Here is a 68,946-nt window from a genome sequence, read left to right as displayed (position 1 = left end):
GGGTCCGGGTGCCCGGGGTTTGAGGTCCGGGTGCCCGGGGGTCGCGGATTTGGGCGGAAATTCGTGGGAAAAAGGGGGAAATTGATGAATTTCGTGGAGGGAAAGTTGGAGATGGATGGGGGGAAGGCTAGATCCACTTGAAACCAAGCAAATCCATAGATCAAATCCAAAAAAATCTCATCAAACCAACAAATCACAAAAAAAATTGGGGCTATTTTTGGTGGGGAATTTTCGAAATTGGGGAAGAACACACAAAATTAGGCTAGAGAACAAGATGGGGGGCTCCAATTTCGTGAGAAACCATGGCTCATGATACCAAGATGTTGTAGGGTGGAACCCTAGATGGAGATCTTTCAAGAATTGAAGGGGAAATCCCCAGGAACACGAAGAACACAAGAGAGGGGAAATCACTCAAATTGACTAGATCCAATCACACATATGCTAGATCCAAGAACACACAAGAGGTCACAACGATCCAAGAACAACAAAGGAAATATACAAGATACTAGTTCATCCCAATCCTATGAGGACAGAGGTCTTGATGATCCTATGATGGGGATCCTTCCCAAGATGGGGGCTTGATATCCACTAGGGATCTTCTCCTAGGAGGTCTTGATCTCCTAGAGGAGTGGGTACAAGGAGGAAAGCTCACATAATCGTCTCATATACTTTGCTATCCTCTAATTGAGCTAGGAGAGGGCTATATATAGTCTAGGGACGAATTGGGGGAGTTGGGGTTACAAAGGACCAAAAAGTCCCTAAAATAAAAACAAGCCGGAGGAGGGGCCGGGCACCCGGGGGTCTTAGGCCCGGGCACCCGGGGGCGAGTGCAGTGGTTGTAGGGGCCAGGCCGGGCACCCGGGGGCGCACTGGGCCGGCGCGGGAGGTGGCCCGGGCACTCGGGCTGCAGGGTCGGGCACCCGGAGTGGCTGGGCCGGCGGCTGGAGGTGGCCCGGGCACCCGGGGCTGCGGGGCCGGGCACCCGGTGCGGCTGGGCCGGCGGCCAGAAGTGGCCGGGCACCCGGGGCCGGCTGGGGACGATGCAGGCTGCGGCCGGGCACCCGATGCTGAAGAGCCCGGGCACCAGGGGTGTCCAGGGAGCTCTGACTCCTCTTGTTCTTATCGCTTCTCGCCTTCTCCTTCTTTTTCTTGTGTGTCCGGGTCTTCGTCCTCGCTTCCACACGGTCATCTCCTCAGTACCTGAGAGAGCAATATATCTCCGTTTGAGGTAGGACCCGGTTCACATGTGAAATCGAATGGAGTTCGAAGAGGAAAGAAGTGACCTCATTCTCGATGGCGCGTGCGCGAACTCTCGTCGTAGGTTCTCTCCGTGCTTGCAGTGGTGGTGTAACATCCATGGTGATGGTCGAGGGATGCTCCTCATTAAATTGGTATTGAGAATCAAAGAGAGAGAAGAAGTCATCTAGCTAATAACTGTGGACCCGAAGGTCTGTGGTAAACTACTCACGCTTCATCGGAGAGGTAATGGTGTTGATGTAGAAGCCCTCTATGATCGAATCCCCCTCTGGTAGGACGCCAAAAAAGGCCCCAAGATGGGATCTCACGGGTACAAAAGGTTGAGGTGGTGGAAAAAGTGGTTTCGTGGCTCCCCCTGATGTTTTTAGGGTATAAGAGTATATATAGGCGAAGGAACTAGGTCAGGGGAGCTACGAGGGGGCCACAAGGGTGGGTGGCGTGCCTACCCCCCTCGGCGCGCCCTCTTGCCTTGTGGCCACCTTGTTGCCTCTCTGACTTCATCTCCAAGTCTTCTGGTTTGCTTTCGGTCCAAGAAAGATCATCGCAAAGGTTTCATTCCGTTTGGACCCCGTTTGGTATTCCTTTTCTGCAAAACTCTAAAATAGGCAAAAAAACAGAAACTGACATTGGGCCCTCGGTTAATAGGTTAGTCCCAAAAATAATATAAAAGAGCATATTAAACTCCATTAAACATCCAAAACAGATAATATAATAGCATGGAACAATCAAAAATTATAGATACGTTGGAGACATATTAGTGACCGGCCGAGAAGTTACACGATTTGAAATAAGTGGTTCATACTTGAGCAGTGATGAGGGGTGATTAGAGATTAAATTGTCAAATAATTCAGAAATTTGGAAATCTGAAAATAATTCAAAACTTTTTTGAAAAAAAATCAGAAAAACAAAATTTTAAGAAAATCGCTTCAAACAGCGGCCATGTGGAGCTCCTTTAGTCTCGGTTCGTAACCAAACCGGGACTAAAGTTTTGGGCTTTAGTCCCGGTTCCAGAACCGGGACTAAAGGCCCTCTGGAACCGGGACTAAAGGTCTGTTTTCTACTAGTGTTAGGTTGGAGTTGGCCTTAGCTCATGCACACTTTCCCGAGCTGCTCTCTGTTGGGGAACGTGGTAATTTCAAAAAATTCCTACGATCACGCAAGATCTATCTAGGTGATGCATAGCAACAAGAAGGGAGAGTGTGTCCACGTACCCTCGTAGACCGAAAGCGGAAGCGTTTAGTTAATGTGGTTGATGTAGTTGAACATTTTCATGATCCAACCGATCCAAGTACCGAACGTACGGCACCTCCGTGTTCAGCACATGTTCAGCTCGATGACGTCCCTCGTACTCTTTATCCATTGAGGCCTAGGGAGAGTTTCGTTAGCACGACGGCGTGGCGACGGTGATGACAAAGTTACCAGTGCAGGGCTTCGCCTAAGCACTACGACGATATGACCGAGGTGTGTAACTGTGGGCGGGGGCACCGCACACGGCTAAAGGATCAACTTGTGTGTCTATGGGGTGCCTCGCTCCCCCGTATATAAAGGAGTGGAGGAGGGGGCTGGCCGGCCTCAAGGGGCGCGCCCTAAGGGGGGAATCCTACTCCAAGTAGGAGTAGGTTCCCCCTTTCATAGTCCAACTAGGAGGGGAAGGAAGGAGGAGAAGGAGAGAAGGAAAGGGGGGCCGCCCCCCTAGTCCAATTCAGTTTGGGATAGGGGGGCACGCGCCCCACCTTGGCTTGCCTCCTCTCTTCTACCACTTGGCCCATGAGGCCGCCCGGGGGGTTCCGGTAACCCCCCGGTACTCCGGTTTTATCCGGAACACTTCTAGTGTCCGAACATAGCCGTCCAATATATCAATATTTATGTCTCGAAAATTTTGAAACTCCTCGTCATCTCCGTGATCTCATCCGGGACTCCAAACAACCTTCGGTACATCAAATCACATAAACTCATAATACCAATCATCATTGAACGTTAAGCGTGCGGACCCTACGGGTTCGAGAACTATGTAGACATGACCGAGACTCATCTCCGGTCAATAAACAATAGCGGAACCTGGATGCTCATATTGGTTCCTACATATTCTATGAAGATCTTTATCGGTCAAACCGCATAACAACATACGTTGTTCCCTTTGTCATCGGTATGTTACTTGCCCGAGATTCGACCGTCGGTATCATCATACCTAATTCAATCTTGTTACCGGCAAGTCTCTTTACTCATTACGTAATACTTCATCCCGCAACTAACTCATTAGTCACAATGCTTGCAAGGCTTATAGTGATGAGTATTACCGAGAGGGCCCAGAGATACCTCTCCGAAACACGAACTAACAAATCCTAATCTCGATCTATGCCAACCCAACAAACACCTTCGGAGACACCTGTAGAGCACCTTTATAATCGCCCATTTATGTTGTGATGTTTGGTAGCACACAAAGTGTCCCTCTAGTATTCGGGAGTTGCATAATCTCATAGTCTGAGGAACTTGTATAAGTCATGAAGAAAGAAGTAGCAATGAAACTGAAACGATCATAAGGCTAAACTAACGGATGGGTCATGTCCATCACATCATTCTCCTAATGATATGATCCCATTCATCAAATGACAACACATGTCTATGGTTAGGAAACATAACCATCTTTGATTAATGAGCTAGTCAAGTAGAGGCATACTAGGGACTATATGTTTTGTCTATGTATTCACACATATACTAAGTTTCTGGTTAATACAATTCTAGCATGAATAATAAACATTTATTATGAAATAAGGAAATAAATAATAACTTTATTATTGCCTCTAGGGCATATTTCCTTCAGTCTCCCACTTGCACTAGAGTCAATAATCTAGTTCACATCGCCATGTGATTTAACATCAATAGTTCACATATGTATGTGATTAACACCCATAATTCACATCGCCATGTGACCAACAACCAAAGGGTTTACTAGAGTCAATAATCTAGTTCACATTGCTATGTGATTAACACCCAAAGAGTACTAAGGTGTGATCATGTTTTGCTTGTGAGAGAAGTTTAGTCAACAGGTCTGTCATATTCAGAGTCGTATGTATTTTGCAAATATTCTATGTCTATAATGCTTTGCATGGAGCTACTCCGGCTAATTGCTCCCACTTTCAATATGTATCCAGATTAAGACTTAGAGTCATCTGGATCGGTGTAAAAGCTTGCATCGACGTAACTCTTTATGACGAACTCTTTATCATTCCCATAACCGAGAAACATTTCCTTAGTTCTCACTAAGGATAATTTTGACCGCTGTCCAGTGACCTACTCCTAGATCACTATTTCACCCCTTTGCCAAACTCATGGCAAGGTACTTAGGTCTGGTAAACAACATAGCATACTTTATAGAACCTATGGCTGAGGCATAGGGAATGACTTTCATTCTCTTTCTATCTTCTGCCGTGGTCGGGCTTTGAGTCTTACTCAACATTACACCTTTTAATACAGGCAAGAACTCATTCTTTGACTGATCCATTTTGAACTCTTTCAAAATTTTGTCAAGGTATGTACTCATTGAAAAATCTTATCAAGCGTCTTGATTTATCTCTATAGATCTTGATGCCCAATATGTAAGAAGCTTCACCGAGGTCTTTCATTGAAAAACTCTTATTCAAGTATCCTCTTTATGCTATCTAGAAATTCCATATCGTTTTCAATCAACAATATGTTATCCAGATATAATATTAGAAATGCTACAGAGCTCCCACTCACTTTCTTGTAAATACAGGCTTCTCCAAAAGTCTGTATAAAACCATATGCTTTGATCACACTATCAAAGCATTTATTCCAACTCTGAGAGGCTTGCACCAGTCCATAAATGGATCATTGGAGCTTGCACATTTTGTTAGCACCCTTTGGATCGACAAAACCTTCTGGTTGCATCATATACAACTCTTCTTCCAGAAATCCATCCAGGAATGTAGTTTTGACATCCATCTGCCTGATTTCATAAAATATGGCAACTGCTAACATGATTCAGACGGATTTAAGCATCGCTACAGTTGACAAAATCTCATTGTAGTCAACACCTTGAACTTGTTGAAAAACATTTTGTGACAAGTCGAGCTTTGTAGATAGTAACACTACTATCAGTGTCCATCTTCCTCTTGAAGATCCATTTATTTTCTATGGCTTGCTGATCATCGAGCAAGTATACCAAAGTCCACACTTTGTTCTCATACATGGATCCCATCTCAGATTTCATGGCCTCAAGCCATTTCGCGGAATCTGGGCTCATCATCGCTTCCTCATAGTTCGTAGGTTCATCATGGTCTAATAGCATGACTTCCATAATAGGATTACCGTACCATTCTGGTGCAGATTGTACTCTGGAAGACCTATGAGGTTCGGTAATAACTTGATCTGAAGTTTCATGATCATCATCATTAGCTTCCTCACTAATTGGTGTAGGAATCACTGGAACTGATTTCTGTGATGAACTACTTTCCAATTCGGGAGAAGGTTCAATTACCTCATCAAGTTCTACTTTCCTCCCACTCACTTCTTTCGAGAAAAAACTCCTCTAGAAAGGATCCATTTTTAGCAACGAATATCTTGCCTTCGGATTTGTGATAGAAGGTCTACCCAATAGTTTCTTTTGGGTATCCTATGAAGACGGATTTCTCTGATTTGGGTTCGAGCTTATCAGGTTGAAGCCTTTTCACATAAGCATCGCAACCCCAAACTTTAAGAAATGACAACTTTGGTTTCTTACCAAACCACAATTCATAAGGCGTCATCTCAACAGATTTTGATGGTGCCTTGTTTAACGTGAATGCAGCTGTCTCTAATACATAACCCCAAAATGATAGTGGTAAATTGGTTAGAGACATCATAGATCGCACCATATCCAATAAAGTGTGGTTACGATGTTCAGACACACCATTACGCTATGGTGTTCCAGGTGGCGTGAGCTGTGAAACTATTCCACATTGTTTTAAATGAAGGCCAAACTCGTAACTCAAATATTCTCCTGCATGATAGATTGTAGAAACTTTATTTTCTTGTTACGATGATTCTCCACTTCACTCTAAAATTCTTTGAACTTTTCAAATGTTTCAGACTTGTGTTTCATTAAGTAGATATACCCATATCTACTCAAATCAACTATGAAGGTCAGAAAATAACGATACCCGCCACGAGCCCAACACTCATCGGACTACATACATCGGTATGTATTATTTCCAATAATTCATTAGCTTGTTCCATTGTTCTGGAGAACAGAGTTTTAGTCATCTTGCCCATAAGGCATGGTTCGCAAGTATCAAATGATTCATGATCAAGTGACTCCAAAAGTCCATCTTTATGGAGTTTCTTCATGCGCTTTATACCGATATGACGCAAACGGCAGTGCCACAAATAATTTGCACTATCATTATCAACTTTGCATATTTTGGCATCAATTTTATGAATATGTGTATTACCACGATCGAGATTCAATAAACCATCAACATTGGGTGTATGACCATAGAAGGTTTTATTCATGTAAACAGAATAACAATTATTCTCTGTCTTAAATGAATAAATGTATTGCAATAAACATGATCTAATCATATTCATGCTTAACGCAAACACCAAATAACTTTTATTTAGGTTCAACACTAATCCCGAAAGTATAGGGAGTGTGCGATGATGATCATATCAATCTTGGAACCACTTCCAACATACATTGTCACTTCATTCTTAACTAGTCTTTATTTATTCTGCAACTCCTGTTTCTAGTTACTAATTTTAGCAACCGAACAAGTATCAAATACCCAGGGATTACTACGAGCACTAGTAAGGTACACATCAATAATATGTATATCAAATATACCGTTGTCCACTTTGCCATCCTTCTTATCCGCCAAATATTTGGGGCAGTTCCACTTCCAGTGACCATTTCCTTTGCAATAGAAGCACTCAGTTTCAGGCTTAGGTCCAGCTTTAGGCTTCTTCACGGGAGTGACAACTTGCTTGCCATTCTTCTTGAAGTTCCCTTTATTTCCCTTTGCCCTTTTCTTGAAAATAGTGGTCTTGTTTAATCATCAACACTTGATGCTTTTTCTTGATTTCTACCTTCGTCGATTTCAGCATCACAAAGAGCTCGGGAATCGTTTTTGTCATCCCTTGCATACTACAGTTCATCGCCAGGTTCCAATAACTTGGTGATGGTGACTAGAGAACTCTGTCAATCACTATCTTATTTGGAAGATTAACTCCCACTTGATTCAAGCGATTGTAGTACCCAGACATTCTGAGTACATGCTCACTAGTTGAGCAGTTCTCCTCTATCTTTTAGGCGAAGTACTTGTTGGAGGTCTCATACCTCTCGACACGGGCATGAGTCTGAAATACCAATTTCAGCTCTTGGAACATCTTATATGCTCCGTGGCATTCAAAACGTTTTTGAAGTCCCAGTTCTAAGCCGTAAAGTATGGTGCACTAAACTATCAAGTAGTCATCATATTGAGCTAGCCAAACGTTCATAACGTCTGCGTCTGCTCTTGCAATAGGTCTGTCACCTAGCGGTGCATCAAGGACATAATTCTTCTGTGCAGCAATGAGGATAAACCTCAGATCACGGACCCAGTCCGCATCATTGCTACTATCATCTTTCAACTTAGTTTTCTCTAGGAACATATAAAAACATAGGGAAGCTACAACGCGAGCTATTGATCTACAACATAATTTGCAAAATACTATCAGGACTAAGTTCATGATAAATTAAAGTTCAATTAATCATATTACTTAAGAACTCCCACTTAGATAGACATCTCTCTAGTCATCTAAATGATCACGTGATCCAATTCAACTAAACCATGTCCGATCATCACGTGAGATGGAGTAGTTTTCAATGGTGAACATCACTATGTTGATCATATCTACTATATGATTCACGCTCGACCTTTTGGTCTCCAGTGTTCCGAGGCCATATCTGCATATGCTAGGCTCGTCAAGTTTAACCCGAGTATTCTGCGTGTGCAAAACTAGCTTGCACCCGTTGTATGTGAACGTAGAGCTTATCACACCTGATCATCATGTGGTGTCTCGGCACGAAGAAATGTCGCAAGGGTGCATACTCAGGGAGAACACTTATACCTTGAAATTTTATTAAGGGGTCATCTTATAATGCTACCGCCGAACTAAGAAAAATAAGAATATAAAAGATAAACATCACATGCAATCAAAATATGTGACATGATATGGTCATCATCATCTTGTGCCTTTGATCTCCATCTCCAAAGTATCATCACGATCTCCATCATCACCGGCATGACACCATGATCTCCATCATCTTGATCTTTATCAACGTGTCATCACATGGTCGTCTCGCCAACTATTGCTTTTGCAACTATTGCTATCACCTAGCGATAAAGTAAAGCAATTATATGGCGCTTGCATCTTATGCAATAAAAAGACAACCATAAGGCTCCTGCCAGTTGCCGATAACTTTAACAAAATATGATCATCTCATACAACCCATCATGTCTTGACAATATCACATCAAAACATGCCCTGCAAAAACAAGTTAGACATCCTCTACTTTGTTGTTGCAAATTTTATGTGGCTACTACGGGCTTCTAGCAAGAACTGTTCTTACCTACGCATTAAAACCACAACGATTTTTCGTCAAGTGTGCCGTTTTAACCTTCAACAAGTACCGGCCGTAGTCAAACTCGATTCAACTAAAGTTGGATAAACATACACCCGCCAACCACTTGTGTGTAAAATCACGTCGGTAGAACCAGTCTCATGAACGCGGTCATGTAATGTCGGTCCGGGCCGCTTCATCCAACAATACCGCCAAATGAAAGTAAGACGTTGGTGGTAAGCGGTATGACTATTATCGCCCACAACTCTTTGTGTTCTACTCATGCATATAATATCTACGCATAGACCTGGCTCTGATACCACTATTGGGGAACGTGGTAATTTCAAAAAAATTCCTACGATCACGCAAGATTTATCTAGGTGATGCATAGCAACGAGAAGGGAGAGTGTGTCCATGACCCTCGTAGACCGAAAGCGGAAGCATTTAGTTAACGCGGTTGATGTAGTAGAACGTCTTCGCGATCCAGCCGATCCAAATACCGAACGTACAACACCTCCGCGTTCAACACACGTTCAGCTCGATGATGTCCCTTGTACTCTTGATCCAGTTGAGGCCGAGGGAGATTTTCGTCAGCACGACGGCGTGGCGACGATGATGATGAAGTTACCGGCGCAGGGCTTCGCCTATGCACTACGACGATATGACCGAGGTGTGTAACTGTGGAGGGGGGCACCACACACGGCTAAAAGATCAACTTGTGTGTCTATGGGGTGCCCCCTTCCCCATATATAAAGGAGTGGAGGGGGGCGGCCGGCCTCAAGGGGCGTGCCCTAAGCGGGGAATCCTACTCCAAGTAGGAGTAGGTTCCCCTTTTCCTAGTCCAACTAGGAGGGGAAGGAAGGAGGAGAAGGAGAGAAGGAAGCGGGGGCGCCCCCTAGTCCAATTCGGTTTGGTCTAGGGGGCGCGCGCCCCACCTTGGCCTGCCTCCTCTCTTCCACCACTTGGCCCATGAGGCCCAATAACCCCCCGGGGGTTTCGGTAACCCCCCCCCCCCGGTACTCCGATTTTATCCGAAACTTCTCCGAAACACTTTCGGTGTCTGAACATAGCTGTCCAATATATCAATCTTTATGTCTCGACCATTTTGAGACTCCTCGTCATGTCCGTGATCTCATCCGGGACTCCGAACAACCTTCGGTACATCAAATTACATAAACTCATAATACCAATCGTCATCGAGCGTTAAGCGTGTGGACCCTACGGGTTCGAGAACTATGTAGACATGACTGAGACTCATCTCCGGTCAATAACCAATAGAGAAACCTGGATGCTCATATTGGTTCCTACATATTCTACGAAGATCTTTATCGGACAAACCGCATAACAACATACGTTGTTCCCTTTGTCATCGGTATGTTACTTGTCCGAGATTCGATCGTCGATATCATCATACCTAATTCAATCTCGTCGCTGGCAAGTCTCTTTACTCGTTCCATAATACTTCATCCCGCAACTAACTCATTAGTCACAATGCTTGCAAGGCTTATAGTGATGAGTATTACCGAGAGGGCCCAAAGACACCTCTCCGAAACACAGAGTGACAAATCCTAATCTCGATCTATGCCAACCCAACAAACGCCTTCGGAGACACCTGTAGAGCACCTTTATAATCACCCATTTACGTTGTGAAGTTTGGTAGGACACAAAGCGTTCCTCCGGTATTCGAAAGTTGCATAATCTCATAGTCTGAGGAACTTGTATAAGTCATGAAGAAAGCAATAGCAATGAAACTGTAACGATCATAATGCTAAGCTAACGGATGGGTCTGTTGGAAATATGCCCTAGAGGCAATAATAAAAGGATTATTATTATATTTCCTTGTTCATGATAATTGTCTTTTATTCATGCTATAATTGTATTATCCGGAAATCGTAATACACGTGTGAATACATAGACCACAATATGTCCCTAGTGAGCCTCTAGTTGACTAGCTCGTTGATCAATAGATAGTCATGGTTTCCTGACTATGGACATTGGATGTCATTGATAACGGGATCACATCATTAGGAGAATGATGTGATGGACAAGACCCAATCCTAAGCATAGCACAAGATCGTGTAGTTCGTTTTGCTAGAGCTTTTCCAATGTCAAGTATCTTTTCCTTAGAACATGAGATCGTGTAACTCCCGGATACCGTAAGAGTGCTTTGGGTGTACCAAACGTCACAACGTAACTGGGTGACTATAAAGGTGCACTATAGGTATCTCCGAAAGTGTCTGTTGGGTTGACACGGATCGAGACTGGGATTTGTCACTCCGTATGACGGAGAGGTATCTCTGGGCCCACTCGGTAATGCATCATCATAATGAGCTCAAAGTGACCAAGTGTCTGGTCACGGGATCATGCATTACGGTACGAGTAAAGTGACTTGCCGGTAACAAGATTGAATGAGGTATTGGGATACTGACGATCGAATCTCGGGCAAGTAACGTACCGATTGACAAAGGGAATTGTATACGGGGTTGCTTAAATCCTCGACATCGTGGTTCATCCGATGAGATCATCGAGGAGTGTGTGGGAGCCGACATGGGTATCCAGATCCCGCTGTTGGTTATTGACCGGAGAGCCGTCTCGGTCATGTCTACATGTCTCCCGAACCCGCAGGGTCTACACACTTAAGGTTCGGTGACGCTGGGGTTGTATGAATATGAGTATGCAGCAAACCGAAAGTTGTTCAGAGTCCCAGATGAGATCCCGGATGTCACGAGGAGTTCCGGAATGGTCCGGAGGTAAAGAATTATATATGGGAAGTCAAGTTTCGACCATCAGGAAAGTTTCGGGGTCCACTGGTATTGTACCGGGACCACCGGAAGGGTCCCGGGGGTCCACCGGGTCGGGCCACCTATCCCGGAGGGCCCCATGGGCTGAAGTGGGAGGGGAACCAGCCCCTGGTGGGCTGATGCGCCCCCCTCTGCGCCTAGGGTTGGGAACCCTAGGGGAGGGGGCGCCTCCACTTGCCTTGGGGGGCACTCCACCCCCCTTGGCCGCCGCCCCCCTAGAGATCCCATCTCTAGGGCCGGCGCCCCCCCTGGGGGTCCCTATATAAAGAGGGGGGTGGGAGGGCAGCCGCACCCAACACCCTGGCGCCTCCCTCCCTCCTTGCTACACCTCCTCCTCCCGTAGTTGTTTGGCGAAGCCCTGCCGGAACCCCGCTGCATCCACCATCACGCCGTCGTGCTGCTGGATCTTCATCAACCTCTCCTTCCCCCTTGCTGGATCAAGAAGGAGGAGACGTCATCCGCTCCGTACGTGTGTTGAACGTGGAGGTGCTGTCCGTTCGGCACTTGGTCATCGGTGATTTGGATCACGACGAGTACGACTCCCTCAACCCCGTTCTATTGAACGCTTCCGCTCGCGATCTACAAAGGTATGTAGATGCACTATTATCACTCGTTGCTAGATGAACTCATAGATGGATCTTGGTGAAACCGTAGGAAATTTTTTATTTTCTGCAACGTTCCCCAACAGGGTCATGTCCATCACATCATTTTCCTAATGATGTGATCCCGTTCATCAAATGATAACACATGTCTATGGTTAGGAAACATAACCATCTTTGATTAACGAGCTAGTCAAGTAGAGGCATACTAGGGACAATATGTTTTGTCTATGTATTCACACATGTACTAAGTTTTCGGTTAATACAATTCTAGCATGAATAATAAACACTTATCATGAAATAAGGAAATAATAATAACTTTATTATTGCCTTTAGGACATATTTCCTTCACTCTTGTCATGTGATGCATCCAAATCAAGCTGAAATCCCTGTTTTTACCATTTTCAACAACTTTAGCACAAAATGAACTATTTTAAATTTTATTTCAAGATGTAACCCTTTTAATAAAGGATAACGCCAAAATTATGGCGTTTATGTCCTACCTAGACACGTCAAACTTACCAGTGTTTCTTCTTTGACTAGATAAGTGATCATGGGCACGCGTTAGGGCATGTATAATGATGCTATTTTAAGAGTGACACGTAGGATAAATGATGAGGTGGAGGTGAGAGAACTCGTAAGAAAAGGCTTGTCTTTTTTTATTTAAAATAAGATAAGAGATGATCTCTTAGCATAATATGTCTCATCACGTTTTTAGGAATGACTAGTTATTGTAAATAAGGTTAAGAGATGAATCATTGTAGATTTTTTTTGTCGTCTCTAAATTATATGCAAGATTTAAAAACTACCTTATCAACCATCGTACGTGCTCTTAAACGCCAGGAGGTGACGTTTGTTCTTAGGGCAGAAACGCCGACGGCCATAGCGTTTCCGGTAAAGCTAGGACTGCCAAACTTACCTGCGTTGCGTTGTGTGGCACAAACGCCCTGATGTTTGGCGTTTAAAAAAAAGGTTAAATTGTGCTAAAGTGCCCAAAGGGGGGTTATATTTTGTGCTAAAGTTACCGAAAATGGTGAAAACAGTGATTTTGGCCTCCAAATCCCAAACGCGTGCATATTTGATTTGATTTGATTTGATTTTTACCGCCGGCTTTCCCTTCCTACGCCGCCGGCTTCCTCTCGCCGGCTTCCGGCTAGCATATGTGGACGGGCTCCCCGTACTCCTTCGCCGTCCTCGAACGCCTCCTCCAGGATCACTTCTCCGCCCCTCGCCGCCTCCTCCAGGTCCATGCCCTCCTCCTCACCTCCGGCGCGCTCTCCACCTCCCACGCCGCCGCCACCTTCCCCTACAACTGCCTCATCCATGCCCACCTCCGCCTCCCCGCTTCCACCGTTACCCCGCTATGCGCCCCCCTCCGCCTCTTCTCGGCCATGCTCGCCGCCGGAGCGCGCCCCAACGGCCACACGTTCCCTTCCCTCCTCAGGTCCGCCTCCGCCTCCGGACCAGCCACCACGGCTCTCCACGCGCAGTGCCTCCGCCGCGGGCTTACGGCCGATCGCTTCGTTGCATGCTCGCTCGTCAGCTCCTATGGCCGAGCTGGCCGTCTCGCGCGTGACGCTTCTAAGGTGTTCGACGAAATGGCCAGCCCGGATCTGGCCTCCTCTAACGCCATGCTTGATGTGCTGTGCCTTGCCGGGGACGTGGCTGCGGCTAGAGAGTTCTTTGAGCGGATGGTGGTGAGGGATGTGGTGTCATGGACGACACTCATCTCTGGGTTATCGAGGAATGGGTGCCACTGGGATGCTGTCGAGGCCTTCAGGGGATTTTTGGTACACAACAGGGGACTGCTCGCGGAGGCCACGTTGGTCAGCGTGCTCTCAGCTTGTGCAAACTTGGATGGTGCCGAGGGGCTTGCGGTCGGAATGGCCGTTCACGCTTATGTCGTTCGCCATGAGGTTGACCTCACAGCGTTCTTGGGCACGGCGTTGATCGACATGTATGGGAAGTACGGGAAGCTTGACTGTTGCAGGAGAGCCTTTCAGATTGTATGCGAGAAGGAGGTCTGTACGTGGAATGCATTGCTCTCTGCACTGGCTAATCATGGGAAAGAGACTGAAGCACTGGTCAAGTTCAACATGATGATAGTTGGAGGGTTCTTGCCGAACCAGATCACATTTCTCGCTCTACTGACAGGTTGTGCTCGAGCAGGATTGGTGGAGATTGGGTTATACTGGTTCGAGACGATGGTGACTGAATACAAGGTGACTCCAATGATGGCCCATTATGGATGTGTTGTGGACCTGTTAGGCCGTGCTGGCCGCTTTATGGAGGCCATTGAGAGGATAGAGCGGATGCCCTTTCTGCCTGATGCTTCTGTGTGGGGCGCGCTTCTTGGTGCTTGCAAGCTCCATGGAAATGTGGAGCTTGTTGCTGAGATCGGGCGAAAACTAGTGGCTCTTGGTGCTCAGCAATCCGATCGGTTTGTGACTATCAGGAATATTTATCTAGAAAATGGGAATTGGTGTGCTGCGACGAGAATGGGCGAGGTGATGCATGAGGCCGGGATCAAGAAGACAGCAGGGCAAAGTAGTGTTGTGTTCCACAGCTCTGCCATTCCTTGACTAGAGTTTGTTTGTCGCAAACATTTCTCTTCTGGGACTACCGTTTGTTTCTCATGACTTGTACCTTAGGAAAACACTAAACCACATCTTGTTGTTCAAAAGCTTATAACAAATATTTTACGTAATGAAGAATCAGATTTTAATTCACTGCATCGTGCGCCCGTTACCTTTGATTCGCAAGATTGCAAAAAGTCAGTATTAGGAAAAGCACAGAATTGTAGTGGCATGTGTCGGTGTCAAAACCTATAAAATTTTGTTTGCACCAAAGTAGTGTATTTGATTATACCACTGGTAAAATAAAAAGATTCTTTGCAAGAGGTTTGAGTGAAGGGAAAATTCCTATTAAATGTACCGCAATTGATTTCTTAGAAAAATATCCACAGGATTCATCATGCAAATCAAACAACCAATATAGGGAAAATTTCTAAAATCTTTTAAATCAAAGAGTCCCACACTGATGACAAAAATATTGCCCAGTTTAACCAAAAAGAAAAAGAAATACAAGCAGCCGAGGTGATATGCGTGCAGTTCTCCTTTGTTTAGCTCCAATCCCTAAGGGCATCTCCAATGTTGTCCATCAAAATGCCGCTAACCATTGGGGCGTGTGGTCCGGACACTTTGTGCCATCCACCGCCGTACGTCAAACGTGCACAGACCAGTCTGCACGTCTGAATTCCCGCAAACCGGAAGTAAAGTTGGCGGAGCTTTGCGGATGTCCGAACAGCCACCACGTAGGTATCTGACACTCTGGACCCAGCCAAAACCCCACCCAGAGCCCTGCTTTTATCACTCTGTCCCTCCCCCTTTCTCTCTATCTGCGTAGTCTGAGACCAATGCCGCAGCTACACCAACCACTCAGCCATCCAGGCCTTGCCGGACCTCTACCGCTCCCTGGATATAGACTAACCACATGTCTCAAAGCCATGGTCAAGTTCGCTACTGGGGCGGTCAAGGTGTTTGAACCGGGGTACTTGAGAGAACCAACTGTCGAAGACACCGCGCGACTCATGGCACTGTCGGAAGTCAGAGGATAGCTAGGTATGCTCGGATCCTTGGATTATGGCAATGGAAGAATTTCCCATAATGCTCCACGAGGGCAATATCAGGCAATATCAGGACCATTGCAAGAAGCCCATCATGATTCGTGAAGCAGTTGCATCACAGGACCTCTGGATTTGACATTCTTTCTTTGGGATTTTCAGGTCTCACAATGACATCAACGTGCCGCGTCGGGCTCCATTGTTTGCAAGGTTATGTACAAGAGAAGCTCCTCCGTGTAACTATAGTACTGTATACCATCAATGGTCACGACTACAACATGAGCTATTATCTTTGTGATGGTCTCAATCCTTCATGGGTGACCTTCATCAGGACCATCTACGATCCAAGGCATGAGAAAAGATCTTATTTTTCCTAGGAAGAATGACGAGAGGGCATTTGAAGTGCTCCAAGCTCATTTTGCAGTTGTTCGAGGACCTGCAAAAATATGGGTTGCAGACATGTTGTGGGAGGTGACGATAGCTCATTTGATAAACAACATTACTATCGAGGATGTTGGTGACGGATTTTGCCACGGTTTGTAATTTGAGCGCATGGGTGATCCTACCCTACTTTCAAATCAAAATCCGATGAAGTTTGATGATTTTATCGAAATGCATCAATATATTCACTATTTATTCACTATTGAGTAATTCATGAGCAGCAATGACCTGGTTTGCGTATTTGTGGGCGCTTCGAGGAAAGAATTAAAAAAATGTGTCTGGATAAGTTGAACTATTTTATTGAATTTGAATTTATTTTGTATCAGAATATTTACACAACATAATTATGAGGAAAGGATGATATTTATCTTTAATTATTTATTATTAAGTGCTTAGATAGTAACCCTCAGAAATAATCCCCATCGCCTCTCCACTTCCTCTTCCTCCCTCGCTCGCTCACCAAGCATTCCAGGTCCCAGAAGCATCTAGACCTAAGAATTTACGCAACCCAGTCCACCGTCGACGGTCTTCTGGCCAGCCGGCGATGGCCGGATGCTGACGTTCTCCTCGGAGGAAGGTCGGCCTCAAGAACTGGTGACGGCGGCTTGCTAGGGTGCCACGCAATTCCACCGCTACTCCAAACCCACAAGATCTACAGGTAAACGATCCACGAGCTCATAATTTTTCACTCCGAGGCACCAGGTGATGCAGCGAAGCCAAGGGTCCGTCCATGCCTGATCTTTGCTGGCTTTTGCTTTTCAGCGGCCAGAGCCGGCGCACCCCAGCTGTTCGGCGTAATGCCTAAGGAGCAAGCGACGGCCCCCCGCAGGCGGAAGGCGGCGCCCGAGGCGCGTGGCGGCGAGGGGATCGACGCTCTGCCGAGCGAGGTCCTGCAGCATGTACTGTCCTTCCTGCCGGTGGCGGAGGCCGTGCAGACCTGCGTGCTGGCTCGGCGCTGGCGCCACCTCTGGAAGTCCATGCCGGTCCTGCGCATCACCTGCGAGGGCATGATTCTGAACCGGCGGGGCGTTAGGAGGCTCAACAAGTTTGTGAACCACCTGCTGCTCCTCCGTGACCGCAGCGCGCCCCTGCATGCGTGTGAGATAGAGCTCACTACTTTCCATAGCCAGGATGAACCGCAGGTCAACTTATGGACCCGACATGCTCTCTTGTGCCAAGCTCGAGTCCTCAGTGTTCATCTAGGCCGTGATAACAATAGCTTTGAGCTGCTGGAGGACCTGCCTCTCGTCTCTCCGCGCCTGACGAGGTTGGAGCTTTGCAACGTAGTGTTAAATGATAGCATTCTGAATTTTTCGAGCTGCCCAGCGCTGGAAGAGCTATGGATGAGGGGTTGCTACGTCCAAGCTGATATGATCATGTCCCAGTCCCTAAAACGCCTCACCATCCTTGACTGCATATTTTATCCAAATGAACGGACTCGGATATCTGTCCCAAGTCTAGTTACAATGGAATTAATTGAGTGTTGGGGGAGGACTCCTTTGCTTGAAAGCATGCCATCATTAGTGACAGGATCTATTAAGCTTGCCGACTGTGATGATTGTTGTGGTAAAGAAGGCCAATCTTGTACTTAAAAAAAATCTTGTTACTCAATGTGGGAGCTTCATTTACTTCAGTTTGCATCACACCTTGTACTTAAAAAAAATCTTGAGATATTCTTACCTATTTGCATTTTCTGTAGTTTATCCTCAAAAGAGATTTGATGTGGTGCCCAACCTTTAGCAAGTTAAAAACCTTGTTACTCAATGATTGGTGTATGAAGGCCAATCTTGGTGCACTCATGTGCTTTCTCCAACATACACCTGTTCTCGAAAAGCTTACCATCCAGCTTTGTCAGGTATATGCTTCGTAAATCTGATATATGTTCTCATTTAAGTTATTATGCATGATTTAATGTAGTATTTTTGCTCCATACACTTGCAGGCACCCAGCAGTCGGATGGGGACTGAAGGAAGCTACAATCTGACGGGACAACCGTTCGCATCTAACAAGCTTAAGGTACTTGAAATCAAGTGTGAGAAGATTGATGAGAGGGTTCACAGAATTTTAACGTTCTTGAGTACCTATAGCATACATGTTGAGCAAATCAATATCCAGCAGAGTATTGGATCTTCTGAAGGTTAGTAGGTTCTTGACGCTCGTACCATCTAGGCCCCAATTGCACATCTGTTGATTAGTAACTAGAACGATCATGTTGAGCTTACAGAGCCCAAGGATTTTCCTGAGGAACCCAGAGCTGGACCTTCTCAAGCGCGAACTCCGCGTGTGTTGCCCTCGCAGAATGCTCAGTTGAGGAGCATGGCTGAGCAGATTGTAGTCAGGCAGGAGCAGATCGAAGTTGAGCAACAGCAGATCCTAGCGCTTCTGGGGCAGATCCAAGTTGAACAGCAGCAGGTCATAGCGCATCAGGAGGAGATCCAAGTTGAGCAGCAGCAGATCATAGCTGGGCAGCAGCAGCAGAGGCACCTCTTGACTCGGATCTTAGCCCAGCTCCAGGAATATTCAGCTCGGAAGACTCCACCAGCTGCACCTTGTGCTGCAGGCTCAGCTCACACAGAGTGTCTTGAGTGACTTGGCGCATTTGCAGAGACTTTGATCATCCATTGTCACTACATGTCAGCTATATGCATATGTCAGTTTATCTGTTAGGCACTTAGCTGTTGGAAGTTGGAGAAAACGTTGCATGTTGGATGACCTTTGGTGAATGGGATTATGCTATGGGCGATGGGATATGCTGTGTCATACATAGCATATGTTTTCTTACATATTTGTGTGATATGCACTTTTATCTATATATACTCCCTCCGTCCCATAATAGTGTAGTGTAAAAAACGCTCTTATATTATGGGACGGAGGGTGTTGTTATGATTTTCAGTGTGAGGGTGTTTTGATTATTAATGTGATGATATTAACTGTTGCACAATGTATTTTCAAGCTGAAGCTCTGTCCTTGATATCGTCTATTGTTCTTCGGCATGAAAACACAACCGCCAAGGGGCAAAACTTAATGTTTCATGTCAGATTCTCCTAGGGCATAAAGGTTGATGCTTCAAACAAGTGTCTTCGTTGGAGCATCAGACCAGATTATATTGGAAACAGTCTCTTGCCATGGCACATACTGTAGTACCATAGATGGTCTCTAGGAGTATGACACAATCTACACTTGTCTTCCTGGAAGCATAATGTTAAAACTTTCAAGAATCACTAGTGCAGGAATCTGAAAACTGGGCACATAATCAACATTTCTTTTCGTCAAACACAAAAAATCTCGAAAAGCACATGATAGATAATCAACGTTCAAACAGAGTAGACAGAGAACTACTCCTACCATATATGCATACCACTCCAGTTATAAGCAAACTGCAAGAACCCATATGTACAAATTAATCCCCAAAATCAACCAAGAAATCGTTTGCTTCTAGCAGATCAATTAACTATCCTTGTTGAGGTAGGCGAACTCAGATCCTCCAAAGATTCCCACTCCGGTTACCCTTTGACCGTCTTCGCCGGCTGCTGCTGGCACTGACCAAGAACGGCCGCCGGCCGCTGCTGGTACTGACCAAGAAGGTCCGCCGACGATGCGGCCCCCGTGGAGTTCTGCCCCTGCTGGCCGTCGTGACGAAGAAGACACGCCGGCTGCGGCGGGGGCGGCGCCTGCGACACCTCAACGCGCTCTTGCCCGAGACCACGGACGCTCCCCAGCGGCAGCAGCGCCACGACGGCGTCGAAACAGCCTGCCGGGACGGCGGCCCGGACAGGCTTCTTGTTCCCGTCGGGCCCCACCGTGACGCCGTCCTCCCCGTAGATCCCCCTCAGCTCGTCGTCGGTGGCGCGCGGGGAGACGTAGAGCATGTAGAGCGCGGGCACGCCCTTCTTGCCGGCGCCGCCGTCCGTGGCGCTGGTGAATTCCTGCGTCAGCCACGGCGTCTTCTCCTTCCTGGACGGGCCGAGGAAGAAGCCGAAGTAGCTCTTGACCGCGCCCCCCTCGGCCTCGCTCCGCTCCACCTGCCAGTACCCGCCGGTGTCGACTTTGCGGCCGGCGCGCTTGGCCGCCGCGCCGGGGCTCTGGAACCTGGTCTCGCAGAGGAACCACCAGGTGTGCTGGCCCGCGCGGGCGCTCCCCGGCGGGTGCAGCCGCCGCAGCGCGTCTGGGCTGTCGCCGTAGATGTCGGCGTGGGAGACGAACCCCCGCGCGTCGGCGGGCACCTCCTTGCCGCCGCCGGCGATCCAGCGGTCGAGGAGCGCCACGCTCTCCTCCCGCGTCGGGCTGAAGTAGACGCCGGGGGGCAGCCGCGGCGGGTTGAGGTTGTGCGCGCCGCCGCGCCCGAGCGGATCGGGCGTCTCCGCCACGCCCATGGCGGCGGATGTTGGTTTCTTGGATGCTACCACTTTTCTTGCTTTCTTGAGGGCCATGGGAGGGGAGTCCGCGGCTTATGTTGTGTGGGAGGAGCGGGATGGGCGTCCGCGGGCGTGCTGCTTGTTTATTGGGGGACGCGCTTCTTCTGTTGTGTCTCCTCGTCCCGAGACCCGTCCCAGTTTTTTCATTTTTTAAGTTAACCGCATGTGTCATTAATCACAAATAAGGTGAATACAAGCACATAGCCCTGAATGGCGTTGTGGGTCGATGAAGAAACCTGCTGCACATAGCCCTGAATGGCGTTGTGGGTCGATGAAGAAACCTGCTGTCGGTGAGGCCAACTCCACCGCATGACCCTAAATCTTACCCTATTTTGTTCGGATGGGGTAAAAGTAGAGAGAACAAACGTCAGACAGAGACCGGACAAACTCGCTGCACCCACCGCTGCTACCCCATATTTTGTCCGGATTTTGTCCGTGGTGGGTGCACGTGGTGGACCAGGTAAAAAAAGGAGAGAGTGACATGTGGGGGCGAGGCGGACACAGACGGACGACGAGGACGCGAAGACGTCCGCTTTCTGTCCGCTTTGGCCCCAAACCGAGAGCAATTTTGGTCTGAAAATGGGGTAAACAGACCGGACGAAACGTCCATATGCTCCCATGCATTGGGTCCTTCGGTTTATCCGTTTTGCGCTAAACGGACATAAACGGACGATTTGAGGTAAATTTGGGTCACGCGGTGGAGTTGACCTAAGGCATTTGTCGCTGTGGTGCGTTGACAGGGAATCATCCCCATCCTCCTCAAGTCTCAAAGCCATCATCAGCCGTTGACGTCGTCAAGGCCGAACGACAAATTCACCACCATCAATCCTCAAGCCTAGATCTGAAACCACCATTATCTCTCGCCTACCAGTGACATCGCCTGGGACAACGGCCACCGGCTCGAAATCTAAACCAGCAGACCGAAAGGGTCTACAGAAGACTGAGCCCATAGGCTCCTCGACGCCGCCATGGATGCCTTTGAAACGAGACTGAAGCCGAGGCATTATTCTTTGAACCGACGTTGCTGTCACCGTTAAAAGTGATGCCGCCCCACACACGAAGCCTATCCTATCTACGGTCGGACCAAAACCCTGGGGTCCCCACCCCTCCGGTCGTCGGAGCAGGCAACAGAGGAGGCAGGGACGAGCGGCGTTGCCCAAAGGAACGAAGGAAACAGTTGTGTTCACCTTCCCTATCGCCTCACTCGAGCGGTTAGGAGCGAAGCAGCATTGGATTTGTCCCAGTGTTGGGGAAATCTAAGGCCCCGTTTGGATTGTCGTGTTCTTCTCAAATACACCCGTAAAGAATACAAGTCTCAGCTCGTCGTTTCATTTCCGCCCCAGATTTGCTAAGCGGCCGGTAAGATACAGGTGTAAAATATACACCTCCGTATTTGAATACAACCAATCCAAGCGCGGCCTAAGGCGCGTGACGGGCGTGACCGCGTGAGCACCTCCAGGCTCCAGCGCCTTCCATGTATAAATCTAGTTTCTCTATATTACATTTTGTAAATCTACAGGGGAAAAAGAAGTCCGGCTCGAGTCGGCTGTATAAGAGCATCTACCGTGGCGATGGACAAATCCGGCTTCTTAAACATCCACCAACATGCTCGAGCACGTCTCATATTTGTCATGGTTTCTGACTGGGCACGCCTCATATCTTTCACTCTGCATCCGCCTATCTTATATCCGACACCTTATATGCATACTCCACATACAATGTTGAGCTACTCTACGTGATTAAATAACAACAACAACAATAACAACAGCAACAGCAGCAACAACAACAACAACAACAACAACAACAACAACAACAACAACAACAACAACAACAACAACAAAGCCTTTCTGGACAAAAAAAATTGGCCGCAAACGAACACAAAATCAACTGCAAACAAACATTAGCAAACTTTGCAACATCCAAAAGATCATAGTTCGTCACCTAACAAGTTCTTAAACTTCTACAACTAAAAACGATGTAAACATATGAGGAGCGGGAGGGGGCGGGACCACCACTTCCTCGCCGGGCCTTTGCCTTTACGATCGTTGGCGTAGCTATAGGAGTCCGCGGCTGGTGGAGGATCTTGGTCTTCGAAGCAGGAGGTGCAGTTATCGTCGTCGCCGCCGCCGTCGTCGTTGGAGATGCAGCTATCATCTTTGCTGCCGCCGTCGTCGGAGTCGGAGAGGACGATGAGCCCCACGACGGAACACACTGTTCTGCTCCCACTTCAACTTGGCGACTTGAACCTCCTTTGTCGCCGCCTCCTTCGCCTCGTACTCCGACTGCTCTATTGCTAGCCGGAGCGCCTTGGCGTTCTTCCGCCGGAGGCGGCGAGTGTCCGTCTCCGTCGTCATGAGGGACGGGTGAAAGACCCATGAGAGGAGCCACTCGTCCTCGTTGAGTCCATATGCATCTCACGGAGGTGGCACGCGGACTGCTCCGATGCGTCCCTCTCCCGTGTCCACTGCCTCTCACGGCGCGCACCTCGGATTCCGAAGTGCGCGTGCGGGCCGGCAGCGCGGGCACTAGCACCCGACGACGTGGAGGAGCGGCCGGTGGGGGAAGGAGCACGGGGGTGGTGCGGACGGCGTTGTCCCGGCGAAGCTGCGCGGGGGCGGGGAGGGTCCAGCTCCGACGTCTACGCTGCGACGACGCTCCAGATCCGGAGCTGGCGTCGATGTCTGATACGTCTCCAACGTATCTATAATTTTTGATTGTTCCATGTTGTTATATTATCATTTTTGGATGTTTTACAATCATTTTATATCATTTTTGGGGACTAACCTATTGACATAGTGCCAAGTGACAGTTGCTGTTTTTTGCTTGTTTTTTACATCGCAGAAAATCAATATCGAACGGAGTCCAAATGCAGCGAAACTTTTTATGGATTTTTTGGACCAGAAGACACCAGATGGGCCAGAAAAGCACCTGGGGCGGGGGGTTCCCCGAGGGGGGCACAACCCACCAGGGCGTGCCTGGGCCCCCAGGTGCGCCCAGGTGGGTTGTGCCTACCTCGGTGGCCTCCCGCACTGCCTCTTCGCTCTATAAATACCTCCTTGCTCCAGAAACTCTAGGGGAGTTGACAAAATTTTATTCCAACCGCCGGAAGTTCCATAACCACGAGATCCAATCTAGAGCCCTATTTCGGCACTCCGTCGAAGGGGAACACGATCACAGAGGGGTTCATCATCCTCATTGGTGCCTCTCCGATGATGCGTGAGTAGTTCAACTCAGACCTATGGGTCCGTAGGTAGTAGCTAGATGCCTTTTTCTCTCTTTGTATCTCAATACAATGGTCTCTTGGAGATTTATTTGATGTAATGACTCTTTGCGGTGTGTTTGTTGGGATTCGATGAATTGTGAGTTTATGATCAGATTTGCCTTGATTTAATATCCAATCTTGATTTATAGCCTCGTATTTCTTCTCCGATATTTGTGTTTTGTTTGGCCAACTTGATCTATTTATCTTGCAATGGGAAGAGGTGCTTTGTACTGGGTTCGATCTTGCGGTGTCCTTTCCCAGTGACAGAAGGGGCAGCAAAGGCACGCATGTATCATTGCTATTAAGGATAAAAAGGTGGGGTCTATTCCTACATGAATAGATCTTGTCTACATCATATCATCGTTATTATTGCATTAGTCTGTTTTCCATGAACTTAATACACTAGATGCATACTGGATAGCGTTCGATGTGGAGTAATAGTAGTAGATGCAGGCAGGAGTCGGTCTGCTAATCTTGGACGTGATGCCTATATACATGATCATTGTCTTGGATATCGTCATAATTATTTGCTTTTCTATCAATTTCCCAATAGTAATTTGTCTACCCACCGTTGCTATTTTCTCGAGAGAATCCACTAGTGAAATCTATGGCCCCGGGTCTATTTTCCTATCTTATACTTTCAGATCCATATTGCCAATTGTCTTTTCTTTTATTTGCTTATTTTATTTTCAGATCTATATTAACAAAAACCTAAAAATACCTTGCTGCGTTTTATTTACTTTTATTTGCATCTATCAATATACTACAATTTTATCCTATCATTACATTACTTTTTGGCACCGCTACCCGAAAGGGATTGACAACCCCTTTAATACGTCGGGTTGCAAGTATTTGTTATTTGTGTGCAGGTACCGATTATGTAGTGTTGCGTGGTTCTCCTACTGGTTCAATAACCTTGGTATCATCACTAAGGGAAATACCTTACCGTTGCTGTGCTGCTGTCGGTGTCAAAACCGGCAGATCTCGGGTAGGGGGTCCCGAACTGTGTGTGTGAGGATCAATGGTAACAAGGGACGATGGGGACAAAATGTTAACCCAGGTTTGGGCCCTCTTAAAGGAGGTAAAACCCTACGTCCTGCTTGATTGTATTCAATGGGTATAAGGGTTATAAGAGTTGATATACCTCGAGATCGTAATGGCTAAACCCTAACTGTCTAGCCTATGAATATTCTGATAGCCTCTACGGACTAAACCCCTCGGTTTATATACACACCGGAGGGGCCTAGGGTTGTACAGAGTCGGTTTGTGAGGGAAAGAAATAACATATTCGGACATCAAACTTGCAATCCACGCACATAGGAGTCCTACCCGGCCACGGGGGAAAGTCTTCTTCTTTGATCTTCATGGCCCATCAGTCCGACCCATATCAAATAGTTCGGACACCCGAGGACCCCCTAACATGTCTCCGTCGTATATACTTTTCCAAACATTTTTGCCCTTGTTTTGGACTCTAACTTGCATGATTTGAATGGAACTAACCCGGACTGATGCTGATTTCAGCAGAACTGCCATGGTGTTATTTTTGTGCAGAAATAAAAGTTCTCGGAATGACCTGAAATCCACGGAGCAACTTTTCAGAATTAATAAAAAATATTGGCGAAAGAATCAACGTCAGGGGGCCCACACCTTGTCCACCAGGGTGGGGGCACGCCCCCCTGCCTCGTGGGCCCCCTGGACCTCCATCGACCTCAACTCCAACTCCATATATTCACGATCAGGGAGAAAAAATCAGAGAGAAAGTTTCATCACGTTTTACGATACGGAGCCGCCGCCAAGCCCTAAACTCTCTCGGGAGGGCTGATCTGGAGTCCATTCGGGGCTCCGGAGAGGGGGATTCGTCGCCGTCGTCATCATCAACCATCCTCCATCACCAATTTCATGATGCTCACCGTCGTGCGTGAGTAATTCCATCGTAGGCTTGTTGGACGGTGATGGGTTGGATGAGATTTACCATGTAATCAAGTTAGTTTTGTTAGGGTTTGATCCCTAGTTTCCACTATGTTCTGAGATTGATGTTGCTATGACTTTGCTATGCTTAATGCTTGTCACTAGGGCCCGAGTGCCATGATTTCAGATCTGAACCTATTATGTTTTCATGAATATATGTGAGATCTTGATCCTATCTTGCAAGTCTAGTCACCTATTATGTGTTATGATCCGACAACCCCGAAGTGACAATAATCGGGATACTTCTCGGTGATGACCGTAGTTTGAGGAGTTCATGTATTCACTAAGTGCTAATGCTTTGGTCCGGTACTCTATTAAAAGGAGGCCTTAATATCCCTTGGTTTCCATTAGGACCCCGCTGCCACGGGAGGGTAGGACAAAAGATGTCATGCAAGTTCTTTTCCATAAGCACGTATGACTATATTCAGAATACATGCCTACGTTACATTGATGAACTAGAGCTAGTTCTGTGTCACCCTATGTTATAACTATTACATGAGGAATCGCATCCGACATAATTATCCATCACTGATCCAATGCCTATGAGCTTTTCACATATTGTTCTTTGCTCAGTTACTTTACCGTTGGTGCTGTTACAATTACTACAAAACTGCTACTGTTACTTTTGCTATCGTTACCGTGACTTCCATACTACTTTGCTACCAAATACTTTGCTGCAGATACTAAGTTATCCAGGTGTGGTTGAATTGACAACTCAACTGCTAATACTTGAGAATATTCTTTGGCTCCCCTTGTGTCGAATCAATAAATTTAGGTTGAATACTCTACCCTCGAAAACTGTTGCGATCCCCTATACTTGTGGGTTATCAAGACTATTTTCTGGCGCCGTTGTCAGGGAGCATAGCTCTATTCTTGAGTCACTTGGGATTTATATCTGCTGATCACTATGAGGAACTTGAAAGACGAAAGAACTAAGATTTATCCCTCAACTACGAGGGGAGGTAAGGAACTGCCATCTAGCTCCGCACTAGATTCCCCTTCTGTTATGAGTAAACTTGCGACACCTAAACCTTCTTCTATTATTAATTCTGATATGTCGCATGTTATTGATGATGCCACTTCTACTATGCATGATACTTATGATGAAAATACTTATGTGCTTGATACTACTGTGCCATTAGGTGAATATCTTGATGAACAACTTGCTAGGGTTAGAGAGAATGAAATTCTTGAAACTGATATTATTGAAGATAGTGATGATGAAGGTTCTCCCCCTAAATATGAATTTCCTGTTGTTCATGAGGGTTATGTTATGCATGAAGAAACTGCTAGAGATTTTCTTGCTTGCAATGATAGATCTGATCTTAAGAAATTATTAGCTAAGCTGAAACAAAAAACTTTGAATGCTAGAATGAAATATGACCCTGCTTTTTCCACTTCACCTATCTTTGTTATTGATAAGGATTATGATTTCTCTGTCGATCCTGAGATAGTTACTTTGGATGAATCTGATCCTGTCTATGGCTATGAATATGAAACTGTTGTGGCACATCTTACTAAATTGAATGATATAGCCACCCTGTTCAGTAATGATGAGAAATCTCACTACTACTATATACTTAAGATATTTCCATTCTCATTAAAGGGTGATGCTAAAACTTGGTTTAATTCTTTTGATCCTGGTTGTGTGCCTAGTCCCCAGGATATGATTTATTACTTCTTTGCTAAATATTTCTCTGCTCATAAAAAACAAGCTGCCTTGAGGGAAATATATAATTTTGTGCAAATTGAAGAAGAGAGTCTCCCACAAGCTTGGGGGAAGCTTCTCCAATTACTTAATGCTTTGCCTGATCACCCTCTTAAGAAAAATGAAATACTTGATATCTTTTATAATGGACTAACCGATGCTTCCAAAGACTATTTGGATAGTTGTGCTGGTTGTGTTTTCAGGGAAAGAACAGTCGATCAAGCTGAATTGCTATTGAATAATATGTTGACTAATGAATATAATTGGACACTTCCTGAGCCAACTCCTAAACCAACTCCGAAGAAAAGGGGAGTTCTATTTCTCAGTCCTAAAGATATGCAAGAGGCAAAGAAATCTATGAAAGAAAAAGGTATTAATGCTAAAGATGTTAGGAGTTTACCTCCTGTTGAATAAATACATGGTCTTAATTTACCACCTATTGAAGAAATACATGGTCTTGATAACCCAACACATGTAGTAAAGGTAAATTCTGTCTATAGATATGATAAAGTTGAAATCCCGTCTACTAAGTTTGCTAGCCAATGCTTGGATGAATTTGATGACTTTATGGCTAGACAAGAAAACTTCAATGCTTATGTTGGTAGACAATTGAAACAAAATGCTTATATGATTGGAAACTTGAGTGACTATATGTCTAGAGTTAAGGGTGAACTTAAACTCATTAGCAAACATGCTTCTATGGTTAACACTCAAGCAGAACAAGTTCTTAAGGCTCAAAATGATTTGCTCGATGAATTAAATAATAAACATGACTTTGCTGTTAGAGTGGCTACTAGAACAGGTAAAATGACTCAGGAACCTTTGTATCCTGAAGGACACCCTAAGAGAATTGAGCAAGATTCTCAGAGAAATAATGTAGATGCACCTAGTCCTTCTAAAAGGAAGAAAAAGAAAAATGATAGGACTTTGCATGCTTCTAGTGAACCTGTTGTAGACACACCTGAGAATCCCAATGATATTTCTATTTCTGATGCTAAAACACAATCTGGTGATGAACATGAACCTAGTGATAATGTTAATGATAATGTTCATGTTGATGCTCAACCTAGCAATAATGATGATGTAGAGACTGAACCTGCTGTTGATCTTGATAACCCACAATCAAAGAATCAACATTATGATAAGAGAGACTTTGTTGCTAGGAAGCACGGTAAAGAAAGAGAACCATGGGTTCAGAAACCCATGCCTTTTCCTCCTAAACCATCCAAGAAAAAGGATGATGAGGATTTTGAGCGCTTTGCTGAAATGATTAGACCTATCTTTTTGCGTATGCGTTTGACCGATATGCTTAAAGTGAATCCTTATGCTAAGTATATGAAAGGTATTATTACAAATAAAAGAAAGATACTGGAAGCTGAAATTTCCACCATGCTTGCTAATTATACTTTTAAGGGTGGAATACCTAAGAAACATGGAGATCCAGGAGTACCAACTATACCATGCTCCATTAAAAGAAACTATGTTAAAACTGCTTTATGTGATCTTGTAGCCGGTGTTAGTGTTATGCCTCTCTCTTTATATCGTAGACTTGAATTGAATAAGTTGACACCTACTGAAATATCTTTGCAAATGGCTGATAAATCAACTGCTATACCTATCGATATTTGTGAGGACGTGCCTGTTGTGGTTGCAAACGTTACTATCTTAACGGAATTTGTTATTCTTGATATTCCCGAGGATGATAGTATGTCGGTTATCCTTGCTAGACCCTTTTTGAATACTACAGGGGATGTTATTGATTGCAACAAAGGCAATGTCACTTTTCATGTTAATGGTAATGAGCATACGGTACACTTTCTGAGGAAACAACCTCAAGTTCATAGCATCAATTCTATTGGAAAAATTCCAACTATTATTAGTGGAGGTTTTGATTTCCTCTTCCTACTGTCAAGAAGAAATATGATATTCTTATTATTGGGGATGTGCATATCCCCGTTGAGGTAACCTAGTGTTATTCAAAATTTCTCCGGTTCCATGTTATTTGGAATGAGTTTGTTAACAAGACTTGATCAACCTTGTTAGTGGATTCCTTTTGATGATCATGAGATGGATGAAGTTAGAAGGCACAACCTTCTGTACCCTCGTTTTACTTTCTGTTATTTAGATTAAATAAAGTAAAAATAGTATTTCCTGTCTGTTTTCTGAATTATCCATGCAATAAAAAATACCCCGAAAATAAAAGTTCTCCAAATGCCCTGAAAATTTAGTATGATTTTTTCCGGAATATTTGAGAATATCTGGCACTGAGAACACGACAGGGGGAGCTGGCACCTGGCCATGAGGGTCAGGGGCGTGCCCTACCCCCTGGGCGCGCCCCCTTCCTCGTGGACCCACGGTGGCCCCCCTCCACTTATTCCTGCACCCGCTTTGTTTGACTTACGCACATATCTCGTCTTGCCGGAGGTTGTTTACGCGTATCGGGGCCAGACATCAGCTCCAGAGCCTGAGCCAGAACTACCACTTGACCCTTATTGTCCATCCTTTTATCAGTGGGATCCGGAGGAGATCGCCAGCCAGTGGTACCCTGACGATACTCCTCAGTACACCGAAGAGAGTAGCCATGATCCGTGGGCATAGACCAACTTAGGCCAAAAGCCTAAGCTTGGGGGAGTACGTATTTATCACCGACATTACATTCATGTTCACACACTCATTCTAGTTGTCGGTGCTCATACTTTTTCATTGTACTATCCATGCTAGTTTATTTTCTTTTTCTAGCTTTCTTCTTGTGTGTTTGATAAACCTTAAGAAAAAACAAAAAAAATAGTTAGTTTACTTTCCATGATTGTAGTAGTAGTAAGTAAAAGAAAACCCAAAAAGATTTCTCGTTCTTATTTTGCTTGTTGGGAGCTTTCCCATGTAAATAGTTTTATTTCTTTTCTTTTCTTTGGGGGTCGAGAGGAGAAGACCTTGCTGAAAATGTTGAGTGGCTCTCTTATGCATTATTGTAGATCTAATCAAAGAGCCCATATTACCTTGCCTTCTCCCTTGAATTGAATGCTTGCAAATTCCAGCTTAGTCCAATGCACGTGCACTATTATTGTTATCCGCACCGTTCGGTCGTGCAAGTGAAAGGCAATAATGACGATATATGATGGACTGATTGAGATGAGAAAAGCTGGTATGAACTCGACCTTTCTTGTTTTTGTAAATATGATTAGTTCATCGTTCCTGATTCAGCCTATTATGAATAAACATGTTTGCAATGACAATTAGAGATTATATTTGCTTATGCCATGCTTAATTAGCTAGGAGTTTATAATGGTTTACCTTGCGTGCCAACATGCTATTAAAATGGTTGTTATGTGGTATGATAGGGTGGTATCCTCCTTTGAATGATTCGAGTGACTTGACTTGGCACATGTTCACGCATGTAGTTGAAACAAAATCATCATAGCCTTCACGATATTTATGTTCATGATAGTTTATATCCTACTCATGCTTGCAGTCGGTGTTGATTAATTTTAATGCATGTTCATGACTGTTGTCGCTCTCTAGTTGGTCGCTTCCCAGTCACTTGCTAGCCTTCACTTGTACTAAGCGGGAATACTGCTTGTGCATCCAAACTCCATAAACCCCAAAGTTATTCCATATGAGTCCACCATACCTTCCTATATGCGGTATTTACCTGTCGTTCCAAGTAAATTTGTATGTGCCAAACTCCAAACCTTCAAATGAAATTCTTTTTTGTATGCTCGAACAGCTCATGTATCAACTAGGACTGTCTGTATCTTCCATGCTAGGTGGGTTATTCTCAAGAGGAGTGGACTCCGCTCCTCATTCGCGAGAAAATGTCTGGTCACCGGATGCCCAGTCCCATGCTTAAATAAAAAATAATTACAAACAAAACTCCCCTAGGAGGCACCCGTTGTTTCGGGCAAGCCATGGATTGATGTTTGTTGGTGGTGGGGGAGTATAAACTTTACCATTCTGTTTGGGAACCGCCTATAATGTGTGTAGCATGGAAGATATCGAGATCTCTTAGTTGTTATGTTGACAATGAAAGTATACCGCTCAAAATGTTATTTATCTCTATTTCAAAATCAAGCTCTGGCACCTGTACAAATCCCTGCTTCCCTCTGCGAAGGGCCTATCTATTTACTTTTATGTTGAGTCATCACCCTCTTATTAAAAAGCATCGGCTGGAGAGTACCGCTGTCATTTGCATGCATTACTATTAATTTATATTGGGTATGACTATGACTGGATCTCTTTTACCATGAATTACAATGTTTAGTTAGTCCTTGATCTTCAGAGGTGCTCTGCATTTATGTTTTGTGGTCTCAGAAAAGGCTAGTGTCGGTGTCAAAACCGGCAGATCTCGGGTAGGGGGTCCCGAACTGTGCGTCTAGGCGGATGGTAACAGGAGACAAGGGACACGATGTTTTACCCAGGTTCGAGCCCTCTTGATGGAGGTAAAACCCTACGTCCTGCTTGATTGATATTGATGATGTGGATACTACAAGAGTAGATCTACCACGAGATCAAGGAGGCTAAACCCTAGAAGCTAGCCTATGGTATGATTGTTGTTCTCTCCTACGGACTAAAACCATCCGGTTTATATAGACACCGGAGAGGGCTAGGGTTACACAGAGTCGGTTACAATGGTAGGAGATCTACATATCCGTATCACCAAGCTTGCCTTCCACGCCAAGGAAAGTCCCATCTGGACACGGGACGAAGTCTTCAATCTTGTATCTTCATAGTCTTGGAGTCCGGACGATGATGATAGTTCGGCTATCCGGACACCCCCTAATCCGGGACTCCCTCAGTAGCCCCCGAACCAGGCTTCAATGACGACGAGTCTGGCGTGTATATTGTCTTCGGCGTTGCAAGGCGGGTTCTCCTTCAAATTCCATGTGCCTGCCGAATGGTGTCCGGCTTCCTTATAAATGTTGCGCTCCTTGGCTTCCACGTTCAATAATGGCCCTCTTCCACGTGTCGTATGAATGTGAAAAGCTAGGGTATTTTTGTGTTTTACCCCCTACCCGTGTGAATAAGCCGCCTATAAGAGAGGCGAGGATCTAGATCCAAATCACACCATCCTCCTTCCGCAAGTACTCATCGAAGCGCCTCTGACAAAATTCCATTCCATCATGGATAGTCGACGCGACTCCTCCTCTCGCGCTCCCAGCCCTCAGCCAGGAGATTGGGGGAGATGTTCAGTTCCACACAGCGAGCTAGTGACGCCCAAACCGAGGGATATCTTCCCCCAGCCTTCATGGTTCCGGTTCGAGCCGGACTGGCCACCTACAGGGGTGGAAAGCAGGCGGAGAGCATCCCCAATCCCTCCAGAGGAGAGCAGGTATGCTTCGTCCCTTATCTAATAAGGGGACTCGGATTTCCCATACATCTATTTCTCCGGGGGCTCCTAGAGTTCTATGGACTCCAGCTTCACCACCTTACACCTGCCTCCATTTTGCACATCGCGGGCTTTGTAGCTCTTTGCGAGCTGTTCTTGGGCATCGAGCCCCATTTTGCGCTATGGAAGAGATTGTTTTGCCTCGTACCCCGTTCTCACGAGGGGTCGATATATCAAGTGGGCGGAGCCGAAATATGGCGCATTGCCGGGACCGGATATCTATCCGGAACCCCTAAGAAGGCGTCCGAAGACTGGCCTTAGGAATGGTTTTATATGGAGGACGCCCCTCTGCCAGATCCGGTTCGGATCGGCCTCCCGGAGTTCAGCAACGCTCCCTTGAAGAAACGCCTGAGTTGGCGCCCGCGGAGCCCTCAACGGGAAGATGATGGGAGCGTCCAATATCTGATGGGCCGGATAAGGTTACTGGCCCACTCCGGATTGACCATGATTGGAGTCATGGCCACGTGCATTATGCGAGGGGTGCAACCGCTCCAATATAGGGGCCACCCCATGTGGGATTTCAACGGGGAGGATGACGCCACCCGTCATGGCCGCAAGGGGCCGGGATCGGCCGCCGATCTGGTGAAGATCCTGTCCGGCTTGTACAAGGGGGAGAAGGAGGACTTCCTCCGCACGAGTCCATTGAATGGATTCTCCATGAATAACCCTCGGAGCTGGGTAAGCGGACGTTTATCTATCCGATCCATATTCCCAAAGTCAAGTGTCTCACTTTGTGATTTTGACGCAGGAGCTACGCCGGGACGTGGAGGGCATACAAAGCTTGACCCCACAGCCCGAGGATCCTGGATGATCCCTTGATCCGGCCTCCGAAGAGGATCCGGACATAAAGGTGGAGCTGATTGACGGGGTGTTCCACCAACTTAGCCTGGACAATGCTCTAGTCACCATTACGGCTGACTACCCCGGTTTATCTTCGGCTTCCCAGGTGACTACGACTGGAGTCCTGACACCATCACTTGATCCATGCTCATTTCTGACCATCGTATACCAATGGTGCATCGCAGGAGGCGCCTTTAAGGCGGGAAGCCGAACCCGCAACGGCTGACCAACAAGGGTCAGTTCGGCCCAGCAGGCGGAAGAGGAGTGCAACGCGAATCGAAACGTCGCCGCAATGGTACGGCGCACCGCTATTTTTAAGGGAAAGATTCCTAGGAGGTATATTAACGCTCATGATTTTTCCAGGAGAAAGAGCGCTCGCCGGATAGTGTCCGGAGAGGTTGCCAATCAAGCCTCCGTCGGCCATGCTCCAACGCGTGGTCCATAAGGGGAGGCGAACACAAGGCATGAGCCGGATGCTCCTCCAACGGAGGATGCCGACAGGCTGTCCGCCACCAGGTCTGAGGTGGAGAGCGCCATGAATCACAGGCGCTGCCGGACGGTTCTTCATGACGCGTGTTTCTCTCTGGAGGCACTGAATGCCTTTAATGCGAGAGACGCGCACCTCCGTGCCTTTCGAGATGGTCTAACCAGAGCCACGGAGCAGTATGTGAAAGACATACGGGTGAGGAATTTTAATAGTTGTATATGCCAGTAGCTCCCGAGACTTAAAATAGTTAGAATAACTGATTTAAGGATCATTTGTTATGCATGATCTTACAGAGAAGAATACCTGTCTGTCCCAGGAGCTTCAAGAGTGCAAGGCCCAACTTGAGGCCGCGCTAGCCGCCGCAGGGGGAGCCACAGAGACCCCCTCTGGTAATACATACTTTGAAAAGATAAGTAGTTTATGAAGTGCGGCGTGTGCGTAAGTCTGACAATAAAATTGCAGAGGGTGCCGGACTGGAACCGGACAAGAAACATCTGCTACGCAAGCTGAAGGCCGGCGAGAAGGTGCTTATGAGGGTGCAGCAAGAGAGGAACAAACTCCAAGATGCCAACACCTAGCTGGGCGAAGAACTAAAAGATGTTCGGGTCCAGCTGTCTGACTCCGTAAAGGAGAATCGGCGGCTTCGTCGCGGCATTTACAGTAAGTGCTTGAGCAAACTCTTTTGAAAAGAAGAGTTCGGCGAGGAAGTCGATTGACAGAAATGTGTCTGTAGGTGTGCTCACGGGTCGTCCGGCGGAGGAAATGCCTGGTTCCACGGGTGACCTTCTTCCCGAGCTGCTGCAATTGCACGAACGAATTCGGCAGGCGATGAGTGGCGTTGTCCAGGCCTTATGGCCGTCCGTCTCCCTACCCGAGGGTCTTGGAGGGCTTGCTGACAAGCTTCAGGGAGTACGGCAGCGCTTCCGTCTGTGGAAGATATCGGCCTGCCGTCAAGGCTCTAGAGAGGCCTGGGCCATGGTGAAGACGCGGTACACGAAGGCTGATCCAAACCACATGGCCGAGGTCGGACCTGTGGGGCCCGATGGGAAGGAGATCCCTGTGAGCTTAGTGTACGGCCAAGTAGAGTTGGCCGCAAAATATTCCCAACAGGACTATAAATTAGACAGCCTGTTAGATGGGATTGAAGAGGAGTTCAATCAGTCAATTTGACGATGTAATTTTAAAATGACATGTAAAATGCCTTCTAGCCGGATTGTAGATCATTTGTCTTTGCGGACCTTTTCGCTTCAACCTCGGGACCCAACAGTCCGGAGTGTGTCCGAATACCCTAACGGTTATAAAATCCAGGGCATGCATGGAGACCAGGCGTAGGGGTTATTAATGCTTTACCAGACAAGTGCCCAACTAGTTATGTTATATTACATGGTTAGTAAGAAACATCTTCCAGGGAGAATAGTTCCATTAGGGGTTCCTTTCCCTGGGAGGCATGCCCTAAGGTGCATGTCCGTACTGCGAAGAGAGCAGAAAAAGCATCTGGGGGCAGATAAGTTAAATAAGTAATAAATCATCTTTCAAGTCACCGAGCGAATATTCCCTTAAGAATGCTAGCTTTCGGCTTCACCCAGTCTGAGGTACACATCCGGCTGACCCGGCAGTAACAATCGCAGAGGTGCTCCCTTTACCTCCTAGCCGAACAATCGGGAACGTAGGGGTAAGCACAGGAGCCAGGCAACCCAGCTTGGCCAAAACTTAAGTCATATCGATGCATATAATGGTGAATAAAAGGTACATGCGGAAGTATGACACATGTGTTGGGCATGAATCCCGTATAAATAAGCTTCTGTTAAAGAAGCCCCCAGGTATAATGAGTGCGAGTAGCACATCAAGTGTGTGCGAACAATGCGCAGACAGCCCGTCAAAGGCTTTTACTAAAAAAAGGGGGGAAGAAGGAGGGGAACAAGAGACAGCGAAAATATAAAAGGTGGACGGAGGAGGGAGACGAACTCTGAGTCCGGCGCTAGGCGTAGAATCTTCGGAGACGGGCTGCGTTCCATGGGTTCGGCTCGAGTCGGTTGTCAGATGCGTTACGTAGACGGTATGCTCCGCCGGGCAGGACTTGGTCAATGATGAAGGGACCTTCCCATTTGGGCTTAAGTTTGTCCTTTTTCTTGTCCGGCAGGCGTAGAACAAGTTCGCCAACATTGTAAGTTTTGGCCCGTACTTCTCTGCTTTGATACCTTCGAGCCTGCTGCTGGTAGAATGCGAAACGAGATTTTGCCACGTCCCGCTCCTCCTCTAAGGCGTCCAAACTGTCCTGCCGATCCAACTCGGCTTCTCTTTCTTTGTACATGCGCACGCGAGGTGAGTCATGAATTATATCACAGGGCAAAACTGCCTCTGCGCTGTACACCATAAAAAATGGTGTGAATCCGGTAGTGCGGTTCGGCGTGGTCCGCAGCCCCCAGAGTACGGAGTCGAGCTCCTCTACCCAGTGCGTGTTAGATTCCGTGAGGGACGGCACTAATATGGGTTTGATGCCGCTCATGATTAGACCATTTGCTCGTTCGACTTGACCGTTAGTTTGGGGGTGATAGACTGAAGCGTAGTCGAGCCTAATGCCCATGTTTTTGCACCAGAGTATAACCTCGTCGGCCGTGAAATTCGTGCCATTATCAGTGATGATGCTGTGGGGGACACCATAACGGTGTACTACCCCGGATATGAAGTCTATCACGGGTCCGGATTCAACCGTTTTAACTGGCTTGGCTTCTATCCATTTGGTGAATTTGTCCACCATGACCAATAGGTATTTTTGCTTGTGGGTTCCCCCTTTAAGGGGTCCAACCATGTCAAGCCCCCAGACCGCGAACGACCAGGTGATGGGTATAGTTTTGAGGGCAGTGGGTGGCATGTGGCTGTGATTAGCAAAGAGCTGGCAACCGACGCATCGTTGGACTAAGTCCTGATCATCTGCCCGGGCAGTCGGCCAATAAAATCCTGTACGGAAGGCCTTGCCTACAAGGGCTCGGGCTGCGGCGTGGTGCCCGCCGAGTCCGACATGAATTTCAGCCAGAAGATTTCGCCCGTCCTCTTCGGAGATGCACCTTTGAAGGACTCCGGTTGTGCTTTTCTTATAAAGATCTCCCTCATGGACCTTGTAGGCTTTAGATCGCCGAACTATGCAGCGGGCCTCATTTTGGTCTTCGGGAAATTCCTGCCTAGTTAAGTAGGCTAGGAATGGTTCCGTCCACGGGGCGATTACTGCCATTATTTCGTGGGCTGAGGGTGTTATTTCATTGGCTGAGCCACCGACTGTGTCAGAGTGTTCCGTGTTGGGTGGCGCGGTTGGTTCCGGGTTGCTATTTCCGGACTCCTCTTCCCATAGTACGGATGGCTTAAAGAGCCACTCCAGGAAGATCTTTGGAGGGACGGCGTCGCGTCTTGCGCCGATGCACGCCAACACGTCGGCTGCCTGGTTATTATCTCGGGCTACATGGTGGAATTCGAGTCCTTCGAACCGAGCTGCATTTTTAAAACGACGTTACGATAGGCTGCCATTTTTGGATCCTTGGCATCAAAGTCTCCATTTACTTGGGATATTGCGAGGTTTGAATCCCCGCGCACCTCTAGGCGTTGAATACCCATGGAGATTGCCATCCGGAGACCATGTAGAAGGGCCCCGTATTCGGTTGCATTGTTGGAGTCCGTGTACATTATCTGAAGTACGTAGTGGACTGTGTCTCCGGTTGGGGACGTCAGTACGATGCCAGCCCCCAAGCCGGCTAACATTTTGGAGCCGTCGAAATGCATGATCCAATTGGAGTATGCGCCGTACTCTTTAGGGAGTTCGGCTTCGGTCCATTCGGCGATGAAGTCAGCCAAAACGTGTGACTTTATAGCTCGCCTTGGTTTGTAGGTTATGTCGAATGGTAAGAGCTCAATGGCCCATTTTGCAATCCTGCCCGTCGCGTCGCGGTTGTTTATAATGTCGTTGAGAGGTACTTCGGAGGCCACTGTAATCGAGCACTCTTGAAAGTAGTGTCGCAGCTTTCGGGATGCCATGAACACCGCATACGCTATCTTTTGATAATGTGGATACCGGGACTTGCATGGAGTTAAGACAGTGGATACGTAGTACACTGGTTTTTGAAGAGGGAACTTGTGTCCTTCTGTTTCTCGTTCGACGACGAGCGCTGCGCTAACAACTTGATGTGTTGCCGCGATATATAATAACATTGGTTCGCCTAGGTTGGGCGCGGCCAGGACCGGATTTGTTGCTAATATGGCCTTTATTTCTTTGAGTCCGTCCATGGCAGCATCCGTCCACTCAAAGTGTTCAGTGCGCCGGAGGAGGCGGTAGAGAGGCAATGCCTTTTCTCCCAAACGGGAGATGAAGCGGCTTAGAGCCGCCACGCATCCAGTCAGTTTTTGTATTTGTTTGAGGTCTTTTGGGATATCCAATTGTGACAGAGCTCGGATCTTGGCTGGGTTTGCTTCAATTCCTCTACCGGATACAATGAAGCCCAAGAGCTTTCCGGCTGGTATGCCAAAAACGCATTTTTCCGGGTTGAGCTTAATGTCATATGCTTGGAGGTTGTCGAATGTGAGCCTCAAATCGTCTACTAGAGTTTCAACGTGTTTGGTCTTACGACCACATCGTCTACGTATGCCTCTACTGTTTTGCCGATCTGGGTAGCGAGGCATGTCTGAATCATGCGCTGATATGTTGCGCCGGCGTTTTTAAGTCCGAAGGGCATTGTGTTGAAGCAGAATGGTCCGTATGGAGTAATGAATGCCGTTGCGGCCTGGTCTGTTTCCGCCATCTTGATTTGATGGTATCCGGAGTATGCGTCGAGGAAACACAATGAATCGTGCCCCGCGGTATTATCGATGATTTGGTCGATGCGGGGGAGGGGGAAAGGATACTTTGGACAGACCTTATTAAGGTCTTTAAAATCCACACAAAGGCGCCAGGATTTGTCCTTTTTTGGTACCATTACCAGGTTCGCTAGCCAGTCCGGATGTTTTATATCTATGATGAATCCGGCTTCTAATAGTTTGGCTAGCTCCTCTCCCATTGCCTGTCTTTTGGGTTCGGAAAATCGTCGAAGAGCCTGTTTGACTGGCTTGAATCCTTTTAGGATATTTAGGCTGTGTTCTGCCAGCCTGCATGGGATTCCTGGCATATCTGAAGGGTGCCAGGCAAAAATGTCCCAATTTTCCCGAAGGAATTCTCTTAGTGCGGCTTCTACATCAGGGTTTAATTGTGCCCCAATGGAGGCCGTCTTTGTGGGGTCCGTTGGATGGACCTGGAATTTGACTATTTTGTCTGCTGGTTTAAAAGAGGTGGACTTAGATCTCTTATCGAGTATCACATCGTCCCTATTCACCGTGGAGCATAGTGCAGTGAGTTCTTCTGCCGCTAGGGCTTCGGATAGTGCCTCTAGGGCTAGTGCGGCTATCTTATTTTCAGCGCGGAGTGCTATGTCCGGATCACTGACCAGAGTGATGATTCCATTGGGCCCGGGCATTTTGAGCTTCATGTACCCGTAATGGGGTACGACTTGGAAAATTGTGAATGCCTCTCGCCCTAATAGAGCGTGATATCCGCTGCTGAACGGGGCCACTTGGAACGTGACTTCCTCGGACCTGTAGTTGTCCGGCGAGCCGAACACTACATCTAGTGTGATATTTCCTGTGCAGCGTACTTCCCGACTAGGGATTATTCCTCTAAAGGTTGTGCTGCTTTGCTCAATGCGGCTCCAGTCTATTTCCATTTTTTGGAGGGTTTCCTCGTAGATGAGGTTTAATCCGCTGCCGCCATCCATGAGTACCTTGGTAAGACGAAAGCCGTCCACTATTGGACTGAGGACCAATGCGGCTGGTGCTCGGGCTGTTTGGAATTTAGGTTCGTCGCTGGCATTGAAGGTGATAGCCGTGTCGCTCCGTGGATTTGTTGTTGCCACTTGGTAGACTTCGGCGAGGCTGCGGATTGTTCGTTTCTGCATATTATTTGATGCGAAAGTCTCAAAGACTGTTAATACCGTACTGGTACTGTTGGGCTGGTTCTCCGGGGCTAGAAGCCCTTCGCCACTTTTGGCCACCTGCCGTAGTATCCAACATGCTCGGAGGCTATGTGTTGGAGTGGCGCCTTCTGTATTATGGATTTTGCAGGGTCTGCTGAGCCATCCCTCCAGTACGGTTCCGTACTCTTTAGGGTTTTTTTGCTTTTTGCTTTTTAACCCAGGTGCTTGAGCATGGTGCACCCTTTTATTCCGGACTAAGGTTGTGTTCAGGGCCGGATTGTCCCAAAATCTAGTTTCGGTTTTCCAGGCACTCTCCATCGCACAATATTTTCATACTATGGTCGCCAGGTCGGTGAAGCGCGTAACTTCGTGATGACTTATGGCGTTCATGATTCCCTTGTCCGTGCAATTGTTGCAAAAAATAGAGATTGCGCTTTCCTCATGGCAGTCCTTTATCCTGTCCATAACCAGGAGGAATCTGGCCCAGTAATGATGTACTGTTTCATCGGGCTCTTGCCATATTCGAGATAGATCGCTTGTGTTTGGGTGGGCGGGTGGAACTAAATTCGAAACCCCACCCAATCTGAGGCTCAAAGGCCGAGGAGTTTCCAGATTTGGAAGCTTGGATTGCTGGAGGTTGTCCAACGAATCTAGTCCGCTGTCTGACTTTAGGTTCAGTACTCGATTGACATCCGTCCCTCCGCGGGAATCCGGCATGGAGGGATCGGGAATCCGGACATAACTGGTTTTTAACATAGAGGAAGAGTCGCCGCGTTGTTCTTCTACCACAGCAACATGGTGGGTAGCCTGGGGAGAGTTAATTTCTCTCAGATCGGTTTTAAGCCCAATCTGATCGTAGTCTGTAGCGACTCCCAGGGCGGCGATGCGATCCAAGAGATCGTTTACGGAAGAGAGCTCCATCGGATCCAGCTGCTCGGCGAGTTCCGAGTTGATGCGAAGATCGCTTTTGATGACCCAAGAGGTCATCGTCGATGCGGTGGCCGAACAGGCGGTCATAAGAAAACCACCTAGCCGGATAGCTTGACCGGCGGCCAAAGCTCCTTTGGCAATGGTACCGTCTTTAAAGACGGGAAGAGGCATCCTTCCTGATTGCGATGGCACAGAGGAACTCTCAATGAAAGCACCAATGTCGGTGTCAAAACCGGCGGATCTTGGGTAGGGGGTCCCGAACTGTGCATCTAGGCGGATGGTAACAGGAGACAAGGGACACGATGTTTTACCCAGGTTCGGGCCCTCTTGATGGAGGTAAAACCCTACGTCCTGCTTGATTGATATTGATGATGTGGATATTACAAGAGTAGATCTACCACGAGATCAAGGAGGCTAAACCCTAGAAGCTAGCCTATGGTATGATTGTTGTTCTCTCCTATGGACTAAAACCATCCGGTTTATATAGACACCGGAGAGGGCTAGGGTTACACAGAGTCAGTTACAATGGTAGGAGATCTACATATCCGTATCGCCAAGCTTGCCTTCCACGCCAAGGAAAGTCCCATTCGGACATGGGACGAAGTCTTCAATCTTGTATCTTCATAGTCTTGGAGTCCGGCCGATGATGATAGTTCGGCTATCCGGACACCCCCTAATCCGGGACTCCCTCAGCTAGCGAGATACCATCTTGTTATATCATATTATGATTGTTTTGAGAAAGTGTTATCATCTGAGATTTATTATTATTGCTCGCTAGTTGATTATGCCATTGATATGAGTAAACATGAGACCTAAGTGTTATTGTGAATATGGTTAGTTCATAATCTTTGTTGAAAACTTGAATGCTGGCTTTACATATTTGCAAAAACAAGAGAAAACAGAGTTTGTAAAAGTTTTTCTTTATCACTTTTAGTTTGTCAACTGAATTGCTTGAGGACAAGCAAAGGTTTAAGCTTGGGGGAGTTGATAGGTCTCCGTCGTATCTACTTTTCCAAACACTTTTGCCCTTGTTTTGGACTCTAACTTGCATGATTTCAGCAGAACTAACCCGGACTGGCGCTGTTTTCAGCAGAACTCCCATGGTGTTATTTTTGTGCAGAAATAAAAGTTCTCGAAATGACCGGAAAATCCACGGAGCAACTTTTTAGAATTAATAAAAAATATTGGCAAAAGAATCAACGTCAGGGGGCCCACACCCTGTCCACCAGGGTGGGGGCGCCCCCCTGTCTCGTGGCCCCCTGGACCTCCATCGACCTCAACTCCAACTCCATATATTCACGTTCGGGGAGAAAAAATCAGAGAGAAAGTTTCATCGCGTTTTACGATACGGAGCCGCCGCCAAGCCCTAAACTCTCTTGGGAGGGCCGATCTGGAGTCCGTTCGGGGCTCCGGATAGGGGGATTCGTCACCGTCGTCATCATCAACCATCCTCCATCACCAATTTCATGATGCTCACCACCGTGCGTGAGTAATTCCATCGTAGGCTTGTTGGACGGTGATGGGTTGGATGAGATTTACCATGTAATCAAGTTAGTTTTGTTAGGGTTTGATCCCTAGTTTCCACTATGTTCTGAGATTGATGTTGCTATGACTTTGCTATGCTTAATGCTTGTCACTAGGGCCCGAGTGCCATGATTTCAGATCTGAACCTATTATGTTTTCATGAATATATGTGAGCTCTTGATCCCATCTTGCAAGTCTATAGTCACCTATTATGTGTTATGATCCGACAACCCTGAAGTGACAATAATCGGGATACTTCTCGGTGATGACCGTAGTTTGAGGAGTTCATGTATTCACTAAGTGCTAATGCTTTGGTCCGGTACTCTATTAAAGGGAGGCCTTAATATCCCTTGGTTTCCATTAGGACCCCGCTGCCACGGGAGGGTAGGACAAAAGATGTCATGCAAGTTCTTTTCCATAAGCACATATGACTATATTCGTAATACATGGCTACATTACATTGATGAACTGGAGCTAGTTATGTGTCACCTATGTTATACATGAGCAATTGCATCTGACATAATTTTCCATCACTGATCCAATGCCTACGAGCTTTTCACATATTGTTTTTTGCTTAGTTACTTTACCGTTGGTGCTGTTACAATTACTACAAAACTGCTACTGTTACTTTTGCTATCGTTACCGTGACTTCCATACTACTTTGCTACTAAATACTTTGCTGCAGATACTAAGTTATCCCGGTGTGGTTGAATTGACAACTCAATTGCTAATACTTGAGAATATTCTTTAGCTCCCCTTGTGTCGAATCAATAAATTTGGGTTGAATACTCTACCCTTGAAAGCTATTGCGATCCCTATACTTGTGGGTTATCACCCCCTAATCCAGGACCCTCTTAGTAGCCCCTGAACCAGTCTTCAATGACGATGTGTTTGGCATGTGGATTGTCTTAGACATTGCAAGGCGGGTTCCTTCTCCTTAATATTTTAGGATAACTCCCTGCACAAAGGAACTGTATCCGGCTCTGTATAATTAATACAACCCTTAGCCACGAAGGCAAGATGTCAAAATAAAATTGTTTCTTTTACTGACAACTTTTTTGGCAAAGTGTCACACTTGGCTCTTTAACATTTTGAACCGTTTCCACGCCCCCATTTCGTGTTTCAAGGCCTAGCCTCCATTGGCACGTCTTGTCAAAATAGAGATCGTGCCGCCCATTACGGGATCCTCATCAATATGGTTTGGGTAACCCAACCGTGCCTTAACACACGATCCCATTGGGAACAAGCGAGGTTTACGGCTTGAGAGGGGGCGTTTGGTATTTTTGCTGCCTATAAGAGGGTAAAAATCCCTTCTTTTTTCCTCACGCCTTCCTCTAGCTTCTGCCTTCCCATCTTCAAGCTCTAGCGCCCAAAAACTCCAATCTTTCCCACCATTGCCATCCTCCCTAGCAATGGCCGGGTTCGGCTCCAAGGGCAAGTGGGAGACCTCCTCCGTCACTGATAAGGACGTCAAGGAGCTTCGAAGTGTGGGCTATCTATTCGCGGATATCATGCATAGGCTCCCTAACAACGATCAGGTTATCACCACTCGGGAGGCTGGCGAGAGGGTCGTGTTCATCCCTCATTTCCTCCGAGGGATAGCGTTTCCCCTCCACCCCTTCGTCCGAGGCCTCATGTTATATTAGGGCCTAGATTTCCATGATCTAGCCACAAATTCCTTCCTCCACATATCGGCGTTCATTGTCATATGTGAGTCTCCGCATCTTGCCACACTTCGGCTTATCGCTCAAGGTTTTCAATCTGAAGCCGAAGGTGGTCGACGGACAGCATGCAGACTGTGGTGGAGCCATGGTGAGCAAGCTCCCCAATGTCGTCTGGCCCAAAGGGGTATTTGTGGAGACAATCAAGCTGTGGCAGCAGGAGTGGTTCTACATCACCGAACCCCGCAACGCCAACTGGGCAGCCACACCCTACTGCAGATCCGGACCCCCCACGAGACTCACCTCATGGACCGCCAAGGTCCTTGACTGGGGGTCCCAACCAGAGGTGCAGATGCTACAAAAATGCATCTCCAATATGTTGGGCAAAAACGCCGGTCTCACCAACGTATTCCAAGTGATGCTCTTCCGCCACATTCTTCCCTGCCAGCTCCGGGCCTCCCCTATGTGGGAGTTCAATCCGGAGGAGCCGTGGACCCTGAAGCACTTCTTTGGCACCACGCACGAAGACATATGGAAACAACTATTCAAGGCCCACAAAAATTGGCCTAAGAAGACTGAGGAAGTCAGACTTGACATCGAGAACCCGGCCTTAGCGGTAAGCATAATCCTTCCAAAGACTTGTTAAATCAACACATCTAATATAATAAAGATTATATTGACTGTCTTCCGTACAGGGCTGGACTACTAAGGCGGAGTGGATCAACTGTCTGGCACCGCTTCCTGAGAACCCAGCCACCCCCCAGCTAACGAAGATGCTGGTTCCAGCGCCCTATCAAGCACCGAAGAGGAAGGCCAAGAATAAGAAGAGCAAGGAGGCCAAGGGCGGCCCTCGCCACAAAGGTCCTTTGGACGCAGTGTCCGGAGAGACTGAAGCCCTATCCTCCCACGAGGGAGATGAGGAGGAAGAGGAAGAGGAGGTGGAAAGCGACTCCTCCCACGAGGGGAAGAAAAAGAAGAGGGCGGCCTCCGAAGATCCGAATGGGGAGACGCCCAAGAGAGGGAAGGTGACCCTTCTAGACAGTTCAGACTCAGAGTCCGAGTTGGTCCCCAAAAAACCTCCCAGGGTGAAGCCCCTGGCCGAATCATTAGTATTCAAAAACCTATTTGTTTATCTTTAGCTACCTGTTTCCATAGTATGAATTGTTTTGTTATTTGCCTTTCAGCCCTCCTCGCGAACTCCCTCAAACCCCGTTATCAGAGGGGAACTCTCTGCCGCCCGAGATGGCAGAGAGTGAGACGCCACCGCAAGCCCCTCGCCTATCACCATGGACGACACTGGGGTGTTGTCCCGAAGGACATCTCCTGGTCGAGGGGTGCAGACGAGGCTGTCGATAAAGTGCCCGACGTTAATACCACGGTCGCCAAAGACCTAGGGGAGGCGACCCCTATGACAACCGATGGCAGGGACCCCCAACAATCCGGGCCCCAACCGGACACCATTCCGGAGACTAATGTGGCTTCGGGATCGGTTGAGCAGCCCCCTTTGAAAGAGGGGGGAGGAGCATCAGCTCCATCGGCGACCTCCACCAATCCGGAGGTGCCCAAAGCTCTGGAGGAAGCACTGCAATGTGCTTCCATCATGGAGGAGCACCGCACCCTGATGGGTGTGGTGGTGGAGAAGGTTCAATCTGCAAAAAGTGGACTGAACGAAGCTTTCACCAGCCTACTGACAGGCTTTGAAGTATGCGACGTAATGTCCTGCACATTTTTTTCATATAAAGGAATATACTTGTGTATAGACAGTAGCCCCCGAGCCTCTGTCCGGTTTAAAGAAACCGGCCAGAGGATCCACATAGTATTCGGGAGAGTAACATGCAGTGCTATTATTACGATAGGCTTCCCTCTTGGCGGCCACTGCCCAGGTCGCAGAAGTTTCCGAACTCAATCGGAAGCTTCAGATGGCAGATGAAGAAATCGACCGCAATAATAAGCGGTTCGACAAAACGCAAGGTATGTGCACGAGGTTAAAAACTTAGTTTTGTATCAGAGTTGATACATATGTAGAGGTTAACTTGTGTAATGCTTTGATTATGATCATAGTTTGTGTAGCTGAGGTCAAAACCCTCAAAGGCGCCCTCGCCCAGGCCAAGAAAGAGGCGGAGGCGAATAAGGCAGCCGCTGACAAAGCACTGCAAAACTGAAGACCGAGCTGGCTGCTTGCTGAGGGAGTCCTGGATTAGGGGGTATTCGGATAACCGGACTATATACTTTTGCCGGACTGTTAGACCGTGAAGATACAAGACTCAAGACTCCGTCCCATGTCCGGATGGGACTCTCCTTTGCGTGGAAGACAAGCTTGGCGATCGAGATATTAGATTTCCTTCTTTGTAACCGACTCTGTGTAAACCCTAGCCCCCTCCGGTGTCTATATAAACCGGAGGGTTCAGTCCATATGGGGACGATCACAACATTCATAATCATCATAGGCTAGCTTCTAGGGTTTAGCCTCTACGATCTCGTGGTAGATCAACTCTTGTAGTACTCATATCATCAAGATCAATCAAGCAGGAAGTAGGGTTTTACCTCCATCGAGAGGGCCCGAACCTGGGTAAAACATTGTGTCCCCTGCCTCCTGTTACCATTAGCCTTAGACGCATAGATTGGGACCCCCTACCCGAGATCCGCCAGTTTTGACACCGACATTGGTGCTTTCATTGAGAGTTCCTCTGTGTCGTCGCTACAAGGCTCGATGGCTCCTTCAATCATCAACAACAACGCGGTCCAGGGTGAGACTTTTCCCCCCGGACAGATCTTCGTGTTCGGCGGCTTCGCACTGCGGGCCAATTCGCTTGGCCATCTGGAGCAGATCGACAGCTACGCCCCCGGCCATCAGGGCAGGTTCGGAAATTTGAACTACACGGCCGATATCCACGGAGACTTGATATTCGACGGATTTGGGCCTACGCCAGGAACGGCGAACAGTCACAATGTGCGCGGCTTAGACCTGCTGTCGGACAATACTCGGGATATCGCACCTGCAGAAGCCCCGGACCTAAATTCGGGGCAGATTGCATCGTCCAAGGACGGGTGGATGGACCCCACCCCGGAGGCTGCACACTCATTGGTGCTAGAGCCGAACACGGACTTCATCCCCAAGGAAGCTGGTGTCTCTGGACCCCTGGACTTGTGTCCGGCTGTAGGTCACAGACCGCGCACCCCCGAGCCCGCCGATTCTGGCTGGGCTCCGGTAATGGAGTTCACCACTTCGGATATCTTCCAGCACTCGCCCTTGGGCGATATGCTAAACTCATTAAGGTCTCTCTCTTTGTTAGAAGACTCTTGGCTGAACTATGTCCGGCTCGAGTGGGAAGCAGGCGACGAAGGAATCCGTTGCCTACCCACTACCCACTTCATAGCCACGGTCGATGATTTGACCGACGTGCTTAATTTCGACTCGGAAGACATCGACGGTATGGACGACGATGTAGGAGAAGAACAGGAACCACCACCCACAGGGCGGTGGACAGCCACCTCCTCATATGATATATATATGGTGGACACTCCGAAAGAAAGCAATGGCGATGAGGCAATGGAGGATAACCCCTCAAGGAAGAAAGCAAAGCATGGGCGTCGTCAACGCCGCTCCAAGCCCCACCACAGCAATACCGGCATAGGAGACGAAAACAATCCGGATGATGCCGAAGATGAATATAACCCCGAGCAGCCTGCCTTCGAGCAGGCCGAACAGGAAGACAGGCAGGACAACCCAGACGAACAGGCAACAGACGGATACCCGGAGGAGGACAACTACATGCCCCCTCTGAAGACGAGATTAGCCTTGGTGACGACGAGTTCGGCATGCCTGAGGACCTCGTAGAGCAGGAGCGCTTCAAGCGCCGGCTTATGGCCACTGCAAGGAGCCTGAAAAAGAAGCAACAGCAGCTCCAAGCTGATCAAGACCTGCTCACAGATAGATGGACAGAAGTCCTAGCAGCCGAGGAATATGGACTCGAGCGCCACACGGCTGACCGGCCACCTCGTGGCCGGGATAAAACGGCATATCAGCCCGAATACCAGCCCGCACCCCCATGCCAGTTCACTACGGCCCGGGGCAATACGCAGGACCTGCGAGACATATTGGAAAACAACGCAGGACAACCAAGATCGATCTACGGATCACGGGGGCGCGCCACAACACATGACAATGACCGTCATGCCGGATACACTAACAATAAATCCGTCCGGGCCGAACATAACCGACCAGACTTAGTCGGACTATGTTGTGACATAGCCCGGCACAGAGGCGCCGCACACCCCCTCTGCTTCACTGACGAAGTAATGGATCATGAATTCCCAGAAGGGTTTAAACCCGTAAACATTGAATCATACGATGGCACAACAGACACCGCAGTATGGATCGAAGATTTCCTTCTCCACATTCACATGGCCCGCGGTGACGATCTACACGCCATAAAGTATCTTCCCCTTAAGCTCAAAGGACCAGCCCGACACTGGCTAAATAGCCTGCCGGCAAATTCCGTTTGCAGTTGGGAAAACCTGGAGGACGCTTTCCTCGACAACTTCCAGGGCACATACATGCGACCACCGGATGCTGATAACTTGAGGCACATTACCCAACTGCCCGGAGAGTCGGCCAGAAAATTCAGGACTCGGTTCCTAACTAAAAAGAAACAAATTGTCGACTGTCCGGACGCCGAAGCCCTGGCGGCCTTTAAGTATAATATCCGCGACGAGTGGCTCACCCGGCACCTCGGCCAGGAAAATCCAAAATCCATGGTGGCCCTGACGACACTCATGAAACGCTTTTGCGCATGCAAGGATAGCTGGTTGGCTCATAGTAGCACCACGCCAATAAACTCTGGCACTTCAGACATCCGCGACAATAACAGCAAGCCACGGCGCAACAGACATAAGCGTCGGAACAATGGCGACAACACTGAAGACATGACAGTCAACGCCGGATTCAGTGGCTCAAAATCCGATCAGCGGAAAAAGCCATTCAAAAGAAACAATCAGGGACCATCCAGTCTGGACCGCATACTTGATCGCTCATGCCAAATTCATGACACCTCGGATAAGCCAGCAAACCAAACTAATAGAGACTGCTGGGTGTTCAAGCAGGCCAGCAAGATAAATGCCGAGAACAAGGACAAGGGGCTGCACAACGATGATGACGAAGAGCCCCGGCATTCGAACACGGGGGGACAGAAGAAATTTCCTCCCCAGGTGAAAGCTGTCAACATGATCTACGCTACCCACATTCCCAAATGGGAACGAAAGTGAGCACTGAGGTACGTCTATGCGATGGAGCCAGTCGCCCCAAAATTCAACCCATGGTCAGCCTGTCCGATCACCTTTGATCGTAGGGATCACCCTACCAGCATCCGTCACGGCGGTTCGGCCGCATTGGTTCTAGACCCAATCATTGATGGATTTCACCTCACATGAGTCCTTATGGATGGCAGTAGTAGCCTGAACCTGCTTTATCAGGACACAGTGCGCAAAATGGGCATTGACCCTTCAAGGATCAAGCCCACCAAAACTACCTTTAAAGGTGTAATTCCAGGGGTAGAGGCCCGTTGCACGGGCTCCATAACATTGGAGGTGGTCTTCGGATCTCCGGATAACTTCCGAAGCGAGGAGTTAATCTTCGACATCGTCCCTTTTCATAGCGGCTATCATGCACTACTTGGACGAACCGCATTCGCTCGATTCAATGCGATACCACACTGTGCATACCTTAAGCTGAAGATGCCAGGACCTCGCGGGGTCATAACAGTCAACGGAAACATGGACCGCTCTCTCCGTACAGAAGAGCATACTGCAGCCCTCACGACAGAAGTACAAAGCAGCTTCCTCTGACAAACCACCAATCCGGTGACAACAACTTCGAACACCGTCAAGCGAGTCTGAAGTACCCCGCAACAAGATTGTCAGGCACGCCAAGAGCGCGACTAGCAGTCCGGCCTTCGCTCCAGCCCCATTAAGGCAGCATTCGTGCCACCCGTACACAATTATGCACTCAAAATACCATGGGCATAGGCGGAGGCGCAAAAGTGGCACAGTCAACAGTGCGGTTTAGCCGCAACATACTTTAATAACACCCTTTATCTTTCAGGACCCTGCTTTCGGGCAGCCTCTTCAGAAGATCCGGATTGTCGGACTTCCACAGGAGAGAAATCCAAGGAGGCAAAAGGCGTTGCGCACAAAGGGAATACCCAGGTGGAATCTATTCACGATCGTTATACCTGTTTTATATACCTACATGCGGCCCGCCCTTGGATAGGACATGTCAAATAGTCCTATTTACCTCTGCTTAATGCATTCATTGTAAACATACGCTTAGACGTATTATTCATCAATGGGAGATTATACATAGCGTCAGCTTATTATTCCTATCCGCACATTTTTCATATAAATGTTCATTTACTATTGAATACGTACACCTTGGTACGCTCAGTTTGCCAGGGGCTTCTTACGTCGCCCCTTAATACGGCAAGGTAAGTCCGAACACTTTTGACAGTGCAGCACCCTGAACTTATAGCATTATATGCATCAGCTCCGAATCATGTCTTGGGTCAATAGTTGGGTTAGCCCGGCTCCCTTGTTTTGGTACCTTACGTTCCGTTATATCGACTAAGGTAGCGCAGGGAGAACTACTGTGATTGTGTCCCGGTTCTTTCGGACGAGCACCTCAGTAGAGAAAGCCAAAAACTGACCAGCATGATGTGGCGAGAGCTGGTCGCTGTTCAAGAGGTATTAAAATCCTTAAAGATTTTTCCGCTTTAGGCGAGGAATCGGCCTCGTCCGATTTAGGCGTATATAGCGCCCCAATTCGGCTTTCCGAATTCTAGGGGCTTCGCCGAAATTTAAAATTATAGACTTCTATGGCTAAGTGAAAGTTATAAAGCCGCATAGTCCGATTGCCTTGTTCGCTGCGCCAAACACGTCCTTCAGGGACCAAATATTTGGATAAAGAGTGTCTGGGATTTCCACGAACACCCCAGTACTAGTTACGTGGGGGTGGAAGCCAACGACTGGCCTACTTTTAGAATTTTATAAACAACCGCACAGAAGTTAATATTTTAAATCAACAAAGCGCTATATAGCGCAAATAACTCCGTCTTTATATTACAATAATGACAGGAGTACATTCACTCAAAGATTATGTCCTTTGTACATTCATCGGCCACGAGGCGAGCGCCTTTCATAACGCCATCATAATATTTCTCGGGATAGCGATGCGCCTTGCCCTCCGGCGGTCCATCCTTCACTAGCTTCTCCGTATCCAGCTTGCCCCAATGCACCTTTGCACGGGCAAAGGCTCGGCGGGCACCCTCAATGCAAACAGATCGCTTGATAACTTCTAGCCACGGATAGGCATTCACCATCCGCTTTATCAGGCCGAAGTAGCTGGCAGGCAAGGGCTCACCAGGCCACATACGGACTATGAAATCCTTCATAGCCACTTCGGCCGCCCTGTGGAGTTCAACCAGTTGCTTTAATTGGTCACTCAGAGGCGTCAAGTGTTCGACTCCAGCATACTGGGACCAGAATAGCTTTTCCATTGAGCTCCCCTCTTCAGCACGGTAGAACTCCGCGGCATCCGATATGCTGCATGGTAGATCTGCGAATGCCATTGGGGAGCTCCGAATTTGGGTAAGTAAAAGAAACGTCTCCTCCACATGCTTGCTTTGCATAAAGAATGTCTTACCCACCGCTATCTTCTTGGCCGCTTGGATTTCCTGCTGGGCCTTTTCAGCTTCGGCCTTGGCGTATTTCATGCTCAAAAGGGACTTCGCAAGCTCAAACTCCTTTGTCTTGAAGTCACGCTCCAAGGACTCGAACTTCTTGCTGAGCTCCAGGAGCTCTTGATGTACCTCGCCTACCCTAGCATTTTGCTTTTCACACTCAATGCGCTCCGCGGCCGCCTTGTTTTCGGCCTCGGATAGTGCTTTCTTCAGGAACGCCACTTTGGTCGTGGCCCCTATTGCAAAATCATGATGTTTTTTAGCGTCATCAATTTTTATTCTTTGTGATATATGAACGGGGTATCACTCACCTTTGTTCTCTTCGAGATGCCTCTTCATGAGCCTGAGCTCTCCCTAGGTCTGCTCCAGGTCCCGCTTGAGTCCGGAGACTTCCGCCGTGTGGGCAGCAGCGGCAAGCAGCACCGCCTGTTTATTCACATAGACACCTAATATTAGACTTCTGCGGATTAAAATTGACCCTCTGTTTGGCTTTTCTTTCCGAACACCAAACAGAGTGTCAGGGGCTATTGTCTATCGGGTGATAATTTCACACACTTTTGATTACTTACCTCAAAGCCTGTCAGGAGGCTGGTGCAGGCTTCGGTCAATCCGCTTTTGGCGGACCAAACCTTCTGAATCACCGCACTCATAAAAGTACGGTGCTCTTCATCCATGGAAGCGCTGCGAAGCACTTCCAACAGATCATCCGATGCCTCTGGCGTAACGGAAGTCATTGGCACGGACGGCCCGCCCTCCTTAGCGTGGGCCTGCCTGCCCGAATCCGGAACCTTTGGAGGTTCCGGTACAGTGTCCGGCTGGGAGCCCGACTTGCTGTGGCTCCCGTTGACACAATCCACGGGGATCTGGCGCCCCGTGTACCCGGCGTCTGGAATTTCGCCTTGGGGCGTCTCCAGACTCACCTCCCCTTGCTCAGGGAGCCTTTGGGACAACACCTCCGTGTCAACCGTAGGCCGAGGGGAAATGGCCGTTGGGAGCAAATTCATCGCCGAATCGCTCAAAGACCCATCCGAAGCAGATACCTCGGGATGGGCCCTGGCCGGACTGCATATGCGTGTTCGGCGTTATAACAGACTATGAAGCAAAGTCGCACTAAAGTACAACGGAAGTACGGATACTTACGATCTTACTAGGGGCTTCCCCCTGGGCAGCCACTCCTACTCGCTGTAGGCGGCCGTGGTGGAGTAATCCGGAAGGGACACCTTTCCCTTCTTGGGTGTCCTAGCCTCCCCCTCCAGGGCGGCTTTCCTTTTCTTCTCCTCCCCAGTGCGGGGAGGTGGCTTTTCTTCGTGATCCTCCCCGCCTCCGCGGGAGGAATTTGCCTCGTCATCCTCGGACGACGAGCCTATGACGGCCTTGCGTCGGGGACCTTTCCTAGTCCCCTGGGCCGCCTTCTTAGACCCTTCGGCCTCCCCGGATGGGGCGGCCCTTTCTTTCTCCTTCTCCTCCTCCCCTTCATGGAAGGAGTGTGCCTCATCGTCTTCGGACGAGGCGTCCTGTACGGCCTTGCGCCGGAGACCCTTCCTGGTCCCTAAGGCCTTCTTTTCGACCTTCTTTTCCGGTGCCTTGTAGGGCGCCGGGACTAGCATCTCCGTCAGGAGAGCGGTCGCCGGACCTTCTGGTAGTGGAGACGGACAGTCGATCCGCTCCGCCATCTCCACGTACTCCTGATTAATTACACACGATGACTTAATATCCTCCCATGAGTATGCTGGGAAAACTACATCTGGTGATGGTTAGAAAACTCACCGGATGATGGGGCCGTGTGGCGTGGAGATCGTGGTCCTCAGATGTGGGAGGAGGTATTTCGGAGGCCTTGAACAGCACCTTCCATGCATCCTTGTGTGTCGTGCCATAGAGTTCTTGAAGTGTCTTGTGTTTGGCCGGAACGAACTCCCACATATTAAAAGACCATCTTTGGCACGGAAGAATTCGGCGGACGAGCATGACCTGGAGCATGTTAACAAGCTTGATTTTCTTGTCAATCATATTTTTGATACAGTTCTGAAGTCCGGTAAGCTCCGCAGGCTCGCCCCAAGCCAGACCCTTCTTTTCCCAGGACGTGAGCCGCATGGGAATTCCGGATCGGAATTCGGGGGCCGCCGCCCAGTTGGCGTCGTGTGGCGCGGTGATGTAGAACCATCCCGATTTCCACCCTTTCACGGTCTCCGTGAAGGAGCCGTCAAGCCAGGTGACGTTGGGCATCTTGCCCACCATGGCGCCTCCGCACTCCGCTTGCTGGCCGCTCACAATCTTTGGCTTCACACAGAAGATTCGTAGCCACAAGCCGAATTGAGGCTTGATGCGGAGGAAGGCCTCGCACACGACGATGAACGCCGAGATGTTGAGGACGAAGTTCGGGGCTAGATCATGGAGGTCCAGCCCATAGTAAAACATAAGCCCGCGGACGAAGGGATGAATTGGAAATCCCAATCCACGGATGAAGTGGGCAAGGAACACGACCCTGTCGTGGGGTCCCGGAGTCGGAACGATCTGCCCTGCATCCGGCAGCCGGTGCACAATATCTGCGGCCAAGTATCCGGCCGCACGGAGTTTCGTGATATGCTTCTCCTTCACGATGGAGGCCACCCACTTGCCCCCTGCTCCGGACATGTTTGTCTATGCGGAGAAGGTGTGAACTAGGGCGCTGGAGCTCAAGGGAGCAAGAATGGATAAGCAGACGAGGAAGAAGGCATGGGTAAAAATGGGGAAATCCTTATCCCTTTATAGAGGCGACAAAGACGGAGCGCCTCCCCACTTGCCCGTTGAAGAGCGATTATTTCCCAAGCACCACGATTGATGGTGCGGTTGGGTTACCCATACCCGTATTGATGGGAATCCCGTGATAAGGGGACATGATCTCTGTTTCGACAAGACATACCGAGGAAACTGCCTCGCAATATGCGCTGTGGCTGGTTGTGGAAAAAACGGTTCAAATAATGACTCAGCCGTAGTGTCGTGTCACGTTGTTTGAAGATTGTCAGCAGATTACATTTGTGGAATATCGTTCTCTCTATGGTGGTATGTGAAGATCATCTTGCAGATCTGGACACGATCTAAGTGTTCGATAATTACTTTGGAGTATTCGGAGATGGAACCCGCCTTGCAATGCCAAAGACAAACTGCACACCGGACTCGTCGTCATTGAAGCCTAGTTCAGGGGCTACTGAGGGAGTCCTGGATTAGGGGGTATCTGGACAGCCGGACTATATACTTTGCCCGGACTGTTAGACCGTGAAGATACAAGACTCAAGACTCCGTCCCGGGTCCGGATGGGACTCTCCTTTGCATGGAAGACAAGCTTGGCGATCCGGATATTAGATTTCCTTCTTTGTAACCGACTCTGTGTAAACCCTAGCTCCCTCCGGTGTCTATATAAACCAGAGGGTTCAGTCCATATGGGGACGATCACAACATTCATAATCATCATAGGCTAGCTTCTAGGGTTTAGCCTCTACGATCTCATCGTAGATCAACTCTTGTAATACTCATATCATCAAGATCAATCAAGCAGGAAGTAGGGTTTTACCTCCATCGAGAGGGCCCGAACCTGGGTAAAACATTGTGTCCCCTGCCTCATGTTACCATTAGCCTTAGACGCACAGATTGGGACCCCCTACCCGAGATCCGCCGGTTTTGACACCAACACTCGCCGCCAACACGAAGCTCGGGTGGCCGAAGTCGAGTAGGAGCTGAAGGATTCCATCAGCAAATGCGAGACTCCGGAGGAGAAGACTTCGGCCCAATTGTCCGAACTTGCCAAGGCTCTCCATGATGCCAAAGAGGCACGGACCGAGCCCGGAGTGCTCGTGAAGAGATCTGTCAAGCAAGGGAAATAGCGGCTGGTAAGGCCTTTCTTTTGCAGAGTATTTTTGGAGGTCAAAGATATGCTTTGCTCACTCGAGTGTGGAGTTCTCCAAAAGCGTTTACAGATCTTCCGAGGAGTGCCGCTGATGCCGCACAATTCTTCCGAGCCCAGGAGGGGGAGTCGACCGAGAAGCTGTTCTGGTCGCAATTTCTTGCGCCAGAGCACCCGACGCCTCTGAATGACCAGCTGAAGTAGCCGATGGAGCTAGATAGGTGGAAGGTTTGGCCATGAAGGATCTAATAGTCCAGCTTTGGTCGGGCGAACCAATTCCGAGTAGCTACTTCAGTTTGGTGAAGCAGCTCGTCAACGCGCTGCCTCTGATTGATGCCGTGAAGTGCTCGGCCTCCATAGAGGGTGCCCGGATGGCCTTCGCCCGCGTCAAGATGCAATGGGCAAAGATGAAGGCCACAGACGTGGCGGCCGCAGGCCCGCCCGAAGGCAAAGATCATCAAAAGTCAGAGAGGTACTTCAACGACGTCCTAGAAGGGGCCCGAATAGTAGAGGGCCAATGTTCTAAAGACGTAATATTTGATTAGATGTGTTCGGGTTGTAAAAAACTATGTTATGAACCCATGCGTGTAATATATCTATGTTTGCGCCTTCTGTTTCAAGCGATTTTTTCCTCCTGTGCGATCGTTTATTTCTAAAAGTTGCCCGTCGTTGGCCTCAGCCCCCATGTAGATGCTATGGGGGTGTTTAGCGTAATGCGTGACCACACTTTATCCAACATCTTGGTCTGCAAAGGAGGTGTCCGCGAGGTGAACCAGGCAATCAGACTATGCGGCTTTATTACTTTCACTTAGCCATAGGAGTTTGACTGTGGAGCTAAGTACTGGCCCCTGGTGTCAGTCCGAGAACTGGAGGATCTCGGGTAGGGGGTCCCGGACTATGCGTCTAAGGCTAATGGTAATAGGAGGCAGGGGACATGATGTTTTACCCAGGTTCGGGCCCTCTCGATGGAGGTAATACCCTACTTCCTGCTTGATTGATCTTGATGATATGAGTATTACAAGAGCTGATCTACCACGAGATCGTAGAGGCTAAGCCCTAGGAGCTAGCCTATGATTATGATTGTTCTTCCCCTACGGATTAAACCCTTCGGTTTATATAGACACCGGAGAAGGCTAGGGTTACACAGAGTCGGTTACAAAGAAGGAGATCTATCATCCGAATCGCCAAGCTTGTCTTCCACGCAAAGCAGAGTCCCATCCGGACACGGGGTGAAGTCTTGAGTCTTGTATCTTCATAGTCCAACAGTACGGCCAAAGTTTATAGTCCGGCTGTCCGGATACCCCCTAATCCAGGACTCCCTTAGTAGCCCCTGAACTAGGCTTCAATGATGATGAGTCCGGCGCGCAGATTGTCTTCGACATTGCAAGGCGGGTTCCATCTCCGAATACTCCAAGGTAGATTAAGGATCGTGTCCGGCTCTGCAAGATAATTTCCACACACCACCGTAGAGAGCACAACACTTTGCAAATCTAATCCGCTGACAATTTTTCATGGTGTGCCCTTACGCCGCGGCCTGGCTTAATACAAACCGGTTTTTCTTAGCCTGCCACGACACACACTCCAAGGCGGTTTTATTGGCACGCCTTGTCGAAGCAGAGATCGTGTCCTCCTTATTGCGGGATTCTCATCAATACAGGTGCGGGCAACCGCACTACGCTTGTTGGTATGACTCCGTGTTTTTAGGCAAGTCCCAAACGGTTACGCTGATGACACTTGATATTCACCCCCTTTATAGAGGGGCCGAGGCCTATCCCTCTCTCTTACCACACTTGCGCCTTTCTTCCTCTCGAGTTCCAACACCCGAAGCTCAAGCTTAGGCACTTCGGATCTTCAATCATGTCCAGATCCAACCTTCAAGGCCGGTGGAAGCTTAGGGAGGCCAGATATCTGACCGCCAACATCAAGCACATGCTTCCTACTCTAGGGCAGGTCATCCCCACTCCCGAGCCCAACGAGAGCGTCGTATTTGTTTCTCACTTCCTCAGAGGCTTAGGCTTCACCCTCGATCCCTTCGTGAGAGGTCTCATGTTCTATTACGGGCTAGATTTTCATGATCTAGCTCCGGACTCCATCCTTCACATCTCGTTGTTTATCGTCGTGTGCGAAGCCTTCCTCCACATCACCCCACACTTCGGCTTTTGGCTCAAGACCTTCAATGTAAAGCCGAAGGTGATCGAGGGGCGACACGCGGAGTGCGGAGGTGCTGCAATAAGCAGAAACGCCGATGCCCCATGGCCATAGGGCTTCTTCTCGGAGGTGTCCGATCTATGGCAGCGGAGGTGGTTCTACGTCATAGCTCCCAGAGGCACAAAATGGGTGGCTGCCCCCAACTTCCGCTCGGGCCCTCCGCCTCAACTGGCGTCATGGGCCAACATGGGACTGGACTGGGGCCTGCTAATGACGTACCAACATTGCAGAGCTGCATTCGGGAGCTTCTTAAGAGGGACATCAGTCTTGTCAGCATAATTCAGGTAATGCTAGTCCGACGGATCTTGCCGTGCAAACGTCGGCCTCTCCGAATGTGGGAGTTCAACCCAGAAGGTCCGTGAACTATTCATCACTTCTTCGGCATGACGCTCGAAGGGATGTATAGGTTATTCTTCAGACCACAAGTAAAGTGTCCGGATACCACCGAGGATGCGGGCCTGAGCTGCAACCGCCTAGATACCCAAGTAAGTAACCCTGAAACCGAACACTTTGTTTATATTTATCACAACATTATTCTGAAAACCATCCGCGGCCAGGATTGGCTCAGCAAGGCAGAGAGAATCAAGTGTCCGACACCACTTCCCAAAGGCTCGCCTAGTCCAGCAATAGCCAGGATGCTTAGATGTGTGCTTAGTCAAGTGCCCTCGGGGAAAGACGAAGGGAAGAACAGAGAAGCAGATCTTCACACATTGCACATCCAAACCGGGGGAATTACTGTCTCCACGAAGGAGGATAGTCAGGGAGGGGAATCTAATGTTGCCTCCCCCCACGGGAGGAAGAGGGCCGCCTCCAAAGAGTTGGAAGCGGAGGTGCCTAGATAAGGGAAGAAAACTTCACCAGGAGGCCCTGCCTCGGAGGGCGTCCTCACCGTGCCATGCCCGCAAATGGGCCAGCCCTCCACCGAGCTGTAAGTTAATCGTAAATACAAAGCTAGTGCTTCATCGTCCAAGAACAATAACCAGGATCCATCCTTTGCAGTCCGGCTAGTAGCTCTTCTCGACAGAGTTCGTCTTCGGGGGATCTTCTTCCAGAGATGATGGAGAGTGAAACCCCACCTGCCTCTCCGCCCCATGGGGCGGGCGACCCCGAGGTGTCGTCACGGAGGAGTCCAGATTCGCCGAGGACAGAAGCTAACACTTCGGCCGGCCTGAGCCCGGAGCGTTCTGCTCCCATGAGGGGCAATAAGAAGGGTCCGGCACAGTGCCGCGACCGGCCGGACACGCTGACGGGCCTTCTGGAGCAAGCTGCTCTCTCGTAGGATCACCATGCATTAATGGGTACGGTGTTTGAGAAGATTTAATCCGCCACAAGCAGGTTGAATGAAGCTTTTACGAGCCTGCTCAAAGGCTTTGAGGTACATAATGAAATACGTAATTTTTCGGTTGTACTGCACACGCTAGGTGTGCTCCTTATAGATAGTAGCCCCTGAGACTCTGGTTGCCAGCCCTAGGCGGGAAATGGAGGATCACACTTGCAAGTAATGATCGCACTGCATTCACGCGCAGGTGGCTAAGGGTCCAGGGATAGACCGGACTGCTGAATTCGCCGAACTGAGGCGGCAGATTGATGTGGTGGACGCCGACATCACGCTTGTAAACGAGCGGTTTGACGAGTCATAGAGTATGTGATCTTTTTTCCTCATTTGTTATAGGAAATATTAAGAGGAGCATAATGTTAATGTGATATGCTTTGGCTGCAGGCGGAGCAGCTGCCGTGGAGGCCCTCAGGGCGGAACTTGCCCTAGCCAAGGAACAAGCCCAGGCTAGCAATGCGACTGCCCTAAAGGCGGTCGAATATTTGAGAGCCGAACAGGCTGCTCATCGCCGAAGCGAAGATAAAATAGCCGAGATGGCTATGGAGCTGAGAGACGCCGCCGGCCGGTATGAGCTCCTTGAAAAGGAGAATCAGGCGAAGTCGGCTGACCTGAAGAAGGCCCTTGATGCGGCCAAGGAGACGCGTTCCGAAATTAGGGATGCGCGGGAGGAGCTTCGACAGGCCGGAGAAATCACGGTTGGAAGCCCCTATTTGTTGCGGATGAAGTTCTTAGATCCAAAGTACGCTCCTATGGATCGGCCCTGGAGCGCTGAAGACGCGTATGCGGATCTGGCAAGAAGTACGGCTGATGCGACCAAGTTCTTCAAGGATAAAAAAGATAGCGAAGTAGAAAGGCTATTCTGGTCGCAATTCAGTGCTCCAATGCGCCCGTTGCCATTGAGTGAGAGGATGGCCACTGTGGCCAAGCTCCATAGGTTGTCCGGTCTTGCAATGAGGTCTGTAATAGACCATCTATGGCCGAAGGGACCGAGGCCGGATAGTTATTTTGGTTTAGTGAAACAATTCCTTGGCGCCGTATCACGAATCGATGCCATGAAGAGGTCGGCGTGCATAGAGGGTGCGCGGATGGCTCTTGCCCGTGTTAAAACATATTGGGCGGATATGGAGGCCACTATCATTGCAACCCAGAATCCGGCGGTAAGCCAGGACCCAGCCAAGCACTATTTTGAGCACGTAACAGAAGGTGCTCGTTTAATAGAGGCTCAGTGCTCGAAGAGTGTCATGTTCGAGTGACAAGTCGTTCAATTGTAAAAACAATTCTACTTTAATTATAAAGGCTGTGTTTATACTTTCGCCCGAAAGTGTTATTGTGCCTCCTGTGCGTCCGTTTGATGTATATATATATATATATATATATATATATATATATATATATATATGTATATATTCTGAAAGTTAGCAGTCGTTGGCTTCAACCCCCACGCATATAATGCGGGGGTGTTCGCAAAAATGTGCGTAATTCACACTTGATCCAACGTCTTGGTCCATTAAGGATGTGATCGCACGTCGAACTAGGCAACCGGACTATATAGCTTTAACACTTTCACTTAGCCATAGGAGTTTGATGGTGGGGCTACTATGTAGCCCCTGGTACCTTCGCGTGCATCCAGATACGGGCACGTATGTACATGATCGGGAAATGGCCCTTTTTTAATGCGGAGGAATCCCGAAGATTCCGATGAGTCCTCGAGTGGTTGACCAGTCTCTCGCTGTATCATGACAGTCAGTTTTCGGCTTTCTCTACCGAGGCGCTCATCCGGAATAACTAGGGCACAATCGCAGTAGTTCTCCTTTGGCCGCCTTAGCCGATTAGAATGGAACGCAAGGCAGCAAACCCAAGAGCCAGGCAAACCCAACATTTGACCAAAGACATGATTCGTAGCTGATGCATATAATGCCAAACTCACAACGACAAACACTCCCAAAGGTATTCGGACTTTATAACATATACTGGGCTGAGTAGCGCCCTTGATTATGAACCCTGTATTTCTAGGTACGTGCATTAATTTGTCGTGGCGAAATGCCAATAACGCCAGTATCCCCTGTGGGTGTATTAAATACCCATGGGATGTCAAGCAACAAGAGACAGTAAAGAAGGTTTACACAGGGGCTTAATCTAAAGAGAAACCTTTGAGCGGGGCCCTGCTACACGTCTGCGCCTTTATCTCCGTTGTGCCGTGTCCTAGAAGGGTGTCGTACGAATGGTGTCTGTAAAAAGGAAAACTCATGTAAAAGAGTATGGCGTAAGCGTGCGAAAACTTGGTTATTTATCAATGGATAGTAGAAATGTGAGACATTGGCGTGTTACTAAGGTCAAGCCAAATGGTGGGCTTTATTACATGTTTGCAGCCCCTGATGCCCTCTATGGGGGTACATGTATAGCACCCAACTCAGGTTTATCTGGGTTGTTACCGACGGTCGTGCGCCAGACTCGTCTAGTCGTGTCCGTGGTCTTAACAATCGATCATGCATTCTGATAGGAGAGGCCGCTTAGTGTCCGGCTGCCAGAGCCGCCACATACTCTTCCGCACGTAAGGAACGCTCTGTGTTTCCTCGGTACGGAGGGTGCGCTCCATATTTCCATTTATTGTAATGACGCCACACGGTCCGGGCATCTTGAGCTTCAAATAAGCATAGTGCGGGACTGCATTGAAGTGGGCGAAAGCGGTTCGTCCAAGAAGTCCCTGATAACCAGTGCGGAAAGGGACGATATCAGAGATCAATTATTCACTTCGAAAGTTGTCTGGGGAGCCGAATACTACTTCCAATGTTAAGAAGCCTGTGCAGCGGGCCTCCACGTCGGGTATCACTCCTTTAAAGGTAGTGTTACTAGGCTTGACTCTTGACGGGTCGATGCCCATCTTACAGATAGTGTCTTGATAGATCAAGTTGAGACTGTTGCCGCCATCCATAAGGACTCTAGTGAGATGGTATCCGTCGATGATGGGATCGAGGACCAGGGCCACCGAACCTCCGTGACAGATACTGGTTGGGTGGTCCCTGCGATCAAAGGTGATCGGACAAGCCGACAATGGGTTGAATTTTGGGGCGACAGGCTCTACGGCATAGACAATGCGTGCTTGCGCTCCCTCTTAGGGATGTGGGTGACATATATATGTTCACAGTTTTTACCTCGGGGGGTAACTTCTTCTGTCCCCCTATGTTCGGAGGGCGGGGCTCATCATCGTCCTCACTGTGAGATCCTTTCCCCTTATGTTCGGTATTTAATTTACCAGCCTGTTTAAAAACCCAGCAGTTTTTGTTGGTGTGGTTGGCAGGCTTGTCAGGGGTGCCATGAATTTGGCAAGGCCTATCCAGTATTCTATCCAAATTGGATGGACCGTCCCTATTTCCTTTGAATGGCTTCTTCCGCTGACCGGGTTTAGAGCTGCTAAATCCGGCGTTTACTGCAGTGTCCTCGGTTTCTTTGTTGTTGTTTCGACGCTTATTATTTCTGTGTCGTGGCCTTCCATTGCCATCCCGGGCCTCAAAGGTGCCGGGGTCGCTTGTAGTGTTGCTTCTACGAGCCAACTAGCTATCTTCGCCCGCACAGAAGCGGGTCATGAGTGTAGTAAGATCTGCCATGGTCTTTGGCTTCTCCTGACCGAGGTGTCGGGCGTGCCATTCGTCGTGGACGCTGTGCTTAAATTCCGCTAGGGCCTCGGTGTCCGGATAGTCGATGATTTGATTGTTTTTAATTAAGAACCGAGTCCAAAGTTTACGGGCTGACTCTTCGGGTTGCTGGACTATGTGACTCAGGTCATTAGCGTCCGGTGGCCGGACATAAGTGCCCTGAAAGTTGTCCTGAAAAGCGTCCTCTAAGTCCTCCCAGCTGGCAATGGAGTTCCCTGGGAGGCTATTCAACTAGTGCCGTGCATGTCCTTTCAGCTTTAGAGGGAGGTATTTAATGGCGTGGATATCATATCCACGAGCCATGTGAATGTGGAGAAGAAAATCTTCAATCCATACAGCAGGGTCCGTCGTTCCATCGTATGGCTTGATGTTTATGGGTTTAAACCCTTTGGAAACTGGTGCTACATTACCTCATCGGTAAAGCACATGGGGTGTGCGGCACCTCTATACTGGGAAACATTGCGACAGAGTTTGGAGGGCATCTGAGTTCGGTGATGATCCCATACTCGGTTATGTTTGTCGCGCCAGGCTTGATGACTGTCAACTCGTGCCATGGCATGTCCCTTGATCCATAGATTGATCTGGTCTAGCTGGCTCTATTGTACAGGTCCTGACATAAGTCGTACGTGTAGTCCGGAGCCACTATCTCCTTGCCTCTGTGGCGAGGGGGCGCAGGCTGGTGTTCGACATAATTAGCCGTTTTGTCCCGTCCACGCGGTGGTCGGTCCGATTGATCAGCCTGATTGTATTTTGATGGTATTGGCGCATGGGCCTCATCGTCGAGTTGTGGTAGTAGCCTGCATTTTGGGTAGCTCTTTGTCGGGTGCTCGAAGCCATATTCTTCGGCGGCCAGGACCTTGGTCCATCTGTCGTTGAGCGTATCCTGTTCGGCTTGAAGCTGCTGCTATTTCTTTTTCAGGCTTCGCGCGGTGGCGATGAGCTATCACTTGAAGCGTTCTTGTTCGAGGGGTTCCTCTGGGACGATGAAATCTTTGTTGCCAAGGCTAACATCCTCTTCGGAGGTAGGTAAATAGTTACTGTCTTCCGAATCCTCATGATCGGCATGCTCGGGGCTGTATTGACCCTCTTCCCATTCATCCTGCTTAAACTCAGGCTTGATGGGGTGGTTGGGGTCTTCGGCGTTGTCCAGAGTGTCATTTAGGTGCCAGTATTGCCTTCCTTTGACCGACGTGATCGTGAGCAGCACCACTGACACCAACGTGTTGGTGGTTCATCGACGGGCTTATCCTCATCTGGAGCTTGAGTGCCATCGTCGTCCTCCTTCTCAGGCGTGTCCACCATGTATACATCGTAAGTGGAAGTGGCCGTCCAATGCCTCGTGATGGGCGGGTTTTGACTTGGTTCGGCTCCGGCATCGTCGTCCATAGCATCGATGTCTTCGGAGGCGTAATCTAGCATGTTAGTTAAATCCTCGGCAGTGGCTATTAAGTGGGTGGCGGGTGGGACGTAAAATTCCCTACTCCTAGCCCCTAGTCCAAGCTGGGCATAGTTCGGAGGTGACGCCTCCGTAATGGTGAGAGATTGTAGTAGGTACAATGTTTCATTTAAGAGCGAAAGCTGAACAAGTGTCTGAGGGTCTATGGAGCTAGGCTTCGTGATGCTCTCTTGATCGGGCCCAAAGGAGATGGGCCTCAAGAGTTCAGAGTTGATGTCCAGAGGCGAGTCTGGCTTCCCAATGATGGGGAGAGTCCCGTTTGACTCCGGGTCCGCCGTTGGCGTGATTGCGTCTGGGTCTCCGGCTGGGAGCCCCATGACGGGAGAGAGTCCGACGGGGTTCAGCCTCCCGTCTTCGGACAAGGTGGCCCACTCCAGATCTAAGGCCAAAGCGGATGTGAGGGTCGACCCCTAGACGGGATCTGATGGTAGATCTAGAAGACCTACTTATATGGTCAGGGGGCGGCGGCCGAGGCCATGAATCCCTTGAAGACTAGGTCTCCTCGGATATCAGCAACGTAGTTCAAGCTACCAAACCTGATCTGGTGCCCAGGGGCGTAGCTGTCGACCTACTGGAGGCTGCCGGTTGATTTGGTACATAGTATGAAGCCACCAAACACAAAGAGTTTCCCAGGGAGAAAGGTCTCCCGTAAACAGTGGCGTAGTTGATGACAAGGCGAGCCATCGATCCTTCTGTCGACAACACAGCGGAACTCTCAACGAAAGCACCAATGTCGGTGTCAAAACCGACATATCTCGGGTAGGGGGTCCTAAACTGTGTGTCTGAGGATCAATGGTAACAAGGGACGATGGGACGCAATGTTTACCCATGTTCGGGCCCTCTTAAAGGAGGCAAAACCCTATGTCATGCTTGCTTGTATTCAATGGGTATAGGGGTTACAAGAGTTGATCTACCTCAAGATCGTAATGGCTAAACCATAGCTGTCTCGCCTATGAATATTCTGATAGCCTGTAAGGACTAAACCCCCCGGTTTATATACACACCAGAGGGGCCTAGGGTTGTATAGAGTCGGTTTATGGGGGAAGGAAATAACATATCTGGACATCAAACTTTCCATCCATGCAAATAGGAGTCCTACCCGGTCACGGGGGAAAGTCTTATGCTTTTATCTTCACGGCCCATTAGTCCGGCCCATATCAAATAGTTCGTACACCCGAGGACCCCCTAATCCAGGACTCCCTCAGTTGCATCCTCCCTTATTCCTTGGGGAAACACTGACGCATCTCAAGCGACATCAAAGGAACTTTCCGGCGCCATTGCCGGGGAGACATCACCAACATCTATTAGGTTTCCAATCACAAATCTCATCCTTTTGCAATTTACATTATTTGCCATTTGCCTCTCGTTTTCCTCTCCCCCACTTCACAAAAAATTTCCATTTTATTCGCCCTCTTTTTCATTCGCCGCTTTCTCGCCAGATCTGTTTTTTAGTGCAATCTTGTTGTGTAGTCATGGTGACTCAAGAGAACATCAAGTTGTGTGATTTCACCAATACCAAAAACAATGATTTTATTAGCACTCCGATTGCTCCTCCCGCCACTAGTGCAGAGTCTTGTGCTATTAATGCCGCTTTGCTGAATCTTGTTATCAAAGATCAATTTTCCGGTACTCCTAATGAGGATGTCGCGTCCCATCTTAATACATTGGTGGAATTATGCGATATGCAAAAGAAAAAAGATGTGGATAATGATATTGTGAAGTTGAAATTATTCCTGTTTTCTTTGCAAGATCGTGCAAAAATTTGGTTTACTTCTTTGCCTTGCAATAGTATCGATTCTTGGGATAAGTGCAAAGATGCCTTTATTACTAAGTATTTTCCGCCCTCGAAAATTATTTCCCTTAGAACCCAGATCATGAATTTCAAGCAACTTGAACATGAGCATGTTGCATAATCTTGGGAAAGGATGAAATTAATGCTAAGGAATTGCCCAACTCTTGGGTTAAATCTTTGGATGATCATACAATTTTTTATGCGGGGTTCAATTTTGTTTCTCGAAATCTTTTGGACTCCACCGCGGGTGGTACTTTTATGGAAATTACTTTGGGTGAAGCCACCAAATTGCTTGATAATATTATGGCAAATTATTCACAATGGCATACCGAAAGAGCTCCTACTAGTAAAAAAGTTAATTCAGTTGAAGAAATTTCTTCTTTGAGTGAAAAAGTTGATGCTCTTATGAAATTGGTTGCTAATAAAAGTGCTCCTATTGATTTTAATGATGTTCCTTTGTCTACTTTGATTGAGCAAAATAGTGATGCCATAGATGTGAATTTTATCTCGTGAAACAATGTCAATAACAATGCTTATAGAGGTAATTTTAATCCTAGGCCTTTTCCTTGTAATTCCTCTAATAATTATGGTAATTCCTATGGTAATCCTTCTTATAATAATAATAATAATAGGAACACCTCTGATCTTTAGAATATATGTCAAAGAATTTATCAATACTCAAAAGTTTTGAATGCTACAATAGAAGAAAAGCTGAATAAGATTGAGGATATGCCTAGAAGTATTATATAATTTCTCATGATGTAGAAAATCTCAAGATGAAATTTTTTGTGCCTAAGGTTGAGGAAACAATTAAGGTTCTTTATGTTTCTGTGGATGAAAGTAAGAAAAGAATTGCTATGCTTAGAGATAGAAGAGAATTTCTAGAAAAAACTTTTCTAGTGATTGCTTTCACAAAAGTTACGTAGATCTTAAAATGATTGGTGTTTCTTCTATTGATTCTTTGTGTAGTAAAATTATGATTGATAATAAAGGGACTGGAGAAGAGTCAACTTTAGCTAGAAGGCATCCCGATAATTCGGAGGGTGAAAATCTTGTTGAGAAAATTGATAAAAGTGGGTTTGAAGAGGTCTAAACTTTAACTAGTGATGTGCCCACTCTTTTGGATTACAAAGACTTTAATTATGATAGTTGCTCTTTGATTGATTGTATTTCTTTGTTGCAATCCATGATAAACTCACCCCATGCTTATGAACAAAATAAGGCATTACTAAACATATTGTTTATTCTATTATGAAAGCTTTAGAAGAAAAGTTGGAATTGGAGGTTTCAGTTCCTAGAAAATTACATGATGAATGGGAACCTACTATCAAAGTCAAGATAAAAAATTATGAGTGTTTTTCCTTTTTTTGCATTAAACATGGAGATTACAACGTAAACAGACGTGGAAACCATACAAGACCATCAGAAAGGTCGGTGACATGAAGCATTGCCAAAAGCACCCCAAAGTACTAAAATTTATACTCTGGCCCTTGGAGTCCTTCCTGCCTCGCCTAATCACTGCCCACCATCGGTCACTGGTGCCGCCGGAGCGCCACCGAAACAGATGAGAGCATGCACCATGCCCACATCTGAAAGTACACCTTCGCAGACAAAGCTGCTTTTCAAGCCGATTAACCGGTTCACCGCGAACAACGAGACCGAGGACTTGGGTGCTAGTGTTTCCACAATTTCTAAATCTTTATGTGATGTGCTTGGTCTTACCGATATTGAAGAGTTTTCTCTAAATTTGCACTTGGCAGATTCTACTATTAAAAAACCTATTGGAAGAATTAATGATGTTCTTATTCTTGCAAATATGAATTATGTGCCCACATATTTCATTGTTCTTGATATTGATTGCAATCCGTCTTGTCCAATTATTCTTGGTAGACCGTTTTTACGTACTACTGGTGCTGTGATTGATATGAAAGAAGGCAATATTAAATTTCAATTTCCACTAAGGAAGGGTATGGAACACTTCCCTAGAACAAGAATTAAGCCACCATATGAGTCAATCATGAGGGCATCGTATGGATCTAGAAACAAAGATGGCAATACCTAGATCCTTCGCATTATGTCTAGCTAGGGGCATAAAACGATAGCGCTCGTTGGGAGGCAATCCAACTTGTATCCTTTTGCTTTTTGGTTTTCTTGCCATTTTCAATAAAAATACCCAATTATTCCTCTGAATAGATGTGTTTTTGTGGTTTAAATTAGTGTTTGTTCCAAGCAAAGCCTTTGGGATGATTTGGGTGATAGTTGATTTGATCTTGTTGAAAAACAGAAACTTTTGAGCTCAGAAAACCAATTTTCATAAATCACATAAACGTGATTTTTCTCTGAATTTTTTACACAAGATTGATATACAAATTCCCTGCATTGTCCTAATTTTTCAGAATTTTTGGA

General features: G+C 47.9%; 3 protein-coding genes across 3 annotated transcripts; 2 read left to right on the top strand and 1 right to left on the bottom strand.

Moving 5' to 3' along the window:
* The first annotated feature begins 13,360 nt into the window (after nucleotides 1-13,360).
* On the top strand, nucleotides 13,361-14,921 carry LOC119293431 (putative pentatricopeptide repeat-containing protein At1g10330). Its single transcript, XM_037571917.1, has one exon. It carries the CDS (start codon nucleotides 13,418-13,420, stop codon nucleotides 14,837-14,839), a length of 1,422 nt encoding a protein of 473 aa, XP_037427814.1. The 5' UTR covers nucleotides 13,361-13,417; the 3' UTR covers nucleotides 14,840-14,921.
* Nucleotides 14,922-16,742: 1,821 nt separating this feature from the next.
* Nucleotides 16,743-19,212, top strand: LOC119295322. Its single transcript, XM_037573727.1, has 5 exons — nucleotides 16,743-16,978; nucleotides 17,083-17,462; nucleotides 18,020-18,175; nucleotides 18,262-18,457; nucleotides 18,545-19,212. The coding sequence occupies exons 2-5, from the start codon at nucleotides 17,118-17,120 to the stop codon at nucleotides 18,907-18,909; spliced, it is 1,062 nt and encodes a 353-aa protein (XP_037429624.1). The 5' UTR covers nucleotides 16,743-16,978; nucleotides 17,083-17,117; the 3' UTR covers nucleotides 18,910-19,212.
* Nucleotides 19,213-19,555: 343 nt separating this feature from the next.
* Nucleotides 19,556-20,789, bottom strand: LOC119295321. Its single transcript, XM_037573726.1, has one exon. It carries the CDS (start codon nucleotides 20,748-20,750, stop codon nucleotides 19,824-19,826), a length of 927 nt encoding a protein of 308 aa, XP_037429623.1. The 5' UTR covers nucleotides 20,751-20,789; the 3' UTR covers nucleotides 19,556-19,823.
* Nucleotides 20,790-68,946: the final 48,157 nt, after the last annotated feature.

Source organism: Triticum dicoccoides, chromosome 4B (assembly GCF_002162155.2).
Source record: "Triticum dicoccoides isolate Atlit2015 ecotype Zavitan chromosome 4B, WEW_v2.0, whole genome shotgun sequence".
Classification (NCBI taxonomy): Eukaryota; Viridiplantae; Streptophyta; class Magnoliopsida; order Poales; family Poaceae; genus Triticum; species Triticum dicoccoides.
Note: the sequence above shows the minus strand (reverse complement) of the source record. Positions and strands in the feature narration are given on the sequence as shown.

What these genes read in the sequence shown, in the direction of transcription:
- LOC119293431 (XM_037571917.1), top strand. Translation starts at nt 13,418, where the DNA reads ATGTGGACGGGCTCCCCGTACTCCTTCGCCGTCCTCGAACGCCTCCTC.
- LOC119295322 (XM_037573727.1), top strand. Translation starts at nt 17,118, where the DNA reads ATGCCTAAGGAGCAAGCGACGGCCCCCCGCAGGCGGAAGGCGGCGCCC. An exon ending in ATAGCCAGGATGAACCGCAG is followed by an intron (nt 17,463 to 18,019) that starts GTCAACTTATGG and finishes CATTTTCTGTAG; the next exon opens with TTTATCCTCAAAAGAGATTT. An exon ending in GAGTATTGGATCTTCTGAAG is followed by an intron (nt 18,458 to 18,544) that starts GTTAGTAGGTTC and finishes TTGAGCTTACAG; the next exon opens with AGCCCAAGGATTTTCCTGAG.
- LOC119295321 (XM_037573726.1), bottom strand. Translation starts at nt 20,750, where the DNA reads ATGGCCCTCAAGAAAGCAAGAAAAGTGGTAGCATCCAAGAAACCAACA.